General features: G+C 43.9%; 3 protein-coding genes across 4 annotated transcripts in view; 1 reads left to right on the forward strand and 2 right to left on the reverse strand.

The window, feature by feature from the left end:
* The first annotated feature begins 14819 nt into the window (after positions 1 to 14819).
* LOC143277486 (gamma-secretase subunit pen-2-like) lies at positions 14820 to 22795 on the forward strand. Its single transcript, XM_076582338.1, has 4 exons — positions 14820 to 14890; positions 17250 to 17334; positions 20658 to 20762; positions 22378 to 22795. The coding sequence occupies exons 2-4, from the start codon at positions 17274 to 17276 to the stop codon at positions 22515 to 22517; spliced, it is 306 nt and encodes a 101-aa protein (XP_076438453.1). The 5' UTR covers positions 14820 to 14890; positions 17250 to 17273; the 3' UTR covers positions 22518 to 22795.
* Positions 22796 to 30110: 7315 nt separating this feature from the next.
* LOC143277419 (splicing factor U2AF 26 kDa subunit-like) lies at positions 30111 to 54546 on the reverse strand. Of its 2 annotated transcripts, none has more exons than XM_076582222.1 (8): positions 54397 to 54546; positions 53496 to 53583; positions 52362 to 52428; positions 45628 to 45701; positions 39946 to 40017; positions 35823 to 35956; positions 33966 to 34067; positions 30111 to 30865 (listed from the first exon to the last, which is right to left on the reverse strand). In XM_076582222.1, exons 1-8 carry the CDS (start codon positions 54438 to 54440, stop codon positions 30739 to 30741), a joined length of 708 nt encoding a protein of 235 aa, XP_076438337.1. In that variant the 5' UTR covers positions 54441 to 54546; the 3' UTR covers positions 30111 to 30738. The 2 variants fall into 2 exon arrangements, with proteins under 2 accessions (XP_076438337.1, XP_076438336.1); XM_076582221.1 differs by lacking the exon at positions 45628 to 45701 and adding an exon at positions 48189 to 48265.
* Positions 54547 to 62961: 8415 nt separating this feature from the next.
* The window catches only part of LOC143277499 (persulfide dioxygenase ETHE1, mitochondrial-like), a 31848-nt gene continuing 22720 nt past the window's right edge, over positions 62962 to 72089 (reverse strand). The window contains exons 6-7 of the mRNA XM_076582350.1: positions 68039 to 68155; positions 62962 to 64063 (exon numbers count right to left, since the gene is read on the reverse strand). Of these exons, the coding sequence (XP_076438465.1) occupies positions 64005 to 64063; positions 68039 to 68155 (176 nt within the window). The 3' untranslated portion in view covers positions 62962 to 64004. The remainder of the gene's footprint in view (positions 64064 to 68038; positions 68156 to 72089) is intronic.

Below are 72089 nucleotides of genomic sequence, written 5' to 3' on the forward strand. Positions count from 1 at the left end.
AATAACACAATTAGTGAACAACCAGTCTGACAATAACACCATTAGTGAGCAACCAGTCTGACAATAACACCATTATTGAGCAACCAGGTTCACTGTGTTCCACTCTCCTACAGTCTGACAAACACACAGAATCAACTTCCGGATCCGGAAACGAGCTGTGGAGACTCTGTGCCAGTTCTGTTGTTCATGTCCTGTGACATTTTGTGTGACATGACAGACATCTGTGCCAATTCCGTGTGATGTAGCAGATACATGTACCATTTCCGTGTGTTATAGCATATATTTCTGTGCCATATCAGTGTGACATGGCAGATATATGTGACATTTCCGTGTGACATGACAGATATCTCTGTGCCAGTTCCATGTGACATGACAGATAAATCTGCCATTTCAACGTGACATAACATATATATCTGTGCCATATCCGTGTGACATTACAGATACACGTGCCATTTCAACGTGACATGACAAATGTATCTATGCCATTTCAATGTGACATGACAGACATGTCTGTGCCATTTCCGTGTGACACATAACGGGTATCTCTGTGCCATATCCGTGTGACATGGCAGATGTATGTGTGCCATTTCCTTGTGATAATTATGACATATATCTCCGTGCCATTTCAATATGACATGACCGATATCTATGTGCCATTTCAATGTGACCTGACAGATATATGTATCATTTCCGTGTGATATAACAAATATCTCTGTGCCATATCCGTGTGACATGGCAGATATATCTGTTTCATTTCCCTGTAACATGACAGTTGTCTGTGTGCCCTTGTCTGGTGGAATGACACACATCTCTGTCATTTCCGTGTGACATGATATTATATCTCTGTGTCATTTCCGTGTGACATGATATTATATCTCTGTGTCATTTCCGTGTGACATGATATTATATCTCTGTGTCATTTCCGTGTGACATGATATATATCTGTGTCATTTCCGTGTGACGTGATATATATATATCTGTGTCATTTCCGTGTGACATGATATATATCTCTGTGTCATTTCCGTGTGACATGATATTATATCTCTGTGTCATATCCGTGTGACATGATATATATCTGTGTCATTTCTGTGTGACGTAATATATATCTCCGTGTCATTTCTGTGTGACGTGATATATATCTCTATGTCATTTCTGTGTGACATGACATACATATCTGTGTCGTTTTCCTGTTACATGACAATTATCTCTGTGTCATTTCCCGGCGACATGACATATATCTCTTTGTCATTTCCGGTGACATAATATATCTGTTTGCCTGCGAATCTCTGCTGGAAAAAAAAATCATCCTTTCAATTCGTGATACTACTGTGTGTCTGTCGGTCTGTCTGTCTGTTTTTCGTCTGTCTGTCTGTATTTGCGTGTGTCTGTGTGCTTTTCTGTGTGGCTGTGTGTATGTCTCTCCCTCCCCCGCTCTCTCTCCCTGTCCTCCCTCTCTCCTATCTCTCTCTTACCTTCCTCCCCCTCTCTCTCCTTGTCTCTCTCACTCCATCTCTGCGTCTCTCTCTACCTCTCACCCCCTCTCTCTCTACCTCTACCCCCTCTCTCTCCCTGTCTCTCTATCCCTCCATCTCTACCTCTCTCCCTGTCTCCCTCCCTCTCTCACTCCCTACCTCTCCCCCCTCTCTCTCTACCTCTCCCCCCTCTCTCTCCCTCCATCTCTACCTCTCTCCCTGTCTCCCTCCCTCTCTCACTCCCTACCTCTCCCCCCTCTCTCTCTACCTCTCCCCCCTCTCTCTCCCTCCATCTCTACCTCTCTCCCTCCTTCTCTCACTCCCTCTGTCTACCTCTACCCCATCTCTCTCCCTGTCTCTCTCTCCCTCCATCTCTACCTCTCTCACTCCCTCTCTCTCTCTACCTCTCCCCCCTCTCTCTCTCTACCTCTACCCCCTCTCTCTCCCTGTCTCTCTCTCCCTCCATCTCTACCTCTCTCCCTGTCTCCCTCCCTCTCTCTCTACCTCTCCCCCCCTCTCTCTCTACCTCTCCCCCCCTCTCTCTCCCATCTCTCTCTTACCATCCCCCCTCTCTCCCTATCCCCCACTCTCTCTATCCCCTCTCTCCCCCCCCTCTCTCTCTCTCTGTCTCTCTCCCCTCTCTCCCCCCACCTCTCTCTCTCTCTCTCTCTCCCTGTGACCGTGGAGCCACACAGCACGGATACAGGCTGACCCCGCGTGCAGACAGCTGTGGTGCTGATCGATCATCGATTCCCCGCCCCCTCCACCTCCCTCCCCACCTGCTATTGACCACACACACACACACACACGCACACACACACACACACACACACACACACAACCAGTACCACCATTGTCACCACACTGGTCACCACCAAGAGCACTAACGATTATTCCCCTTTGCGGCACAACTCTCCAGTCAGTCCACACCTACTTCCTCTTGCGTCCCTAGCAACACCCCCTACCCACCGCCCCTCACCTGCAGCTGTTGTCACGTGACAGGAAACGATGTGGCGGCAGCTCTTTCTGCGCCTGCGCGGAATTTGATCCTTCTTCCGTTCACACTGTAAATGGCGTCCACTTTACCTTCACAGTGACGCCTGGTCCTCTGTCTTCACGGTGCCACCTTTACCTTCACAGTGACACCGGGCCCTTTACCTTCACAGTGACACCTGGCCCGCTACCTTCACAGTGACACCTTTACCTTCACAGTGACACCGGGCCCTTTACCTTCACAGTGACACCTTTACCTTCACAGTGACACCTGGCCCTCTACCTTCATGGTGACACCTTTACCTTCACAGTGACACCTGGCCCTCTGCCTTCACAGTGACACCTTTACCTTCACAGTGACACCTGGCCCTCTACCTTCATGGTGACACCTTTACCTTCACAGTGACACCGGGCCCTCTAACTTCACAGTGACACCTTTACCTTCACAGTGACACCTGGTCCTCTAACTTCACAGTGACACCTTTACCTTCACAGTGACACCTGGTCCTCTACCTTCACAGTGACACCTTTACCTTCAAAGTGACACCTGGCCCTCTACCTTCACAGTGACACCTTTACCTTCACAGTGACACCTGGTCCTCTACCTTCACAGTGACACCTTTACCTTCACAGTGACACCTGGTCCTCTACCTTCACAGTGACACCTTTACCTTCAAAGTGACACCTGGCCCTCTACCTTCACAGTGACACAATCAACAAGTTAACAGTTAAAAGGTAAATAAGGTAAATGTTCACAGAATCAATCACAACCAACACGTTAACAGTTAAAAGGTAAACAAGATAAATGTCCACAAAAGCAGTCCCAACCAACACGTTAACAGTTAACTCACTCAGTACGGCCAGTCCTCTCTTCTCCTCTACACAGACCCGTCGGATGTCCAGTGGGTGTCTGAATGACCCAACCTTTAGCTTCCGTCGTCAGAATTGTGGTATTCTTTGTCAACAATCACCTCTTCAGTATAAGAGCCTTCCGCTTGCAATGTTTTGATGATGGTAACTGGGGTGAAACGCTGTTAACGTCGTCTCTTTCGCCGTTCGTATGGAGAGAGTTAAATGGTAAATACATGATTGTGGGCAGAGTCAGTGCCAGCAAGCTCCATTGTGTGTCTGTGCAGCCTTCACACTGTCACGGCTGGGAAGACACATTGAAGACAAGTCAGCAGGAGCCGTGGTGGCGCGGTTAAACGGTAATTCTTCACACAGGGATTGAGAAGACTTGCCACGCTCAGACACAGGATTTAACGTTCTTTCACGCCTGTGGCTGGGGTATTACGAGTGTTTTGTGGCTGTGGTTTGGAGTATTTGTAGTGTTTTGTGGCTGTGACAGGGGTATTTGTAGTGTTTTGTGGCTGTGACTGGGGTATTTGTGGCTGTGACTGGGGTATTTGTGGCTATGACTGGGGTATTTGTTGCTGTGACTGGGGTATTTGTAGTGTTTTGTGGCTGTGGCTGGGGTATTTGTAGTCTTTTGTGGCTATGACTGGAGTATTTGTTGCTGTGACTGGGGTATTTGTGGCTGTGACTGGGGTATTTGTGGCTATGACTGGGGTATTTGTTGCTGTGACTGGGGTATTTGTAGTGTTTTGTGGCTGTGACTGGGGTATTTGTGGTGTTTTGTGGCTGTGACTGGGGTATTTGTAGTGTTTTGTGGCTGTGAATGGGGTATTTGTAGTGTTTTGTGGCTGTGACTGGGGTATTTGTAGTGTTTTGTGGCTGTGAATGGGGTATTTGTGGTGTTTTGTGGCTGTGACTGGGGTATTTGTGGTGTTTTGTGGCTGTGACTGGAGTATTTGTAGTGTTTTCTGGCTGTGAATGGGGTATTTGTAGTGTTTTGTGGCTGTGAATGGGGTATTTGTGGTGTTTTGTGGCTATGACTGGGGTATTTGTAGTGTTTTGTGACTGTGGCTGGGGTATTTGTAGTGTTTTGTGGCTATGACTGGGGTATTTGTAGTGTTTTGTGGCTATGACTGGGGTATTTGTAGTGTTTTGTGGCTATGACTGGGGTATTTGTAGTGTTTTGTGGCTATGACTGGGGTATTTGTGGCTATGACTGGGGTATTTGTAGTGTTTTGTGGCTGTGACTGGGGTATTTGTTGTTTTGTGGCTGTGACTGGGGTATTTGTTGTTTTGTGGCTGTGGCTGGGGTATTTGTAGTGTTTTGTGGCTGTGACTGGGGTATTTGTAGTGTTTTGTGGCTGTGACTGGGGTATTTGTAGTGTTTTGTGGCTGTGGCTGGGGTATTTGTAGTGTTTTGTGGCTGTGACTGGGGTATTTGTAGTGTTTTGTGGCTGTGACTGGGGTATTTGTAGTGTTTTGTGGCTATGACTGGGGTATTTGTAGTGTTTTGTGGCTATGACTGGGGTATTTGTGGCTATGACTGGGGTATTTGTAGTGTTTTGTGGCTGTGACTGGGGTATTTGTAGTGTTTTGTGGCTGTGACTGGGGTATTTGTTGTTTTGTGGCTGTGACTGGGGTATTTGTTGTTTTGTGGCTGTGACTGGGGTATTTGTTGTTTCGTGGCTGTGCCTGGGGTATTTGTAGTGTTTTGTGGCTGTGACTGGGGTATTTGTGGTGTTTTGTGGCTGTGGCATTTGTGGTGTTTTGTGGCTGGGGTATTTGTAGTGTCTTGTGGTATAAGCCGTGGAAACCTCGAGGAGGCAGTGCCTTGCCAATCTGTCCCACTCTGCTGACGTTTCAAAAGATAGATTAGCTGAAGTGGGGAAGGTGGTGCGCTGTGAGACCAGCATCCTGTCCTGTGCGGAGGGCTCTGCTTCCATGTAGGCAGGGTGGTCCTGTGTGTACAAGGACCACATCCCGCTTTTGGAGGAGCCTTTGAGGAACTTGCCCGGGGGGAAGGCGCCCGGGGCAGAGAGGGACTCCCTGCCTGGAGGAGGTATGGAAGCAGAACCCCTGACAGTGCGGACTGGCTTAATGAGCTATTCCTGCACCATTTCTGGCACTCTGAGTCGCCTGGTGGTTCAGGAGTTAGAGTCACATTGACTAAGGAGGGCCAAGGATGACAATGTAGCTTGAGGGACCGACTCAGTTACCTCCTTGAAGCTTGAAGAGGGCGATGAGTGTGTGGACCATAGGTCCAACCATGCTCGGGATGGAGGGTGCCGCACCTTCTGAGTGAGGGCATCCCTGGATTAAGGGGGGCCCATGAGTGCTGTGAGGGGACAAACACCCACTCATCTCCCTGTAGGACCGAGGGCTGGGGCGGGGAAAGCTGCAGGCTCCCCCGGGCTGAGCGGGACGACTCGGCAGCCGTCGGTCCTGACAAGGAGGCCGTTGTGACCGTGGAGGTCACCTGTGGGGTGACAGAGGACCGATTTGTGGACTGAGTGGCAGTATTGGCCGAGGAGCTCGACCTGACCGACAAGAAATCGATCCCACTAGTCGAGGCCGTGTGTGTCACCCTGTGAGATGCGCTGGGTGGGATCCTGGGGGTGGGAGGGGGGAGGACGAGGGGTTGGCCACTTGTCCTCCCGGCAACCCAGCGTGCACCATAGGTGCGCCCCAGTACGGGTAGAATGGGGGCAACCACCCGTGGGCGCCAGCCATCCTGTGACCCCAACCCCAAGGGTCACTGACACCTTGACCTCCATGAAGGGAAAAACCTGGTCAAGTTGGAGAGAGGTCAGGTCCGACCTGGGTGTCAGTCCCGCCAGAAGACGAGCGGGCTGACTGCCCAGAACCGCCTGACACGCGCGGGCCTCCCCCAGCAGGGGAGACTGGCCGGATAGCGGGAAGACCTGCAGAGCAGGTGGCCACGCGCCCCAAATCCCCTCCTGTGAGGAGACTGGGGTGGCTTGGCCCGGGGTGGGCAAAGTAGAGGTCCTCCCCCCCAAGCCCCCCGCCCTCCCCCCGAGCCAAAACTTTCTCCCCCACAGATGGAGGTGGGGGAGGGGGCTCGGCAGTGAAGGGGGGAGGGGAATGGAGCCCCTGAGGGCCGTCTCAGCGTGGGGACCAGGGTAACGGCCAGGCACGGCCTCCACTTCAGAGTTCGTGCCTTGCCCCGAGTCCCCACCGCCAGGAGAGGATTTGCCACTCCCCCTCTCCCTGCCTCGCGCTGGGACACCTCGGGAGGCGACGCTCGTACCCCTTTGCCCCCCGGTCCTCTTCATGACCGTTTTAATGGGACGAGAGTCGCCTTCGTGATCCGCGTCAAAAGACGCATCGGGAAAAACCATGAGCTCCGGGCCTGGGAGAGTCTCTTGCCGGGTCTCGACCCCAGCATCATGGTTTCTGCCGTCGTGGGATGACGTCGAAGGCCCGCCCGTCCGTCCCTGCGTCTCTGCCGTGGTTCTCATAGAATAGAACAGAACAGGATAGAATAGAATGTTTTTATTACCAAGTGTACCGGGGTCACAGGAATATTGGGGGGTGGGGGGGGATAGTACATAACAAGGTACGAACATAAATCGAAAATCATACACAAACACAGATACAGTAGAAATAAGATACATACATGTGCATATCAATATAAAAACTTGTGCATACTCACGCATGCACGCACTGTATACACACACACACACACACACACACACACACACACACACACAAACACACACACACGTTTGAACAGAAGCTGCATATAACATGTGGATGGGGCTGGTGACTAGATATTCAGGTAGATGGTTGTTGGTTGCACAATTCTATTTATCACACTGGATTTGTTCGAGAGACAGGGCATTGACTTCTTTGGGGAAAAAGCTATTGGCGAAGCGATTGGTTTTCGTCCTTAGTACTTCTGTACCGTCGACCAGAGGGGAGCATCTCAAAAATCCCAAAAGCTGGATGTGATTCGTCCTGGCTGATTGATTTTGCTTACCTGAGTAGCCGCTTATAATATATGTCTTCTAGAGAAGGTAGATCAGCCACGGTAATCTTGGTGGCAGTTTTTACGATTCTGTTAAGCCTTGGAAATGTTACCGTACCAAACAGTAATAGCAAACGTTAGCACACTTTCAATGACTGCTCGGTAGAAACCAACCATGATTTCTTTTTTAATTCCGAACTTTTTGAGGCGCCGAAGAAAGTACAGGCGCTGTTGTGCTTTCTTAACAATTTTTTCCGTATTTTTCTCCCATTTCAAATCGTTGGAAATGATCAGTCCGAGAAATTTAAAGTCGCTGATGATCTCTACTTGCTTGTCTTCAGTGACAAGTGGTAAGGGGTCAGATCTGGTCTTCCTGAAATCTAGAATTAATTATTTGGTTTTTGATACATTGAGTTCTAAGTTGTTTTGATCACACCAGCTGACAAGTTCATGTAATTCTTCCCTATGGGGCATTATTACCTCCATGGCCACGGAATGATTCAGCGCTTGTAGCTTTTAGAGGCGTTTGATTGGCGAAGAGCGAACCGGGCAAGACGGGGTGTCTTTTCACCGCAACACGTTACCTGTCTGTATTATACCTTTCTCCCAGTTCACTGTGTTGTGTGTGGGTGAGGTGAGGTGAGAGTGGTTGTTCCTGACACATTGCGCAGAACGACTGAAAGACAACGGAAAGGTGAGAAGAGAAAAACCCTACGATAACGAAGGAGCAGTACACAGCACGAAGCAATGAATAGATGAATAAAGAAACGTGTGAAATATATGAAAGGATAATGAATAAATACATAATAAATAAGTAAATAAATAAATAGTCATGACTGAATAGAAAGGGAGACAACCAACACACTACCCAGTCACTCTGCAGGGAGGAGAGAGGGGGAGGAGCTGAGGGGGCGGGGAGGGGGGGGGCGGTTCACCTTCTTCTTCTTCTTTCCGTTACACGACCGACATCGACTTGCCGATGACTCTGTCGTGGTTCATGCAATGCAGGGTGTCTCCATAACCCACCGAACACTGACATGGGTTACAAGATCTTTAACGTGCGTATTTGATCCTCTGCGTGCGTATACACACGAAGGGGGTTCAGGCACTAGCAGGTCTGCACATATGTTGACCTGGGAGATCGGAAAAATCTCCACCTTTTACTCACCAGGCGCTGTTACCGTGATTCGAACCCGGTACCCTCAGATTGAAAGTCCAACGCTTAAACTGACCACTCGGCTACTGCGCCCGTTGACACTGACTTCAGGAGTGCTGGTACCAAGACATTCAACATTCTTATTTTTTCTTCACAGAAAACTTGTACGTTTCTAACCCCCCCCCTCGCCTCCCTCTCCATCCCCGCACCCCCCCCCCCCCCTCCCCGCTCCCCATCCGCCCTCTCTCTCTCTGTGACGAGAGCAGCACACACACACACATACATTATATTAATGCGAGCATTAGTCATTAATCAAATCATGTTGTTTATTGCCCAGCCGACCACAAAGGCCATATCTGGGCTGGAATATTACTAAACTGAAGACGACTGTAAACAGCATTACTAAACTGAAGACGACTGTAAACAGCATTACTAAACTGAAGACGACTGTAAACAGCATTACTAAACTGAAGACGACTGTAAACAGCATTACTGAACTGAAGGCGACTGTAAATATAAACATCAAAACAAGATATAAATATAGTCATAAACAATCATCAAAACACAGACTCCTTCCTGCTCAACCGGAACAATCACACACACATGCACGCGCACACACACATATCCACACGTTTGTGTGCGTGCGAGCCGCGAACGCTCTGAGACTGACATGCACACACGTGCGCGCCCACACTTCAAAGTAGTTATACATTGTGATTATGTACAATTTAAGAAAAATGCATTAATACCTCACAAATACACAAGCTTCCCTTTCCCTTTCTCTGTCTCTCTCTCTCAATGGAATGAGAGACTGAACGGCCTGCAAAGTGTGTAAAGATAGTAGGAGGGGAGTGAACGCTGGAATCACCGTGTGTCCGTGTCAGTCAGCCTGCACGTGATTTTCGTGATGAAAGCGGTGTGTGAGAGGTTTGCTGGGGACAATATGTGTTGTGCTTCGTTTCCTGTTAATGTTTCCTGAAGCTGAGCATGTGCCTGACAGTGGGGAGAACGATGATTTACCGGATGACACAAAATGAACCAAAGAAACTCTCTTGTCTGCTCTGGAATGTAAACGGTCTTTTATCAAAATTACACGATAACGAGTTTGTTTCTTTTGTTTGTTCATCTGATTTTATTTGTTGAGTAGAAACGTTTCTTGATGATTTCACAACTTTTTTTTTTTTCATTTTTTTTTTTCAAAAGTTTCTATATACCGGCTGTGAAATTCACAACAAAATGGAGGCGATCTGGAGGAATGTTATGTCTTGTTCAAAATGTGTACTTGCCTTTTGTGAAACAGGTTTCTGTTTAATCCTATAATTTTTGTGCATTTATTATTGGTCGATTTCTGTTTGGTACCGCCTGTGATGTACTGCCTGTGATGTACTGTACTGGTACTGCCTGTGATGTATTGCCTGTGATGTACTGTACTGGTACTGCCTGTGATGTATTGCCTGTGATATACTGTACTGGTACTGCCTGTGATGTATTGCCTGTGATGTACTGTACTGGTACTGCCTGTGATGTATTGCCTGTGATATACTGTACTGGTACTGCCTGTGATGTATTGGCCTGTGATGTACTGTACTGGTACTGCCTGTGATGTATTGCCTGTGATGTACTGTATGTATGCTGCCACGTGCCTCCTGTGGGTTCACCTTATTCTTTTGACAGTGAAAACGGAATTGCCTTACTAGTACATTGTCTGGCTGTTAACTTGTGGCCAGGATGTACATAATGTGTGGTGATTTAAACAGTAGAGTGTCCAGTATTTCTCATCATTGTCACGACATTAGTATTGTGTGGTGATTTAAACAGTACATTGTCCAGTATTTCTCATCATTGTCACGACATTAGTATTGTGTGGTGATTTAAACAGTAGATTGTCCATTATTTCTCATCATTGTCACGACATTAGTATTGTGTGGTGATTTAAACAGTAGATTGTCCAGTATATCTCGTCATGTCACGACATTAGTATTGTGTGGTGATTTAAACAGTAGATTGTCCATTATTTCTCATCATTGTCACGACATTAGTATTGTGTGGTGATTTAAACAGAGTGTCCAGTATTTCTCATCATGTCACGACATTAGTATTGTGTGGTGATTTAAACAGAGTGTCCAGTATTTCTCATCATGTCACGACATTAGTATTGTGTGGTGATTTAAACAGAGTGTCCAGTATTTCTCATCATGTCACGACATTAGTATTGTGTGGTGATTTAAACAGAGTGTCCAGTATTTCTCATCATGTCACGACATTAGTATTGTGTGGTGATTTAAACAGTAGATTGTCCATTATTTCTCATCATGTCACGACATTAGTATTGTGTGGTGATTTAAACAGAGTGTCCAGTATTTCTCATCATGTCACGACATTAGTATTGTGTGGTAGTATATCTCATCATTGTCACGACATTAGCATTGTGTGGTGATTTAAAGAGAGTGTCCATTATTTCTCATCATTGTCACGACATCAGTATTGTGTGGTGATTTAAACAGTAGAGAGTCCAGTATTTCTCATCATGTCACGACATTAGTATTGTGTGGTGATTTAAACAGTAGATTGTCCATTATTTCTCATCATTGTCACGACATTAGTATTGTGTGGTGATTTAAACAGTAGAGAGTCCAGTATTTCTCATCATTGTCACGACATTAGATAATGGGATGAAAAACGGTTTTAACAATGTGGATTGTAATAACACTTGTTTAGATAATGATATATCTGACACAGAAGTTATAAAAGCGTGCCAAAAATTGAAGAACAACAAATCACCGGGCATAGACGGTATCAGAAATGAGATAATTAAAGCTGTTTTACCGGACTTACTTCCTACAATTAAAACAGTACTTAATTACATTCTAAAAACTGGATGTTATCCGGATTTGTGGAAAAATGGGATATCTATCCCAATTCATAAAGAGGGAGATAAATCAAACCCAAATAACTACAGAGGAATAACTATCAATTGTTCTTTAAGCAATCTACTTTGTCTAATCCTCAACAGCAGATTAAATGATTATTTAGAATCAAACAATTTACTTGCAAAAGAACAAGCTGGATTTAGAAAAGGTTTTAGAACTACAGACCATATTTTTGTTTTTAAAAAAATTGTTGATTACACCATGAAAAATAGAACGGACAGATTATACGCATGTTTCGTGGATTTCAAAAAAGCGTTTGATAGCATTTCACATGCAGGTATGTTCACAAAACTTTAAAAAAATCGGTATACGAGGTAGGTGCTTCAATTTAATAAAAAGTTTGTATACAGACACAAAAGTCTGCACCCGTAATGAAAATGGATTCTCCCCTTCAATCTATGTTCGAAGAGGAGTACTACAGGGAAATACACTGAGCCCCACGTTATTCAATATATTTATAAATGATATTGTTGACTGGCTCCCAGATACCGATTCGCCAACAGTTAGTCATTCTCAAAACAAAAGTATCTCTTGTCTTTTATATGCTGATGACTTAGTATTACTTTCAAAATCTAAACATGGCCTACAGCTGAAACTAAACCAGTTACATTTATATTGTAAACAATGGGGTATTGAAATCAATAGAGGCAAAACAAAAGTTGTCATATTTTCGAGATCAGAACCACGAGCTCGAATGTTTTTTAAATGTGGAACAGAAGTTATAGAAACAACTGAACAATATAAATACCTGGGAATAATATTCCATAAATCAGGCAGTTTTGAAAAGGCTATGGAACATCTGGCAAAACAAGGTAATAAAGCTTCTCATATTCTTAAAAGATCTTTCAAGAATGAAAACATAAGCATACATATAATATCAAAATTATTTGATAGTCTCGTTTCACCAATACTAACGTATGGAGCAGAAATATGGTTCCCCACTTGTGAAAAAGCAGATGCTACCTTTACCTTTGACAAACTATATAACCATTGTCTAATGAACAAATTTCCTCATGAGCATGTTCATCTAAACTTTTTAAAACAAATACTGGGTGTCCACAAAAAAAGCCACAAATTTAGCAATACTTGGTGAAATAGGTAAATACCCCTTAAGTTTAAAAGTGATTTGTCAGATAATAAAATTTTGGTTTCACATAACACAGGCACGAGAAAATTCGTATATCAAAATTGTGTATGATGATATGCTTACAGAGGAAACAAAACAGCGAACATGGATTAATTTCGTTGAAATTATATTACAGAATCTTGGTTTAGGACACGTTTGGAATAATCAGTCAACATTCAATATTCATAGACTTAGCCACGTTATAATGAATAAACTAGAATATGGATATGTTTTATTCTGGAAGAGAAACAAATCTGAAAATAAATCTAAACTACTATTCTATAATAAAGTTACTCGTGAATACTGAACCGAGCCTTATTTGCTTGAAGGATATCTTAATTATAATCAAAAACAATCATTGTGCAAATTAAGAATATCCTGTCATGATTTAGCAATAGAAAAAGGTCGATATTTCAACATTCCAAAAGAAAGGAGACTATGTTTACAATGTCAAACAATAGAGGATGAATTTCATTTCTTAGATGACTGCGAATTATACAAAGAAATTAGAATAGAATTCATACAAAAAATTCAAAATTACATTCCAAATATTATTAAACCCAGTCAGCTAATACTGGAAGACAAACTTGTGGGACTGTTTGGGAAATTTGTCAGTAACTGCTGTCAAAAACGCCATAGCGTGCAAGAGTGATTCAATGTCTTGTTCAGCATTTATCTTTTCTTTTTTTTCTTTTTCTTTTTTTTGTGCGTGGTTTCATGTAACTTTGCATGCGTGTCTTATAAACCTTGTTCAGGTTTCATTGACATTAAAATTGATTCTGATTCTGATTCTGATTCATAAGCGTCTCATTGCAAAGATGCAATCATATGGAATAACCGGAGGCGTATCAGCATGGGTGTCAAATTTCCTGAAAGCCAGAACCGAAAGGGTTAGAGTTGGGAATACTTATTCCTCAGAAACCAAAGTTTCAAGAAGTATTCTTGGCCCCATTCTATTTACAACATATATTAATGACCTACCAGACATGGTTATTAGCACATGCAAAATCTTTGCGGGTGATACTAAAATTTATAACCTGAGCAGCCATAAATATACATTACAGACAGATATAGATAAGCCAATAGACTGGACAAGCACATGGAACCTTTATTTGAATGCAGATAAATGTAAGTTAAGTATTACATGTTGGGAAGAACAACCCCCAGAGTGATTACGATATGAGACTCACAGATGGGCAGAAGAGTCTAAGAAAATGTTCAGAAGAAAAAGACTTGAGAGTTATCTTTGATCATGATTTAAGATTTGATAGATACATTCATTATATGTAATATTAATGGTAAACAGAGTATTCGGGATTATAAAAAGAACTTTCTCATATAATGGACAGTGACACTTTTGTTAGATTATTCAAGACGCTAGTAAGACCACACATCGAATATGGAAAGGTTACTTGGTGCCCGCTATACAAAAAGCAATCTGTTGCGGTTGAAAAAGTTCAAAGAAGGGCGACAAGGTTTGTTGGTGGATTGCAGAATAAAACATGTGAAGAAAGACTGAAATGACTTAATTTGCCATCTTTGAAATTTCGTAGGATTAGAGGAGATCTTATTCAAACACATAAAATACTGAATAATATTGATTAACTAGACAAAGATTTTTTTTTTTAACTTTCACGGACATTACAAGGAATACCACTGACAAACTATTAAGTATTCAAGAATTAACGTTCGAAAAAAAAAGTTTTAGTAACAGAATTGTACCATACTGGAATACATTACCTTTGGATGTTAAGATGGCTAACAAAGTTAACACTTTTTATAAAAAAAATAAAATAAAATAAATTCCTAGAACAGGTAAATAGTATCAGCAAATTGAAATTCATTTATGATGAATGATAAAAATATTTAAAAAAATAATGATAAAATAAAGAAAAAGAAAATTTTACTACTGTTACTCCTGAGCAAGTGTACTGGTAACTCAAAATAATATTTTTTGTTAGACTGGGACTAAAATTTTTTTTTAAAGCCGAAAGGCTTATAAACGTCCCAAAAACTGAACTGAACTGAACCACATAGTGTAACGTTGTGTACGAACTGACAAATGAACCAATATTCAGTAACAGTGGCGTTATGCGATGTTTTTATCCTCAACCACTTGCGCACACACACAAAAATGTCAGTGTTTCGCTTTTATTATACTAAAACGGTCAACTTGTAAATTAGAATTAAATAAGGCGAGCAGAAATGAGAGAGAAAATGAGAAGGAAAGTATGTATCTTCATTATAACCCCCCCAACACACACACACACCTTAATCAACATACTATAAAGGGAGAACACCCTAAGCTGACGTTGCGGAAAAACAGGAAGAGGATAAGCAAACCATCACAAGATATTGGTTATCGGACTGGTGAGTCAAGACCTTTTCTTTCTTCGTCAGCATCCATTTCTAAATGAATGAATTATAATGTTTGGAATCCACAGTATTCTCCTCAAGACGGAATGAATAGTGTTAACAAGGCGTGGACGTTCACTCCGCTAGTCACACTGAGGAGTGAAGGGGAATGATGTGTGCATGAATAGCTTATTTTACTGGTATCCTCAGTTCAGGGATCTGTTTCAGAGACAGTGTCCATGCACCGATGAAATATTACCAGTAGTAGTTGTAATCCATTTTCGGTGGTGTTCGATTCTATTCTGAGGGTTATGTAGCCTATCCAATATAACATCCAATAACTTGCGATATGTTAAAGTCTCACATTCCTGAACTGAAATCATCTTCAGTGTTGACGATCTTAAGCAGTCCATTGCTAATGTATGACTTTTTCAACTCATTGTTAAATAGTCCAATTGGTTCGCTGTTATAGTTAGTTTTTCATTAGAAATATGTTATATTGTTATGTTTTTGTTGTTGTTGTTGTTTTGTTTTTTGTTGTTTTTTTAAGTTTTGTTTTGTTGTTTTTGTTGGGTTTTTTTTAACAAAACTTAAATCAATCATTTTCTATATGTAACACACACACACACACACACACACACACTTTCACTTACTCCATGCCTACACAGTAATACCCCCACCCCCACCCCACCCCCACTTCCTCCACCAACTCAATTTTTTTCCTACACTCATCTAGATATCTAATATCAAAGTGAAAAGACGTTAAACTAAAGAACAAACGAACAAAGAATTTAAAATACGAGTCTGTGAGATAAGACAACACATTATTGGCCTAACCAAAACAATTCCAAAAAACTAAAGATACCTATTCAATCATCAATGTAAAAGAGCACAGCAGTATCCCAAATTACGATCTTTTCACAAATACAAATGAAAAGAGAGTTGAAGCCCTGTACTTACACAAATCACTTAAAGCCCAGGAATATGCTATTCTAACAAAGTCTGCTTTTGAAGAAAGCGTATGGTGTGAATTTAAAAGAGCAAATGATGATACAGTATTAATTGGGTGTGTTTATACAAAAGTCCAAATTCACCAGAACAGAATATTGAAGAGTTATTTGAACTGTTAAAATCTAAAGAATTGACAAATTTTGAAGTTAAAAAGCATTATATAATGTTATTATATAACAGCAATAGTATTTTACACCAAAATTAAACATAAACAATTAAAATAACATAACTATCAGAAACAGAATACAAACTGTATGAAACACAACATAAATGATTTAAAGACACTAATACTTAAATCTATGGATAAATTTATACTGAAAGTGCAGGTAGATAAGAAAAGAAATTAAGACCCTTAAGGATAAACGAAAAATAATGAGAAGCATCAAAAAGAAATATAAATTATATAAGCGTTTCTTAAGAACAAAAGCAGGTTACTCCTATTTATGTTATGTAACAGAAAGGAATAAATGCTGTAAATTATTATTTTTTTAAAGCTGAAGAAAAAAAAAAGCGTACGAAAGAAACATAGCAAAAAACTGTAAATATAGCCCAAGAATGTTTTGGAAGTATGTACAGGAAAAAACAAAACTAAGAACAGGAATAGGAGTACTGAAAAAAGAAGATGGTAGTTTAGCAGAAATAGACAGGGAAAAAGCAGAAATTTTAAATGAATTCTTTGCAAGTGTTTTTACAAAAAAGAGACTGTTAAAAATTTACCTAACCTTGGAGAAAGCTCCAGATCGAGAAATATTGATGTATGCGATCTAAGGGTCACCCCTATGGCAGTGGAAAATAAATTAAAGCTTTAGACCCATATGAAGCACAAGGACCAGACCAAATACTTTCAAGGCTCCTAAAACAATTGAGTAGAGTTGGCTATTCCACTGAGTATTATTTATAATAAGTCACTTGAAAGTGCTTCCATACCAAACGACTGGAAGATGGCTGAGATAACAGCTGTTTACAAGAAGGGGTCAAAACAAGACCCAGGCAATTATAGGCCTGTGAGCCTAACATGTATAGTGTGAAAAATTTTAGAATCTTTTATTACAGATGCAACGATTTCACATATGAAAGTAAATAACCTTCATGTAAAATGTCAGTATGGCTTTAGACAGAATAAATCATGTCAAACTCTACCACACTAGTGCGATCTCCATTTTTTTCTGCAAATGAGAACATAGATCATAGAAAAGTAGCTGCAGTTCTGTAAAGAACTATTGTAAAGCGCATAGAGCTTCAAGAATATGCGCCATAGCAAGATGTCTTAATAAAAAATAATTAATAAATAAACAGATTGATGATTGATATTAATACACAGTAGATCTTTTCAAACATTTGACTGATTTTGACTTTCACCTAGTTTCAGGTATCGATCCCAGGAAAAATGGATCTAAGACGAGTTAAAGATGAAGACAAATTGGAGCTGTGTCGGAAATACTGGATTGGTATGTGATATCTATGTATCTACCTATCTATATCTATCCATCTGTCTGTCTATTGCATTGTATTGCACTATGTGTTTTGTCACAACAGGTTCTCTCTCTAAAATCTGGGCAGCCTCCTCACAGCCTTTCATGTACTTTATGTCTGCAGTCAGTACAGTTTACCGTCAAAGTGCACTTTATGTCTGCAGTCAGTACAGTTTACCGTCAAAGTGCACTTTATGTCTGCAGTCAGTACAGTTTACCGTCAAAGTGCACTTTATGTCTGCAGTCAGTACAGTTTACCGTCAAAGTGCACTTTTCCACAGAATTTTGCCAGGGTCAGCCCTTTTGTTGCCGTGGATTGGTTTATTACATGTTTTCGTATGATGGCTTGCAGCATATGGAACCTCATTTTATCATTCTATCAGAATACATATATATGTATGTGTGTGTATGTATAGTATATATATATATTGATATTCGGCTTTCAATGAAGCACCCCCTAATGGCACCCAGCTATGGAGGAGAATGACCCATGTATAGGGTCACTAGTCAGTCACTGAAAGTTGAATATCCTCAAGGCCTGACTAAGCACGTTGGGTTACGCTGCTGGTCAGGCATCTGCTTGGCAGATGTGGTGTAGCGTATATGGATTTGTCCGAATGCAGTGACGCCTCCTTGAGCTAATGAAACTGAAACTGAATATCAAGAAATGATGGAATATTAGGACACACACCGACAGATAAGCCTGCCTGCCTACTCGTCCGTTGGTCCGACGGGAGATTCCATCATTTCTTGATGTTCAACTTTCAATGAGGCACCCCCTAATGGCACCCAGCTATGGAGAATGACCCATATATATGTATATATATATATATATATATATATATATATATATATATAGTGAGAGAGGAGAGCGAGAGAGAGAAATGCATCGGTAAACACAGTTGAAAATTGAAGAAAAAAAAGATCATCATTATTTGATTGCAGAAGTTTGAATTAATCAGCTGTAGTTCTTGATGGGAGCACACCCTGTAGCAGTACGTTAATTTTTTAAGCATTGAAAATAATGAAATGGGAGATGAGGGGTGCTATAGCCGAGTGGTTAACTCACTCGGGACGACAAGTTTTCTCCCTTGCTTTTCCCCACAGACGGCCCATTTGTAAGGGTTAGGAAAAAAATTACAAAAAATACAAAATACTGTGTAAGAAAATGAAATGTTCAGAACTGGTTTATTACGTGTTGAGCTATTACATGTAAAAAAATCAAATATCACATCTTATTTTTACAGTTTTGCCATATGTAGAAAATACTGTCAATTTTTCACCCCGAATCACTATACCCATGCTCGCTTTCTGCATTAAATTCGCTTTCTTCTTCATCATCATCCACCTCTTCAATGTCCAACCCTTCAGTTTGTAGCATTTCAAGTACTTCGGCAACCCTAAAACATTGCCGTCACTGCCTTGTTCGCTTCACAACATTCTGAGAAGAGGCCGCTTTGCTAACAGGCTGGCACGCGAGCAGATGACCGGTCAGTGACTTTGTCAGCGTGTGTGCGAGACAGGCCACACATCCCATATTAACCAATCATACTGTTCGATTGTGGAGTGACCCAGAATAGCGCACTCTGCTTGGCTGATCACAAAATCACGTGTACAGCGCATGATGGAATTTTACTTTCGGAGAATGCTATTCCATTCCTTCGTCCGAAACCGAATATGTTTTGTGTAGGAATGCGTGAGCATTCCTTCGTCCGGAAAGAGTTAAAGCGTTGGACTTTCAGTCTGATAGTCCTGGGTTCGAATCTCGGAAACGGCGCCTGGCAGGTAAAGGGTGGAGATTTTTCCAATCTCCCAGGTCAACATTATGTGCAGACCTGCTTGTGCCTGAACCCCCTTCATGTGTATACACATGCAGAAGATCAAATATGCACATTAAAGATCCTTGTAATCCATGTCAGCGTTTGGTAAGTTAGGGAAAACAAGAGCATACCCAGCATGCACACCCACGAAAGCAGAGTATGGCTGCCTTCATGGCGGGGTTAAAATGGTCATACACGTAAAAGCCCACTCATGTTTAGATATATACGAGTGAATGTGGGAGTTGTAGCCCTTGTGTGTGTGTCACCAGTCAGAATTGTGCTGCATGCTCTGAAACTCTGTGTGTGTGTGTGTGGCTTTGAATTGTGTCACCAGTCAGTCATTGTGTAGCATGCTGTAATACTGTGTTGTGTGTGTGTAGGTGGCTTTGAATTGTGTCACCAGTCATTGTGTAGCATGCTGTAATACTGTGTTGTGTGTGTAGGTGGCTTAGAATTGTGTCACCAGTCATTGTGTAGCATGCTGTAATACTGTGTTGTGTGTGTGTAGGTGGCTTAGAATTGTGTCACCAGTCATTGTGTAGCATGCTGTAATACTGTGTTGTGTGTGTGTAGGTGGCTTAGAATTGTGTCACCAGTCATTGTGTAGCATGCTGTAATACTGTGTTGTGTGTGTGCAGGTGGCTTTGAATTGTGTCACCAGTCATTGTGTAGCATGCTGTAATACTGTGTTGTGTGTGTGTAGGTGGCTTTGAATTGTGTCACCTGTCAGTCATTGTGTAGCATGCTGTAATACTGTGTTGTGTGTGTGTAGGTGGCTTAGAATTGTGTCACCAGTCATTGTGTAGCATGCTGTAATACTGTGTTGTGTGTGTGTAGGTGGCTTTGAAATGTGTCACCAGTCATTGTGTAGCATGCTGTAATACTGTGTTGTGTGTGTGCAGGTGGCTTTGAAATGTGTCACCAGTCATTGTGTAGCATGCTGTAATACTGTGTTGTGTGTGTGCAGGTGGCTTAGAATTGTGTCACCAGTCATTGTGTAGCATGCTGTAATACTGTGTTGTGTGTGTGCAGGTGGCTTTGAATTGTGTCACCAGTCATTGTGTAGCATGCTGTAATACTGTGTTGTGTGTGTGTAGGTGGCTTAGAATTGTGTCACCAGTCATTGTGTAGCATGCTGTAATACTGTGTTGTGTGTGTGTAGGTGGCTTAGAATTGTGTCACCAGTCATTGTGTAGCATGCTGTAATACTGTGTTGTGTGTGTGTAGGTGGCTTAGAATTGTGTCACCAGTCATTGTGTAGCATGCTGTAATACTGTGTTGTGTGTGTGCAGGTGGCTTTGAATTGTGTCACCAGTCATTGTGTAGCATGCTGTAATACTGTGTTGTGTGTGTGCAGGTGGCTTTGAATTGTGTCACCATTGTGTAGCATGCTGTAATACTGTGTTGTGTGTGTGCAGGTGGCTTTGAATTGTGTCACCATTGTGTAGCATGCTGTAATACTGTGTTGTGTGTGTGCAGGTGGCTTTGCCTTGCTTCCCTTTCTGTGGTTTGTCAACTCAGTGTGGTTTTTCAACGAGGCCTTCCGCAAACCTCCCTACGACCAGCAGAAAATGATCCGCACATGTGAGTTGTTTTTGTGTTTTGTTTTTGTTTGTTTCTGTGGGGTTTTTTTTTTTTTTTTTTGATTGGTGAAGAAAAGGTTGGACATGGTGGTTTGTGGATGATGTGGTGATGTTTGGTAATGCATGGTGTGTGTGGATGATGTGGTGATGCGTGGTGTGTGGGTGATGTGGTGATGCATGGTGTGTGGATGATGTGTGATGTGGTAAGATGTGGTGATGCATGGTGTGTGGATGATGTGGTGATGCATGGTGTGTGGATGTGATGCATGGTGTGTGTGGATGATGTAGTGGTGTGTGTGTGTGTGTGTGGATGATGTGGTGTGTGTGTGTGTGTGGATGATGTGTGACAAACGTGCAATGGTCCATCGGCCGGGTGGTGGCCTGGGTCACTGTCTTCACTGTGTGTTGATGTTGATGTGACAGACGTGATACGGTCCATGCTGGGCAGTGGTGTGGATGGGACTGGTGGTGGCCTGGGTCACTGTCTTCACTGTGTGTTGATGTTGATGTTGATGTGACAGACGTGATACGGTCCATGCTGGGCACAGTGGTGTGGATGGGACTGGTGGTGGCCTAGGTCACTGTCTTCACTGTGTGTTGATGTTGATGTTGATGTGACAGACGTGATACGGTCCATGCTGGGCACAGTGGTGTGGATGGGACTGGTGGTGGCCTGGGTCACTGTCTTCACTGTGTGTTGATGTTGATGTTGATGTGACAGACGTGATACGGTCCATGCTGGGCACAGTGGTGTGGATGGGACTGGTGGTGGCCTGGGTCACTGTCTTCACTGTGTGTTGATGTTGATGTTGATGTGACAGACGTGATACGGTCCATGCTGGGCACAGTGGTGTGGATGGGACTGGTGGTGGCCTAGGTCACTGTCTTCACTGTGTGATGTTGATGTTGATGTGACAGACGTGATACGGTCCATGCTGGGCAGTGGTGTGGATGGGACTGGTGGTGACCTGGGTCATTGTCTTCACTGTGTGTTGATGTTGATGTTGATGTTGATGTGACAGACGTGATACGGTCCATGCTGGGCACAGTGGTGTGGATGGGACTGGTGGTGGCCTGGGTCACTGTCTTCACTGTGTGTTGATGTTGATGTTGATGTGACAGACGTGATACGGTCCATGCTGGGCACAGTGGTGTGGATGGGACTGGTGGTGGCCTGGGTCACTGTCTTCACTGTGTGTTGATGTTGATGTTGATGTGACAGACGTGATACGGTCCATGCTGGGCAGTGGTGTGGATGGGACTGGTGGTGGCCTGGGTCATTGTCTTCACTGTGTGTTGATGTTGATGTTGATGTTGATGTGACAGACGTGATACGGTCCATGCTGGGCACAGTGGTGTGGATGGGACTGGTGGTGGCCTGGGTCACTGTCTTCACTGTGTGTTGATGTTGATGTGACAGACGTGATACGGTCCATGCTGGGCAGTGGTGTGGATGGGACTGGTGGTGGCCTGGGTCACTGTCTTCACTGTGTGTTGATGTTGATGTTGATGTTGATGTGACAGACGTGATACGGTCCATGCTGGGCAGTGGTGTGGATGGGACTGGTGGTGGCCTGGGTCACTGTCTTCACTGTGTGTTGATGTTGATGTGACAGACGTGATACGGTCCATGCTGGGCACAGTGGTGTGGATGGGACTGGTGGTGACCTGGGTCACTGTCTTCCAGCTGAACCGTAGTTCCTGGGGCGCCACCGCCGACTACATGTCCTTCATCATCCCCAAGGGATACGCCTGACCCCTGACCCCACTGCCCTTGACCTCACTTCATGATGCTATTCTGTGTGTGTGTGTGTTGAGTATGTGTTTAAGGTTAGGGTGTACTGTTGATTTGAGAGACAGGTCTTTCCCCGCTGTACGTAGACCTGTGTGAGTGTGATATGACGCTGTGTGCAGAACAACTGTTCTTCAAAGGACCAAGATTACAAAGAGTGAATGCAGTGTAGAGTGTGTGTCTGTGCCAGTGTTTTACGCCTGTTTTGATTTCATTGGAATAAAAATGTATTTATTTTGAAATCAACTCTGTTTTTGTTTGTGTCGATATGCAAGACCAGCTCAGCAGATCTGAAACTGTGAAGATTGTAGTGAAACATCAGACAGAAACATTGAAGAGAAAGTGATCACTGTCTTTGAAGCAACAGGGTGCACCATCAGACCTGAGGACATTGAGGCTGTGTACAGAGTGGGACCCGAAAACAAAAATCAGAGAACCGGCAACACCAGTGACAGAAGCTTCTCTTCAAGTCGTCCGGTTATTGTGAAACTCAAGTCGAGAAAAACGAAAGCACTCATTCTGTCAAAGCGAAAACTTAAGACGATGTCAAACTGCATGACCATGTATGTGAACGTTGATGTTACTAAGTGGGGTGAGAAGAGAGACAAGATAAGGGAAGAAATATTTAACGAGTTCGCTTAAGTCTTCAGTCTCTCTCTCTCTTAGTAAACAGAAAACAGACACAAGGAATTTTCCCCCGAGCCAGTTATTAAAACAAAATGAAAAATGTTTTTTTTTTCATTCACTCACTCTCTTCACCTTGAAAGGAATTATTTCAAATTATGTTTCAAAAAAAAAAGAGGAACAAATGTCTTGACTGCCAGAAGTCATAATTCTCTCTGTGCACACTTGCTTGATCCAATCCCAGGATCGAACTCAGTCCTAGGCTGGCCAGTTTTGTCTACTCACAGTAAACATGTGTCAATGTCCACCCCACTCAACTCGTGGGACACTCGGGCACCACCTCCTCCGTTGAACACCAGTTCCACAAGAGGTCCCTCCACTCCATGGCCGATCAACATGGAGCCCTGATAACACTTTTTCCATGTTTTTAGCTCTTGGCACACTCCATTTAAATTCTTTCTTCACACTGAACGAGCATCCAGCTAATCCTCTTTAATGTTCCCCCTTTCATTTAACTGTCCCCTTATGTTATTTTCTTATATTTACTGTCCATTCACACCACTCATGCATTCATACCATTTTCCAATTAACAATACAATATTCATTTAAGAGTCACTACGTCTTATAAATTACATAAAAAGTATTAATTTATCAAAAGGCAAACATTTCAAAACCAACAGCAAAAACTACTAACTTCTCAAACTATTCAGTCATAAGTTGAATTTCGAATAAAATCATCCAGCATCTAACCATTGAATAAACAATGAAATAAAAACAGTGACTGGATTTGACTCAAAACCTGCTCACACTGTGAAGTCCAAATGAATTGTTTTCCACGTTTCCTTTTAAGCAGATTTGAAATGGGCACAGTCAACTCGGCGAAGTTGGGAACATATCTTCGATGATATCCCAGTAAACCAAGCAACGATCGAACCTGTTTGTTTGTAGTTGGTGTAGAAACCTGCAAAATCTTCACTTTCCCCTGCTCTGGCCTCAAGCAACCCTTTCTGACAGTGTGACCCAAGAACTCTAGTTCTTGAAATCCGGCACATACCTTTGAAGGTTGGACGGTGAGACCAAACCTCTCCAGAGTCTGTAAAACACCGCTGACATGATCAAGGTGACTGGACCAGTTGACGCTATCCACCAGGACATCATCAAAGAAATTCATGGCACTGAATCTTCCCAAGTTCAACATTCGCATCATTCTGGCAAATGTCGCTGGGGCTGAAACCAAACCAAACGGCATCCTGGTCCACTGGAATAGCCCCAAAGGAGTCTGAAATGCTGTCTTGGGCTTATCCTCGGTCTTCACCCTGATTTGCCAATAACCTTTGGCTAAGTCTATCTTTGTGAAGTATACTGCTGAAGCCAGGCGAACGAACAATTCGTCAATGTCAGAAATGGGCTCTGCATCGAAGATTGTTACCGTGCTAAGAGCGCGAAAATCACTGCCAACCCGTGTAGACCCATCCTTTTTCTTCACCTAAACCACAGGAGCACAGTCTGGAGATGAAGAAGGTTCGATGACACCCATCTCTAACATTGACCTAACTTCCTTCTCCAGAATCTCTTTGGAAGCAAAGGGAAGTGGATACTGCTTCCTGAAAACAGGTTCAAGTCTGTCGGAGTCTAATTTCATGTTCTAAGTCTCCAGTAAAAGAACCAGGATCAGTCGTCAGAATGGACGAACATGACAAAAAGACACTCTTCAATTGATCAAAGCCTTCCTGAAGTCCATATGTACAACAAATGTTTCAACACTTTCGAACTTTTCCAGTGTAAAATCATTCATCACCTCTAATAACTGTGTAACACAAGAACGTCCTGGTCTAAAACCATGTTGGCATTTAGAAAATAAGTCGTTGGTCATATGGTCTACAATGGTATCTCTAATAAATGACTCTAAAACTTTGCATAGAACACATGTAATGCTAACTGGTCTGTAATTTCCTGCTGAAGATTTATTTCCTTTTTTATATATGGCGGTTACATTTGCTTTTTTCCAATCTTGGGTGTTATTTCCTTTTTTATATATGGCGGTTACATTTGCTTTTTTCTAATCTTGGGGTAACCACCCTTTCTCTAATGATTTATTAAATAAAACAGATAATGGAACTGATAATTCTTTTGAGCTCCTTTCAAGACTCTTGGTGAAATAACGTCAGGTTCACCTGCTTATTAGGGTTGAGATTATTAAGCTTATTTTCAACTGCTTTTGGAGTTATCATATTTAATGTATATAATATAATCATTTAATGTAATACCATCTGATCTTGAGGCAGATTTTAAATGGGGAACATTATCTGTGTCTTCCCTTTTGAAAAAACACTAGAAAAAAAAATGTTAATGTTAAAAGACTTAATGATGTAACGTTGCAGGTAAAGGACTTTACGGAAAATGTTGTGTCCCACAGGGACTCGATAGTGGAAAGTTTCAGGTAAAAGACCTAACGGAAAACATGGTGTCCTGCGTGGACTGAACTAACATTAAGTTGCAGGTAAAACTTTGAGTGCTGGGGCCCGGCCAGTCTGGAGGAGTGGGGGGGGGGGGGGGGAGAATTTGAGAAACACCTTACAGTATTACAGCATGCTACACAATGACTGGGGACACAATTCTAAGCCACCTACACACACAACACAGTATTACAGCATGCTACACAATGACTGGGGACACAATTCTAAGCCACCTACACACACAACACAGTATTACAGCATGCTACACAATGACTGACAGGTGACACAATTCTAAGCCACCTGCACACACACAACACAGTATTACAGCATGCTACACAATGACTGGTGACACAATTCTAAGCCACCTACACACACACAACACAGTATTACAGCATGCTACACAATGACTGGTGACATAATTCTAAGCCACCTACACACACACAACACAGTATTACAGCATGCTACACAATGACTGGTGACACAATTCTAAGCCACCTACACACACACAACACAGTATTACAGCATGCTACACAATGACTGGTGACACAATTCTAAGCCACCTACACACACACAACACAGTATTACAGCATGCTACACAATGACTGGTGACACAATTCTAAGCCACCTACACACACACAACACACTATTACAGCATGCTACACAATGACTGGTGACACAATTCTAAGCCACCTACACACACACAACACAGTATTACAGCATGCTACCCAATGACTGGTGACACAATTCTAAGCCACCTACACACACACAACACAGTATTACAGCATGCTACACAATGACTGGTGACACAATTCTAAGCCACCTACACACACACAACACAGTATTACAGCATGCTACACAATGACTGGTGACACAATTCTAAGCCACCTACACACACACAACACAGTATTACAGCATGCTACACAATGACTGGTGACACAATTCTAAGCCACCTACACACACAACACAGTATTACAGCATGCTGGTGGTGGTGTGTCCATCGAGATCGATGATGACCATCGTTGTCATCCAGATGGGGGATGGGGGGAGGGCAGTGGTGGGGTGGGGGGAAGGATGCTCATGAATCTATCTGTGAGTGCGCAGATGGCTGAATAGTCCAATCTGCGCACGAAATGTTCGCTGACAGTTGGGGCAGACAAAGACAGGCATAGGATTGTCAGGGAGCTTGTTTGCCTGTGACTTTCTGGCCTGCCTCTTCTCAACAGCTGCAGCAGTCCTGTTGGCCTCGCCCAACTTGGCGCCTTTGTGCACAGCAGCGCGCCATCTGCCACGGTCCACTGCAGATTCCTCCCAGGAGTCAGGGTTGATATCAAACGCTTTCAGAGAGACTTTCAGTGTATCTCTGAAGCGCTTCTTCTGACCTCCGTGTGATCTCTTCCCTTGTTGCAGCTCGCCATAGAAGAGCCTTTTGGGCAGCCGATGGTCTGGCATGCGCGCCAGTGTCCAGCCCAGCGAAGCTGGGACTGCATCAGGATGGTGAAGATGCTGGGAAGGGGCTTTGCGAGCACCTCTGTGTCTGGGGTCCTGTCTTGCCACTTGATGTTCAGTAGCTTCCTGAGGCATGTTGTGTGGAAGTGGTTCAGCTTCTTGGCATGTCGTTGGTACACTGTCCAAGTTTCGCAGCCGTACAGTAGTGTGGGGAGAACTACTGCTCTGTAGACCTTTAGCTTGGTCTCAAGACTAATGCCTCTTCTGTTCCAGACATTTGCATTCAGTCTACCAAAAGTTGCGCTTGCTCTTGCAATCCTGACGTTCACTTCATCATCGATGGTCGCATTTCGTGACAGTGTGCTGCCAAGGTATGTGAACCGCTCCACCGCACTGAGTCTCTGACCGTTGACTGTGATGTTGGGCTCAATGTAGGGTTTCCCTGGGGCTGGCTGATGGAGAACTTCAGTTTTCCTCGTGCTGATGGTAAGGCCGAAGTTCCTGCTGGCAGTGGCAGACTTGTCGACGCTGAGTTGCATGTCAGCTTCAGATCCAGCGTTGAGGGCACAATCATCAGCAAACAAAAAGTCTCTGATGATGTCTGTCATGACCTTCGTTTTTGCTTGAAGCCTTCTGAGGTTAAACAGCTTGCCATCTGTTCGGTACTTTAGGCCGATTCCAACATCGCCATCTCTGAAGGCATCAGTAAGCATTGCAGAGAACATGAGGCTGAACAGCGTTGGAGCCAGGACGCAGCCTTGCTTGACACCATTTGTGACAGCAAAAGGAGCAGATGTTTCGCCATTGTCCTGGACTCGAGCCTGCATGCCTTCATGGAATTGGCTGACCAAGGAAATAAATTTCTGAGGGCATCCGTACTTGGCCATGATCTTCCACAGTCCCTCTCTACTCACGGTGTCGAAGGCCTTAGTGAGGTCGACATAGGTGGAGAACAGATCAGCATTTTGCTCCTGACATTTCTCTTGCAGCTGCCTTGCAGCAAACACCATGTCGGTGGTTCCGCGCTCTTTCCGGAATCCACATTGGCTCTCAGGCAGATGACCTTGGTCAAGGTGTGCTGTGAGGCGGTTTAGTAGGATCCTGGCAAGTATCTTGCCTGCGATGGAGAGCAAGGAAACGCCCTGATGGTTATCACAGGCTTGCCGGTTCCCCTTTCGCTTGTACAAGTGAATGATAGATGCATCTTTGAAATCCTGGGGGATCGTCTCTTCTTTCCACATGAGTGAGTACAGCTGATGAAGCTTCTCAGTCAGCACAGTGCCTCCATCCTTGTAGACCTCTGCTGGTATGGAGTCTGAGCCAGGTGCTTTGCCACTGGATAGCAGATGGATTGCTTTCTGGGTCTCAAGAAGTGTTGGCGGAGCGTCCAGTGCTTCGTTGGTGGGGACTTGTGGGAGACGGTCTATGGCTTCATCATTTATGGAGGAAGGGCGATTTAAGACACTGTTGAAGTGCTCAGCCCATCGTTCGAGAATGTTCTCCTTCTCGGTGATCAAGGTATTCCCATCTGCACTGAGGAGGGGGGATGATCCTGAGGATGTGGGGCCGTAGACTTCTTTTAAGGCATCACAGAACCTCTTCATATCGTGCATGTCAGCATATCCCTGGATCTCATCAGCTTTGTCACTCAGCCACTTATCCTGCATCTGGCTTAACTTTTGCTTAACAGTCCTGCGGATGGCATTGTACGCATCCTTTTTTGATGTGGACTTTGGGTTGCTCAGGTGGGCTTGATGCAGACGGCGTTTCTCATCCAGAAGCTGCTTGATTTCATCACAGTTTTCATCAAACCAGTCTTTGTGCTTTCTGGTCATGGGTCCCAGGGTCTCTGAAGCTGTACTATAGATCAGCTCACGCAGGGTCCTCCAGTCAGACTCCACATTCTGGTTGTCCAGAGAGGCGGATTCCAGACGATCTTCCAGCAGCTCCACAAAGGACTGTTTGATGGTGATGCTTTTCAGCTTAGCGATGTTGAGCCGTTTTGGAGCCTTCTGGCCTTGGGGGCGTCTCTTGGGCTGGATTCGAATATTCAGCTTCGAGGCTACAAGGCGATGGTCTGTCCAACACTCGGCGCCGCACATAGTCTTTGTTACACGTACATCTTGCCTATCCCTTTTCCTGACGATGACATAATCGATGAGATGCCAATGCTTTGAGCGAGGGTGCATCCATGACGTCCTGTTACGGGTAGGGAGGCAGAAAACTGTGTTGGTTACACACACAACACAGTATTACAGCATGCTACACAATGACTGGTGACACAATTCTAAGCCACCTACACACACAACACAGTATTACAGCATGCTACACAATGACTGACAGGTGACACAATTCAAAGCCACCTACACACACACAACACAGTATTACAGCATGCTACACAATGACTGGTGACACAATTCAAAGCCACCTACACACACACAACACAGTATTACAGCATGCTACACAATGACTGGTGACACAATTCTAAGCCACCTACACACACACAACACAGTATTACAGCATGCTACACAATGACTGGTGATCTGATGATTGTGGTAAACAGGTCTGTGATCTGATGATTGTGGTAAACAGGTCTGTGATCTGATGATTGTGGTAAACAGGTCTGTGATCCGATGATTGTGGTAAACAGGTCTGTGATCTGATGATTGTGATAAACAGGTCTGTGATCTGATGATTGTGGTAAACTGGTCTGTGATCTGATGATTGTGGTAAACAGGTTGATCTGAGTATTGTGGTAAACAGGTCTGTGATCCGATGATTGTTGATTGTGGTAAACAGGTCTGTGATCCGATGATTGTGGTAAACAGGTCTGTGATCCGATGATTGTGGTAAACAGGTCTGTGATCCGATGACTGCTTTATGACAGATCTTATTGTGCACAACTGTGAACTTGTAGGTGAAAGGTGTGTTTGTATGTGTGTGTGGTTGGAGGGGGGAGTAGCGTGGTCTAGTGAAAAGTGAAAGGTGAGGAAATTAAAGGAAGATTTACACAAAAAAGCAAGGCACGCCCTTTCATCAAGCAACTTGTTTTATTTACCATCATCTTTTCCTTAAATCCATAAAACTCAGCAAACTAAAATGAATGCAGAACTCAATCCTGATCGCTCAATCAATACAGCTCTACAGTAATATAAGATTCAGAACAATGAAGAACAGAGTCATCTCCCAAACCGCTTCATTACATTCATACTAGATTGAAGATATTGACCTGGAGGATGTGTCAAATCACTGACTTACACTGACGTTGGACTGAACATCTTTCATGTGAGGGGAGGAGGACTGCCCAGAGACAGAACATCTCCGAGCAGACAACACAGGAAGAGAATCTGACACCAGAGAGAAAACTCCCCAGACCTACATATAAAATAACTTTGAAATGAACAACCAGTGGAAAAAAAAAAAAAAAAAAAAAAAAAAAAAATCCACTTACACATGAAACAACTTTTTGAAGTGAACAATGAGAACAGACTAAACAGTGTAGAAACAGACCCAGAACACAATGTCCACAGTCACAGAGACGTCGTGATGCCAGGTGCCGGTTCCCCTCTCACACAGGACACACATCAAGTGGCCTGCAAGTCCCACACCTCCCCCACCCCAAAAACACATGCAGGCTGTCACTATGGTAACCTGGGCTCTCAGTAGCGGCCATGCCTGTCACGGGATCGGGATCGGCGCCTCTCCCGGCTGCGAGAGCGAGAACGGTGTCTGTCGCGGCGCTCACGGCTCCGGCTGCGACTCCTGCGTGGTGACCTTGACCTTGACCTGCCACAGTCAGAACTGATGCTGATAATAACAGTGAACATTTATTCACTTTCACAATCTGACTGTCATGATCTATAACACTGATGAATAGCCACAGTCAGGACTGATGTTGATAATGACAGTGAACATTTATTCACTTTCACAATCTGGCTGTCATGATCTATAACACTGATGAACAGTTGTTCAGAGTCAGAACGTGATTGTCTTCATAACTCCGTTTCAGAACTTGATGTACTGTCAACAGACAGGTCTTCACAGAACTTGATGTACTGTCAACAGACAGGTCTCACAGAACATAGAACGTGATGTACTGTCAACAGACAGGTCTTCACAGAACACAGAACTTGATGTACTGTCAACAGACAGGTCTTCACAGAACATAGAACTTGATGTACTGTCAACAGACAGGTCTTCACAGAACATAGAACTTGATGTACTGTCAACAGACAGGTCTTCACAGAACTTGATGCACTGTCAACAGACAGGTCTTCACAGAACACAGAACTTGATGTACTGTCAACAGACAGGTCTTCACAGAACTTGATGTACTGTCAACAGACAGGTCTTCACAGAACATAGAACTTGATGTACTGTCAACAGACAGGTCTTCACAGAACACAGAACTTGATGTACTGTCAACAGACAGGTCTTCACAGAACTTGATGTACTGTCAACAGACAGGTCTTCACAGAACATAGAACTTGATGTACTGTCAACAGACAGGTCTTCACAGAACATAGAACTTGATGTACCGTCAACAGACAGGTCTTCACAGAACATAGAACTTGATGTACTGTCAACAGACAGGTCTTCACAGAACATAGAACGGGACAAAGATACCAGTTCAGTGCCAGAGAATTTGTAAGAAAAACAAAGTGGTCTCCCTTTGCCCGAGAATTTAGAGGAATCAGGGTTAAACAGCAACAAACAAACAAAACAAACTTGCACAAATACTAAGGAGATAATGAAAGAAAGTGAATGTTTTTTGTGAAGGAAAATGAATGAACATTCTGAATCTGAGCCGTTTTATTTCTCCCCAAATTACTCTGCAGGTAACTGCTCTGGCATTTCAGAGAGAATGATTTTTGTGCAACAAAAAAGTATATTTCCACAGCTATAAAATAACATCCAAAATGAAAACAAAGACAACACAGCTTGGAATAGCATGGTTGTGATCAGTTTGTATCTTCAGATGAAAATAGATGTCATTGTCACCAGCTCAAAACTGGTGACTGCTATGACAGATGAAACTGACCAAACTTTGAATGCTGATGTCAGTTTTGCCACTGTCGTTGTCATAGTCTTTGTGTTCAAACGACGCATCAGACAACAGAGATCTATCTCTTATCATTGTACCAGTCCATATTCATTTGCACAGCCTGCAAAGTTACGTACATCCACTGATTCACCAATACATTACCAACACAGGTTAAAGAAAATGCAAATTCACCTATACATAATAACAACATAGATAAAGAGAATGCAAATTCACAAATATGCATCAACATAAAGAGAACGCTAATTCACCAATACATACCAACACATATAAACAGACTGCTAATTCGCCAATATACCCCACAATATTTCCCATCTTGAAGCTTCTTTCTCATGGCTTGGTTTGTTTTCAGGTCATCAATAGTGTCAACACTTCACATCAATAGTGTAAACACTTCACATCATCAATAGTTCAACACTTCTTTCTCATGGCTTGTTATCAGGTCATGACAGTGTCAACACTTCTTTCTCATGGCTTGTTATCAGGTCATGACAGTGTCAACACTTCCTTATCATGGTTTGTAATCAGGTCATCAACAGTGTCAACACTTCACATCAATAGTGTAAACACTTCACATCATCAATAGTTCAACACTTCTTTCTCATGGCTTGTTATCAGGTCATCAACAGTGTCAACACTTCTTTCTCATGGCTTGTTATCAGGTCATCAAGGGTGTCAACACTTCCTTTTTCATGGCTTGTTATAAGGTCATCAAGGGTGTCAACACTTCTTTCTCATGGCTTGTTATAAGGTCATCAGGGGTGTCAACACTTCTTTCTCATGGCTTGTTATAAGGTCAACAGGGTGTCAACACTTCTTTCTCATGGCTTGTTATCAGGTTATCAAGGGTGTCAACACTTCTTTCTCATGGCTTGTTATCAGGTCATCAACAGTGTCAACACTTCCTTTTTCATGGCTTGTTATCAGGTCATCAAGGGTGTCAACACTTTCTCATGGCTTGTTATCAGGTCATCAAGGGTGTCAACACTTCTTTCTCATGGCTTGTTATCAGGTCATCAAGGGTGTCAACACTCCTTTCTCATGGCTTGTTATCAGGTCATTAACAGTGTCAACACTTCCTTGTCATGGCTTGTTATCAGGTCATCACAGTGTCAACACTTCCTTCTCATGGCTTGTTATCAGGTCATCAGTGTCAACACCTTTCTCATGGCTTGTTATCAGGTCATCAACAGTGTCAACACTTCTTTCTCATGGCTTGTTATCAGGTCATCAAGGGTGTCAACACTTCTTTCTCATGGCTCGTTATCAGGTCATCAAGGGTGTCAACACTTCACATCATCAACAGTGTCAACACTTCCTTCTCATGGCTTGTTATCAGGTCATCAACAGTGTCAATACTTCACATCATCAATAGTGTCAACACTTCACATCATCAATAATGTCAACACTTCTTTCTCATGGCTTGTTATCAGGTTATCAACAGTGTCAACACTTCACATCATCAATAGTGTCAACACTTCTTTCTCATGGCTTATTATCAGGTCATCAACACTTCACATCATCAATAATGTCAACACTTCTTTCTTATGGCTTGTTATCAGGTTATCAACAGTGTCAACACTTCACATCATCAATAGTGTCAACACTTCCTTCTCATGGCTTGTTATCAGGTCATCAACAGTGTCAACAGTTCTTTCTCATGGTTTCTTTATCAGATAACAGTGTCAACAGTTCTTTCCCATGGCTTATCAGGTCATCAACAGTGTCAACACTTCACGTCATCAACAGTGTCAACATAACCACTTCAGTGCGACAAACGCCAGAAATGACCCAAACAACTGCAGACAAGAGGAAAACACTGACCTGCGTGAGGACTTTTTACGGCGGCCATACAACTCACGACGCAGCTCGCGAGAGATGGGCTTCAGGTGCATGAAGTTGCAGAAACCTCCCCGCGTGCACTCCCTGCAACACACACAGCTGGCTTTGGTAACACACAACACATTGCCTGCAACACAACACAGCTGGCTTTGGGAACACACAGCACACTGCCTGCAACACAACACAGCTGGCTTTGGTAACACACAACACACTGCCTGCAACACAACACAGCTGGCTTTGGTAAGACACAACACATTGCCTGCAACACAACACAGCTGGCTTTGGTAACACACAACACATTGCCTGCAACACAACACAGCTGGCTTTGGTAACACACAACACACTGCCTGCAACACAACACAGCTGGCTTTGGTAAGACACAACACATTGCCTGCAACACAACACAGCTGGCTTTGGTAACACACAACACACTGCCTGCAACACAACACAGCTGGCTTTGGTAACACACAACACACTGCCTGCAACACAACACAGCTGGCTTTGGTAAGACACAACACATTGCCTGCAACACAACACAGCTGGCTTTGGTAACACACAACACATTGCCTGCAACACAACACAGCTGGCTTTGGTAACACACAACACACTGCCTGCAACACAACACAGCTGGCTTTGGTAAGACACAACACATTGCCTGCAACACAACACAGCTGGCTTTGGTAACACACAACACACTGCCTGCAACACAACACAGCTGGCTTTGGGAACACACAACACACTGCCTGCAACACAACACAGCTGGCTTTGGTAACACACAACACACTGCCTGCAACACAACACAGCTGGCTTTGGTAACACACAACACACTGCCTGCAACACAACACAGCTGGCTTTGGTAAGACACAACACATTGCCTGCAACACAACACAGCTGGCTTTGGTAACACACAACACACTGCCTGCAACACAACACAGCTGGCTTTGGTAACACACAACACACTGCCTGCAACACAACACAGCTGGCTTTGGTAACACACAACACACTGCCTGCAACACAACACAGCTGGCTTTGGTAACACACAACACACTGCCTGCAACACAACACAGCTGGCTTTGGGAACACACAAAACACTGCCTGCAACACAACACAGCTGGCTTTGGGAACACAGCTGGCTTTGGGAACACACAACACACTGCCTGCAACACAACACAGCTGGCTTTGGGAACACACAACACACTGCCTGCAACACAACACAGCTGGCTTTGGGAACACACAAAACACTGCCTGCAACACAACACAGCCGGCTTTGGTAACACACAACACATTGCCTGCAACACAACACAGCCGGCTTTGGGAACACACAAAACACTGCCTGCAACACAACCCAGCCGGCTTTGGTTATATCAGGGGAGGTAATGCACTCACCCACTGACCCCAAACTGATCCTACTGACGTCTTAACACCCCTCACGGTTATATCAGGGGAGGTAATGCACTCACCCACTGACCCCAAACTGACCCTACTGACGTCTTAACACCCCTCACGGTTATATCGGGGGAGGTAATGCACTCACCCACTGACCCCAAACTGATCCTACTGACGTCTTAACACCCCTCACAGTTATATCAGGGGAGGTAATGCACTCACCCACCGACCCCGAACTGACCCTACTGACATCTTAACACCCCTCACGGTTATATCAGGGGAGGTAATGCACTCACCCACTGACCCCAAACTGACCCTACTGACGTCTTAACACCCCTCACGGTTATATCAGGGGAGGTAATGCACTCACCCACTGACCCCAAACTGACCCTACTGACGTCTTAACACCCCTCACTCCCTGAGCAATCACATCAGGGGAGGTAATGCACTCACCCCATCTCATACTGCCGACAGCAGGCTTCACGGAAGTCCGTGACAGGGGTCAGCTCAGCGTTGATGGGGCGGCCGTTGAACCAGCGGTTGTTGAGGTCACTCACCGCTTTGTCTGCGTCCTCCTCTCGGCGGAACTGCACACACCAGGGTCAGGGGTCACACCTCAAACACTTCACCACTGACTGCATGTCAACACAACCACAACAGAAAAGAGATAACAAAACATAAAAACACACATAGCACTCTACTACATCCCACAGCACTCTACCATATCCTACACCACACCACACTACCATAGCCCATAGCACACTACCACATGCAACACCACTCTACATCTTACACCACACCACTACCACACATAGCACTTTACTACATGCCACACCACTCTATTATATCCCTTACCACACCACTCTACCACATCTTACACCACACCACTACCACATCCCATAGCACTTTACTACATGCCACACTACTCTATTATATCCCTTACCACACCACTCTACTACGACATCCCACACCACTCTACTACGACATCCTACACCACACACAACATCCCACATCAATGCCACATCCCAAACCGCACCATTCTACCACATCCTACACCACACCATTCTACCACATCCTACACCACACTGTTCCTACACCAGGCAGGTACAGTGACACACACACACACTGCAGACAGGTACAGTGACACACACACAACACTGCAGGCAGGTACAGTGACACACACACACACTGCAGGCAGGTACAGTGACACACACACACACACTGCAGACAGGTACAGTGACACACACACAACACTGCAGACAGGTACAGTGACACACACAAACACTGCAGACAGGTACAGTGACACACACACAACACTGCAGACAGGTACAGTGACACACACACACACTGCAGGCAGGTACAGTGACACACACACACACTGCAGGCAGGTACAGTGACACACACACACAAACACTGCAGGCAGGTACAGTGACACACACACAACACTGCAGACAGGTACAGTGACACACACACACACACTGCAGACAGGTACAGTGACACACACACACACACTGCAGGCAGGTACAGTGACACACACACTGCAGACAGGTACAGTGACACACACACACAACACTGCAGACAGGTACAGTGACACACACACACAACACTGCAGACAGGTACAGTGACACACACACACAACACTGCAGACAGGTACAGTGACACACACACACACTGCAGACAGGTACAGTGACACACACAACACTGCAGGCAGGTACAATGACACACACACAAACACTGCAGGCAGGTACAGTGACACACACAAACACTGCAGGCAGGTACAGTGACACACACACAAACACTGCAGGCAGGTACAGTGACACACACACAAACACTGCAGACAGGTACAGTGACACACACACAAACACTGCAGGCAGGTACAGTGACACACACACACAAACACTGCAGGCAGGTACAATGACACACACACAAACACTGCAGGCAGGTACAGTGACACACACACAACACTGCAGACAGGTACAGTGACACACACACACACACTGCAGACAGGTACAGTGACACACACACAAACACTGCAGGCAGGTACAGTGACACACACACAAACACTGCAGGCAGGTACAGTGACACACACACACAAACACTGCAGGCAGGTACAGTGACACACACACAAACACTGCAGACAGGTACAGTGACACACACACAACACTGCAGACAGTTACAGTGACACACACACACACACTGCAGACAGGTACAGTGACACACACACAAACACTGCAGGCAGGTACAGTGACACACACACACACACTGCAGACAGGTACAGTGACACACACACAAACACTGCAGGCAGGTACAGTGACACACACACACACACTGCAGGCAGGTACAGTGACACACACACACACACACTGCAGACAGGTACAGTGACACACACACACACACTGCAGGCAGGTACAGTGACACACACACACACACACTGCAGACAGGTACAGTGACACACACACACTGCAGACAGGTACAGTGACACACACACACACTGCAGGCAGGTACAGTGACACACACAACACTGCAGACAGGTACAGTGACACACACACAAACACTGCAGGCAGGTACAATGACACACACACAAACACTGCAGGCAGGTACAATGACACACACACAAACACTGCAGACGGGTACAGTGACACACACACACAACACTGCAGACAGGTACAGTGACACACACACAACACTGCAGGCAGGTACAATGACACACACACAAACACTGCAGGCAGGTACAATGACACACACACAAACACTGCAGGCAGGTACAGTGACACACACACAAACACTGCAGACGGGTTCAGTGACACACACACACAACACTGCAGACAGGTACAGTGACACACACACAACACTGCAGGCAGGTACAGTGACACACACACAAACACTGCAGGCAGGTTCAGTGACACACACAACACTGCAGGCAGGTACAGTGACACACACACACACACACAACACTGCAGACGGGTACAGTGACACACACACAACACTGCAGGCAGGTACAGTGACACACACACAAACACTGCAGGCAGGTACAGTGACACACACACACACAACATTGCAGACGGGTACAGTGACACACACACAACACTGCAGACGGGTAGTGACACACACACAAACACTGCAGGCAGGTACAGTGACACACACAATACCGCAGGTAGGTATAGTGACACACACACAGAACACTTCTGGTAGGTATAATGACACACACAACACTGTAGGAAGGTATAGTGACACACACAACACTGTAGGAAGGTATAGTGAAGGTATAGTGACACACACAACACTGTAGGTAGGTACAGTGACACACACAACACTGTAGGTAGGTATAATGACACACACAACACTGAAGGTAGGGTACAGTGACACACACAACACTGTAGGTAGGTATAGTGACACACACACAACACTGCAGGTAGACACAGAACACTTCTGGAAACGCACAACACTGCAGGTAGGTATAGTGACACACACAACACTGCACCGCAGTCAGGTATACTGACCAGCACACACACACGCACAAAAACACACTACAGGCAGTTATTCTGACACACACAAAAACAATACATTGCAGGCAGGTATTCTGACACACTCACACACACAAACAACACACTGCAAGCAGGTATTCTGACACACTCACACACACACAACACACTGCAAGCAGGTATTCTGACACACTCACACACAAAAACAACACACTGCAAGCAGGTATTCTGACACACTCACACACACAAACAACACACTGCAAGCAGGTATTCTGACACACTCACACACAAAAACAACACACTGCAAGCAGGTATTCTGACACACTCACACACACACACAACACACTGCAAGCAGGTATTCTGACACACTCACACACACACAAACAACACACTGCAAGCAGGTATTCTGACACACACTCACACACACAAAAACAACACACTGCAAGCAGGTATTCTGACACACACTCACACACACAAACAACACACTGCAAGCAGGTATTCTGACACACACTCACACACACAAAACAACACACTGCAAGCAGGTATTCTGACACACTCACACAAACAACACACTGCAAGCAGGTATTCTGACACACACTCACACACAAAAACAACACACTGCAAGCAGGTATTCTGACACACTCACACACACACACAACACACTGCAAGCAGGTATTCTGACACACTCACACACACACACAACACACTGCAAGCAGGTATTCTGACACACACTCACACACAAAAACAACACACTGCAAGCAGGTATTCTGACACACACACACACAAACAACACACTGCAAGCAGGTATTCTGACACACACTCACACACACAAACAACACACTGCAAGCAGGTATTCTGACACACACTCACACACACAAACAACACACTGCAAGCAGGTATTCTGACACACACTCACACACAAAAACAACACACTGCAAGCAGGTATTCTGACACACTCACACACACACAAACACCACCACACAGCAGGCAGGTATTCACACACACACACACAAACAACAAAAAACTGCAGGCAGGTATTCTGACACACACACACACACACACACAAACACCAGACACTGACTGCAGGTCCTCACCTTGACATAGACATTGCCCACCAGATGGTCGCCCAGATTGTCACAGATGTTCATCTCTTCAATTTCCCCGTACTGAAAACCACAACAAGTTCATCAATCCCCCCCTTTCCAGTCATGCCACAGACACAAACAATGACACAGTCTGTTCTTCCACAGTCACACTTGAAACACAGTGACACAGTATGTTCTTCCACAGTCACACTAGAAACACAGTGACACAGTATGTTCTTCCACAGTCACACTAGAATCACAGTGACACAGTCTGTTCTTCCACAGTCACACTAGAAACACAGTATGTTCTTCCACAGTCACACTAGAAACAGTGACACAGTCTGTTCTTCCACAGTCACACTAGAAACACAGTGACACAGTCTGTTCTTCCACAGTCACACTTGAAACACAGTGACACAGTATGTTCTTCCACAGTCACACTAGAAACACAGTCTGTTCTTCCACAGTCACACTAGAAACACAGTCTGTTCTTCCACAGTCACACTAGAAACACAGTGACACAGTCTGTTCTTCCACAGTCACACTAGAAACACAGTCTGTTCTTTCACAGTCACACTTGAAACACAGTGACACAGTCTGTTCTTCCACAGTCACACTTGAAACACAGTGACACAGTCTGTTCTTTCACAGTCACACTAGAAACACAGTGACACAGTCTGTTCTTCCACAGTCACACTAGAAACACAGTGACACAGTCTGTTCTTCCACAGTCACACTAGAAACACAGTGACACAGTCTGTTCTTCCACAGTCACACTAGAAACACAGTCTGTTCTTTCACAGTCACACTTGAAACACAGTGACAAAGTCTGTTCTTTCACAGTCACACTTGAAACACAGTGACAAAGTATGTTCTTTCACAGTTACACTGGAAACGCAGTGACACAATATGTTCTTTCACAGTCATGCCAAAGACACAAACAGTGACACAGTATGTTCTTTCATAGTCATGCCATAGACACAAACAGTGACACAGTATGTTCTTTCACAGTCATGCCATAGACACAGTGACACAGTATGTTCTTTCACAGTCAAGCCATAGACACAAACAGTGACACAGTATGTTCTTTCACAGTCATGCCATAGACACAAACAGTGACACAGTATGTTCTTTCACAGTCATGCCATAGACACAAACAGTGACACAATATGTTCTTTCACAGTCAAGCCACAGACACAAACAGTGACACAGTATGTTCTTTCACAGTCATGCCATAGACACAAACAGTGACACAGTATGTTCTTTGACTTTCCGTGTCACACTAGAAACACCACGACACAGTACGTTCTTTCACAGTCACACTAGAAACACAGTGATACAGTATGTTCTTCCACAGTCACACTAGAAACACCGCGACACAGTATGTTCTTTCACAGTCACACTAGAAACACAGTATGTTCTTTCAGTCACACTAGGAACACAGTGAAACAGCATGTTCATTCAGTCATGCCACAGACACAAACAGTGACACAGTATGTTCTTTCATAGTCAAGCCACACACAACAGTGAAACAGTATGTTCATTCAGTCATGCCATAGACACAAACACTGAAACAGTGACACAGTATGTTTTTTCACAGTCAAGCCACAGACACAAATGGTGACACAGCATGTTCTTTCACAGTCAGGCCACAGACATAAACAGTGACACAGCATGTTCTGTCACTGTCAATCCACAAACAGTGACACAGCATGTTCTGTCACAGTCAGGCCACAGACATAAACAGTGACACTGCATGTTCTGTCACAGTCAAGACACAGACACAAACAGTGACACAGCATGTTCTGTCACAGTCATGCCACAGACACAAACAGTGACACAGCATGTTCTGTCACAGCCAAGCCACAGACATAAACAGTGTCACAGCATGTTCTGTCAGTCATGCCACAGACATTAACAGTGACACAGCATGTTCTGTCACAGTCAAGACACAGACACAAACAGTGACACAGCATGTTCTGTCACAGTCAAGCCACAGACATAAACAGTGTCACAGCATGTTCTGTCAGTCATGCCACAGACATTAACAGTGACACAGCATGTTCTGTCAGTCAAGACACAAACAGTGACACAGCATGTTCTGTCACAGTCATGCCACAGACACAGTGTCACAGCATGTTCTGTCAGTCATGCCACAGACATAAACAGTGACACAGCATGTTTTTTCAGTCATGCCACAGATATAAACAGTGACACAGCATGTTTTTTCAGTCATGCCACAGACATTAACTGTGACACAACATGTTCTTTCAGTCATGCCACAGACATAAACAGTGACACAGCATGTTTTTTCAGTCATGCCACAGGCATAAACAGTGACACAGCATGTTCTGTCACAGTCATGCCACAGACATAAACAGTGACACTGCATGTTGTCACAGTCATGCCACAGACATAAACAATGACACAGCATGTTGTTTCACAGTCATGCCACAGACATAAATAATGACACAGCATGTTGTTTCACAGTCATGCCACAGACATAAATAATGACACAGCATGTTGTTTCACAGTCATGACACAGACATAAATAATGACACAGCATGTTCTGTCACAGTCATGCCACAGACATAAACAATGACACAGCATGTTGTTTCACAGTCATGCCACAGACATAAATAATGACACAGCATGTTCTGTCACAGTCATGCCACAGACATAAACAATGACACAGCATGTTGTTTCAGTCATGCCACAGACATAAATAATGACACAGCATGTTGTTTCACAGTCATGACACAGACATAAATAATGACACAGCATGTTCTGTCACAGTCATGCCACAGACATAAATAATGACACAGCATGTTGTTTCACAGTCATGCCACAGACATAAATAAAGACACAGCATGTTCTGTCACAGTCATGCCACAGTGACACAGCATGTTCTTTCAGTCATGCCACAGACATAAATAAAGACACAGCACATTCTTTCAGTCAGGCCACAGACATTAACAGTGACACAGCATGTTATGTAACAGTCATGCCACAGATATAAACAGTGACACAATATGTTCTGTCACAGTCAAGCAACAGACATAGTGAAACAGTATGTTCTTTCACAGTCAAGCCACAGACACAAACAGTGACACAGCATGTTCTGTCACAGACATAAAGTCATACAGTATGTTCTGTCACAGTCATGTCACAGACAAAGTCATACAGTATGTTCTGTCACAGTCACGTCACAGACAAAGTCATACAGTATGTTCTGTCACAGTCAAGCAACAGACATAGTGAAACAGTATGTTCTTTCACGGTCATGCCATGGACACAGACAAAAACTATGTTCTTTCAGTCAAGTTTCACAGTTTCCGCAGTCAAGCTAGAAAAACAGTGACACAGTATGTTCTTTCACAGTCATGTCACAGACAAACATTGAAACATGTTCTTTCACAGTCATCTGAAGTTAGAGACACAGTGAAACAGTATGTTCTTTCACAGTCGACTATCTAAAGTTAAAGACACAGTGAAAGAGAAAGTCCTTTCACAGTCATCTAAAGTTAGAGACAGTCCAGCAGTATGTTCATTCACAGTCATCTAAAGTTAGAGACATGGTGAAACAGTATGTTCATTCAGTCATCTGAAGTTAGAGACACAGTGCAACAGTATGTTCATTCACAGTCATCTGAAGTTAGAGACACAGTGCAACAGTATGTTCATTCACAGTCATCTAAAGTTAGAGACACAGTCCAGCAGTATGTTCTTTCAGTCATCTAAAGTTAGAGACACAGTGCAATAGTATGTTCATTCAGTCATCTAAAGTTAGAGACACAGTGCAATAGTATGTTCATTCACAGTCATCTGAAGTTAGAGACACAGTGCAACAGTATGTTCATTCACAGTCATCTGAAGTTAGAGACACAGTGCAATAGTATGTTCATTCACAGTCATCTAAAGCTAGAGACACAGTGCAACAGTATGTTCATTCACAGTCATCTAAAGTTACAGACACAGTACAGCAGTATGTTCTTTCAGTCATCTAAAGTTAGAGACACAGTGCAATAGTATGTTCATTCACAGTCATCTGAAGTTAGAGACACAGTGCAATAGTATGTTCATTCACAGTCATCTGAAGTTAGAGACACAGTGCAATAGTATGTTCATTCACAGTCATCTGAAGTTAGAGACACAGTGCAACAGTATGTTCATTCACAGTCATCTAAAGTTAGAGACACAGTGCAATAGTATGTTCATTCACAGTCATCTGAAGTTAGAGACACAGTGCAACAGTATGTTCATTCACAGTCATCTAAAGTTAGAGACACAGTGCAACAGTATGTTCATTCAGTCATCTAAAGTTAGAGACACAGTGCAACAGTATGTTCATTCACAGTCATCTAAAGTTAGAGACATGGTGAAACAGTATGTTCATTCAGTCATCTAAAGTTAGAGACACAGTGCAACAGTATGTTCATTCACAGTCATCTAAAGTTTGAGACATGGTGAAACAGTATGTTCTTTCACAGTCGACTATCAAAGACCCGGTGAAACAGAAAGTTCTTTCAGTCATCTAAAGTTAGAGACACGGTGTAACAGAAAGTTCTTTTACAGTCATCTGAAATTAGAGACACAGTGAAACAGTATGTTCTCTCACAGTCAATCCACAAACAGAACCTGATCAGATGGAACACATTGCACCAATGTCTGTGGTGGTCATTCATACCACACAGTGACACAGGGACATGCACAAGGACAGACATAGACAACCAAATCAGACTGATAACAGACTCACAACCAAAACAGATTGATAACATAGACTCACAACCCAAACAGACTGATTACAGACTCACTCTGTTTATGCATGAGAGCCAAAAATCAATAACTATATAGAAGTGCCTGCCATAGCTTTCTGTTCTGTTTAAATTTCACTAAAAATCAAACACTACATTTTGTATTATCACTATAACCTGGAGACGAATTAACATTATGTTCGTCACATGATTTCACGTACCCAAAGAAAAGACATGATGCTAAAGCAGTTAACATTTTCATGAACTACTAGTACTAGAAGTGATACTGTGATGTGTGATCTAAAAGCAGTGACCTTGTTCATGAACCAGGCACTACAAGTGACTTAACAGCAGACAGCTTCACCAGCCGTGCCAAACAAGACACACCACACACACTGCACACACAACACAACACCCTGCCTTACTCCTGCCAGCAGCAATGGAACTCAAGCTACACAGCTGCCACAGTATTGGCACCATGCTTCACTTGTGAATATAGCAATTCAAATCATCAACTATATGTACAGCTCTCATTCTGTCAAAGGTTCTCCATCCGTGTGTGAATGAATGTGTGTGCTGGGTATTGTGTGGAACTGATCTGGTACGTTGTGGTGTGGAGTGTGTGAATGTGCTCACATATGCATGTGCGTGTGCAAACGAGTGCACTTGTATTCATGTATCACAGTATGTGTGTCTTCTTGGGTATGTGTGTGTGTATGCATACATGTGTGTGGACAAGGTAATAGAGGAACATCCGTGCACTCTCTATGCTGACAAAAATATCATTTTTCTATTTTGATTTTCTTGTAAAAATGTTCATGGCTCAAAGAATCTGACAGTGACACAGTCAAAATTAGTGTATTTACAATTACATGTATGCAAACTGAAGGACTATAGAAATGAACATACTGCATTCAATGACAGCAATTTGTATTACCTTCTCCATCTCAACATAGACTTCTTCGAAGAAATCATCATAATGTTGTTGGATTTGAAATTCGTCCAACTGAACTATAACAAACAGAGAAGACAAATCACAACTTGGCAACAAGTCAAAGACACCATTTCCATTACATACAGACGCACGACACACATGACACTACTTGGCCCTGATCTGTTTCTGAAATGGAATGTCTCAGAAGACAGATTGTGAGAGGGAAAAATACATGTACGTCCAAAGTCCAGCTCCAAGTCTTTTATCTGTGCCAAAATGCAGATTAATCACCACATACATTCAAAATTTCCACGACTGAGAGATAAAAACAAAACAGAAAGAAAAAAAATGAAATAAAACCCCAAAACCCAAACACAGCTGTAAGCCTAGTGGAAAACAGAAGTCAGGTGAGGGGAGGAGAGGGGAGGGGAGGGGAGGAGAGGGGAGGGGAGGGGAGGAGAGGGGAGGGGAGGGGAGGGAAGGGGAGGGGCAGTCAACAGCAGTATTTCCATCACAAAAATCTACTACAAAAATCAACTGACCAAAAGAACCTGGTGTTTCCATCTAAAAAAAGAAAAAAAATCAACTGACCAAAAGAACCTGGCTTTTCCATTAAAAATTTGACTGACCAAAAGAACCTGGTATTTCCATTAAAAAATCAACTGACCAAAAGAACCTGTGTTTCCATTACAAAAGTCAACTAAGAGACAGCTCTGGAAAATCAGACACCCTTCACATTGTGAAACAACAGAACTAGACTTCTCACATCAGATGACTTTAAACAGAGGCTACAGATATATGACAAACTTACAACATAGCTCTCCATTAATTAAAAAAATAAATTAATTGTATAAAAAAATAATAATGAAAAAAAAGGGAAAAAAGGAAGAAGTGTAATCCTGCTGACCAAAAGGAAGCAAAACCTGTGCTGTACCACTGACAGCAAACACCTGTACACCTGACCTTGAACCACCAACCTTGAAAGCTTACCAAGTCATGCATGACCTGACACTGAACCATCATTTCTCATGCCATGCATGACCCGACCTTGGACCCCCACCATGTCATGCATGATCCAACCTTCAACCCTCATAGCATTCATGACCCTACCTTGAACCCCCACAAGGTCATGACTGAGCTGACCTTGAACCCCCATTTCTCATGTCACACATGACTTGACCTTGAATACTCACTTCTTATGTCATACATGAATCAACCTTGAACACTCGCTTTCCATGCTATAATCGACCTGAACTTGAACTCTCACTTCTCATGTCCTGCATGGCTCGACCTTGAACCTACACTTGCCATGCACGGAATTACCCTGACTCCTCACTTCCCTAGACTGCTTTCTCCCAGTAACTCATGACCCCCAGTTATCTCATCTCTCAGGATATTATTCTAACAGTTCATTCTAACCCCCACCTCTCCACCTAAAAATGGTGGTGTTTTTGTTTTCAGAAAAGAGAGATAAACTTGAGTGTGCACAGATGAGCATGTGCAACAAGAGAGAGAGTTTACAGGGGGAGTGAACCAGGTCAAGACTGCCTTTCATAGGGAATGGAAAAGTATGCACATTAAAAAAATATAATAATAAAGTAAAAAGGAATGCACAAGGAACAAGAAAGAAAACACCAAAAAGAAAAACAACAACAACAAAACAGCAAAAACAAATCCAAAAGTAAAAATGAGCAGGCAGTTGCATGTGTGTATGTATGTTCTACGTAGAAAGGGTCTGCAGGCAGGCCAAGTAGTGTCACAGAACTCAGCTGGTGAAGGTCCCTGCTTGTCTCTACAATGGGGGAAAAAAACAACAACAACAAACCAAAACAAAACCAGAACTCATCAGAACACAGCCTCTTCACTTGCCATGACAATCACTTCCTGTGCCCTGGCACTTTGCTTCACCTTTTACTTCTCCTCACAGCACGTCATCACCCCCCCTTCTTTGGGCTACAATCACCCACACGCAATGTATCTCATTCCCCCCTTTTTTTTTTCTTTCGGTTTTTACATTTTTTTGCAGTCAGTTAATTTCACCTGAAGCATCCATCACAAATGATATTGAAATACTGTACGCTAAATGGCTCTCAAAATCTTACAAGAGAAGAGAGAGACAGATTAAAAAATAATAATAATAAAGTCAGTTGCTTTCTATTTCTTCCAAATGTCAAATTTGCATTAAAAAGGGGAAGAAAAAAAAGTATCAGCAAGCTTTCTCAACCAAGTGATTTTCATGCGAGTTTCGAGGTATGTCAAATGTAGGAATGAGAAACTAGAGCAAACACAGTCAGTGTTTCAAAAATCCTTTCTTTTGTTTGATTGGGGAAAAAAACAAGATCCAACATTATGCTGGTAAACAAAACATCAGAACGTTTCACTGCTGTTGGCATTAGTGACGGTGCAGTGTTGGCCTGACAGCCAGGCCTAGTTTCTCACCCCTACATACACAACCCTCTGTCCCCCCCTCCAAAGCCTAACTGCTAGGGAAGGGGGGAGACAGTGGAGGGGGGGTGGGGATGGTCTGGTCTCCCGGCCAACAGCTGTGTGAACAACACACGTACCTTGTCCTCCAGCTCTGTAAAAACCTCCTCGAAAAAATCATCAAATTCCTGTTGAGCCTCCACATCATTCGCCACGACTGAAAAAGGCAACCACAGTAAGGTCAGTAGTGGGCACTCACATTGCTTCACACACACCCTGCTGGGTCAGTAGTGGGCACTCACATCGCTTCACACACACCCTGCTGGGTCAGTAGTGGGCACTCACATCGCTTCACACACACCCTGCTGGGTCAGTAGTGGGCACTCACATTGCTTCACACACACCCTGCTGGGTCAGTAGTGGGCACTCACATCGCTTCACACACACCCTGCTGGGTCAGTAGTGGGCACTCACATCGCTTCACACACACCCTGCCGGGTCAGTAGTGGGCACTCACATCGCTTCACACACACCCTGCTGGGTCAGTAGTGGGCACTCACATCGCTTCACACACACCCTGCTGGGTCAGTAGTGGGCACTCACATTGCTTCATACACTCAGCTGGGTCAGTTTTGGGCACTCACACTGCTTGTTCACACATACATTGTTGGGTCAGTAATGGGCACTCACATTACTTCACACACACCCAACAGGGTCAGTAGTGGGCACTCACATTCCTTATTCACACACACACAGGAAGGTAAGTAGTGAGCACTCACATTGCTTGATCAGTCACACAGACACATGGTAGTATCAGTAATGGGCACTCGCATTGTTCAGTCACACAGACACATGGTAGAGTCAGTAATGGGCACTAACATTCCTTATTCACACTCACACAGGAAGGGAAGTAGTGAGCACTCACATTGCTTCATCAGTCACACAGACACATGGTAGTATCAGTAATGGGCACTCGCATTGTTCAGTCACACAGACACATGGTAGAGTCAGTAATGGGCACTCACATCGTTCAGTCACACAGACACATGGTAGAGTCAGTAATGGGCACTAACATTCCTTATTCACACTCACACAGGAAGGGAAGTAGTGAGCACTCACACTGTTCAGTTACACAGACACACACATGGTAGGGTCAGTAATGGGCGCTAACAATTAACATTCCTTATTCACACTCACAAAGGAAGGTAAGTAGTGAGCACTCACATTGTTCAGTTACACACACACACATGGTAGGGTCAGTAATGGGCGCTCACATTCTTTATTTACACACTCGAACATACACACAGCAGGGTCAGTAGTACACACACACACACACACACACACACACACAGTTGGGACTGTTGTGGGTCCTTATAGTGCTTTTCCACACCCACACCACTCGCACACAGTAGGGTCAGTAGTGGGTATTTATATTGCTCATTCACTCACACCCATCCACCCAAGGAGGAAAAGTGCCAGAATAAACAAAACAGCAACTCTTGTTTCCAGTTCATAAATCAGTTCATTACTAAAATGTTCAAAAGACTGACATCACAAATCACTGCGATTTAGGAACACTTTGAGCATTTCTGACTTACATTATCAACATTCCCAACTATCATTAGTAACCAGCCAAACAGAACACAACCATAAACATTATGACTCGATCATTATCAACCAACCAAACAAAACACAACCATCAAAATAATAAACATTCTCACCCTATCATTATCAACCAGCCAATCAGAACACAACAAAAATGAAATATTCTGACGTTATCATTATCAACCAGCCAAACAGAACAAAAAGTATTCTGACATTATCATTCTCATCCAGCCAACCAGAACACAACAGCAAATATTATGACGTTATCATTATCAACCAGCCAACCAGAACAAGTATTCTGACATCATTATTCTCAACCAGCCAAACAGACACAACAAATATTCTGACTCTATCACCAACCAAACACAATACAACTCTATCATCATAAACGCGCCAGTCAGAACACTGCCAATCTTCAGCCATTCTTAATACATTCCTGACTCGTCATTTATCAACTGGAACAAACAATACATTCCTGGCTCTATCATTACCTACTAACCAAACAGAACACATGCCTGACTCATTTTCTGAATCAGGTGCAGGACTCCAGACCCAGTGTTCAAAAGTGGTCAGGGTTCAAGGCCCTGTTTGGGCAAGTGCCAGGGATCAGGTTCGACATCGGTCATCGGTCACTGACGCATTTAATTTTGAAATGATCTATTGTTTTTCAAGTTGCCAGGTCACATGACTTATTGTTTTTATGAACAGTCGGTCAACCAAAGTAACCATCTCTCTCTCTCTCTCTTTAACGATCGCGATCGCTTTGTCGTCTGCTCCTACAGGAAATGACTATAAACTGGTTTATTAAAATACGGATCCATGACGAAACGAAATCCGAAACGAATCTTTATCGCTGCCTTTCGCGAGCTTCGGCGAGAAGAATTGGCGTTCCCACTTTTGCATTAACCATTAGCCCGGGACGGGTGATATTTGACCTATTGATTTTCAAAATGACCTATTGATTTTATGTTCTTCCGGTCATATGACCTATTGTCTATTGAACCCAACCTGATCTCTGAAGTGCTGTGTCCTTAGGAAAGGCACTTTACTCAATTTCTTCACTCCATCTAGGTGTGAATGTGTTACGTCCTTAGGAAAGGCACTTTACTCATTTTCTTCACTCCATCTAGGTGTGAATGTGTTATGTCCTTAGGAAAGGCACTTTACTCATTTTCTTCACTCCATCCAGGTGTGAATGTGTTATGTCCTTAGGAAAGGCACTTTACTCATTTTCTTCACTCCATCTAGGTGTGAATGTGTTATGTCCTTAGGAAAGGCACTTTACTCATTTTCTTCACTCCATCCAGGTGTGAATGTGTTATGTCCTTAGGAAAGGCACTTTACTCATTTTCTTCACTCCATCCAGGTGTGAATGTGTTATGTCCTTAGGAAAGGCACTTTACTCATTTTCTTCACTCCATCCAGGTGTGAATGTGTTATGTCCTTAGGAAAGGCACTTTACTCATTTTCTTCACTCCATCTAGGTGTGAATGTGTTATGTCCTTAGGAAAGGCACTTTACTCATTTTCTTCACTCCATCTAGGTGTGAATGTGTTATGTCCTTAGGAAAGGCACTCTACTCATTTTCTTCACTCCATCTAGGTGTGAATGTGTTATGTCCTTAGGAAAGGCACTCTACTCATTTTCTTCACTCCATCTAGGTGTGAATGTGTTGTGTCCTCATTTTCTTCACTCCATCTAGGTGTGAATGTGTTATGTCCTTAGGAAAGGCACTTTACTCATTTTCTTCACTCCATCGAGGTGTGAATGTGTTATGTCCTTAGGAAAGGCACTTTACTCATTTTCTTCACTCCATCCAGGTGTGAATGTGTCCCCGACTTCACTGGAAAAGTTAAAGTGACAGAAGGAGATGGGGCCCTACCTTCCCACACCAAGCCCTAGACATAGTGGATATGGATTCCCTGCCCAGATAGGCGTAACAGACTACGGGACCTTAAACCTAGTTATCTGCACCGTTTCAGTGGCATAACTCAGTGGAGTGCTCATGAACTCAGAGGCATGCTCATTCTAGGCCCCCCATACACAGCCACACTAAGTTCCTCCTGCAGTCTCACAACCAGCAGTCCACAAGGAACTATCCCTGTTATGTCACCTAATATTACATTTCACTTTTCTTCCCAACCAACCAGTGTCCTTTTCTATTTCACTGTTACTTTCACTCATTTGAACTGGCTGACAGGACTGAGAGGGCCGGGCCACAAACGACAGGGTTTATATCTAATTCGGTCCTCTGTCAATCTACAACCACTTCTGTATCCAGTCAATTTACATCTTATTCTGTATCCTATCAATCCATATCCTTTTCTGTACCCAGAAAATTTATGTCCAATTCGGTATCCAGTTATGTTTCCAGTCAACAACAGCATCTTCCCCCCCACTCCCACATAATACCCCCAAAATTAATTGTATCCCATATATATATCCAAACATGTAGCTTATCAATGCCTCAAGTGATGATGTAGATACACACACACACACACATATATACATATATATATATATGTGTGTGTGTGTGTGTGTGTGTGTGTGTGTGTGTGTGTGTGTGTGTGAGTCCAAATCAGTGTCCAACTATTACCTCCTAACTGAACAAGATCTATTCTATGCATCCAAGTCTGTGTAACACATCACATACACATTATAACATTTCCTGGCATCACACACACATGACGACAGAGCACAGCACTTACTGTGAGAGCCATCGGCCGTCAGTGCTGCGTTCTGTGGGTTCAGGTACAGGTTCTGCATCAGTATTGTCTGCAAACCCAACACTCACAGTCACATACGACATTTCTGTCTATCCCATATCTATCAGTACAGACAACAGTCATATGTATGCCGACATGTCTACCCAATATCCATCAGTACAGTCACATGTACGCTGACATGTCTACCCAGTAAGCATCAGTACAGTCACATGTACGCCGACATGTCTAACCAATATCTATCAGTTCAATCACATGTATGCCAACATGTCTATCCCATATCTATCAGTTTAGTCACATGTACGCTGACATGTCTACCCAATATCTATCAGTTCAGTCACATGTATGCCGACATGTCTATCCCATATCTATCAGTTCAGTCACATGTATGCCGACATGTCTATCCCATATCTATCAGTTCAGTCACATGTACGCCGACATGTCTATCCCATATCTATCAGTACAGTTACTTAAAACGTACAGGTGTTTATCAACGTTTTGGTCAGAAAAAAAAATACATTTCTCTCTCCACATTTGCTTTTCCTCCTCTTTGTCACGTCATTATCTTTGTGTTTCTTGGGCTGAATCTGTCCAAACTGTAATTGCCTAAACATACAATTGTTGTGATAAACTTGCCCTCTGAATTTTCTAAACAATTCCCAGGTTTCTGAACAGAAGGTAATAATGACGTTTTAGACCTAGGGGAAAGTGCACTGTGTGCCTCAATGTGTTCATTTTGATCTAATATAAATAATTAGTAACAAAACAACTAGACTGTGTGTGTGTGTGTGTGTGCATCTGACGTGCATGCATATGCATCTTTGTCTAGTGCATGGCAGCTTTTGGAATCCAGCACGTTGAAAACTCATGCAGGCAAGTGAAATTTCCACTGAACTGCCAAACTGGGGGAGTTTAAAAAAAAAAAAAAAATGAAAATAAGCCCATGCTGAGCCCTGAGAATTGTGAGCAACCCCTTAAGATTATGATATGCTACAGAACAGCACAAGTCTAAAGGAAAGTGGTGTGTCAACTGTGTATTTTATAACATACAGATCTACAGGTCTGGCTTAAAGAGGGTTTTGCTGAAAGTGACAAAGTTAGGTGTCTGTTTTGCTATACCTGACTGAAGGTGGGTTTGTTGTGAAGTCGAGAGCATCTCTCTCCATGACGACAAGCTCCAATCTTGAAGTAGAAGGAGCAGTTAACTCTGCAATCACACAGAACAAAACCTCCTAAAATCACATTCACAGTCACAGCATGCAAAAATACTTGACTGTTGACAACTGAGACAGTTCAATATTTTCTTTGCTACAGAGAAGCTTGCCAGTAGCAGCTTCCTGAACTGCAGTTGGGTCATACCATTATGCACAGGGAAAAAAAGGTTGCCAAGGGATAATATGTTGGTGAATATATATTACTTACTATTCAATAATTTATTTTGGAAGGCAAAACAGTTCAGAACAGTTCAGTCTACTGGTGCTGGCCCCGAAGTTTCATGACACGGCCAGCATTATTTGTGGATTATTTTGACAAACCAATGTCAACGGCCTCGGTCACTGGGGCTAAGATCACAAAAAGTGAACACATGGCATCATTTGAAACACTGACTACTTTAAAAAAAAAAAAAAAAAAAAAATGCAGCACAGCGTGGTTAACCTCACGCACTGATCCCAGTACTGGCAGTAGTGAGCCTTAAAAACAAGACAAAATCCCTAACATTAGTTATCACTTTTCTAATTCGCAGAGTAATTTCCTTGCCTCTTTTCTTCACTTATATCTTAAAATGTGTATGTAATATAAAAAAAAAATAAATACAAAGCTTTGTTTTGATTGGGAGGTGGAGCTAAATCAAGATTCCACCGCCATTGTGTTTTGACGCTTCAACCACGCGGGTGAAAGCAGACACGCAGTTAACTAAGCGCTTAAACTGACAAAACCTTATGTTAACAAAAAATCCCGACAGAGTTCTAATGTTATGAAAGCACTATACATAAAATAAACAGAAGAAAAAAAAGCATACTTGTCCTTTTCTGTGCCAAAAATCGACGCAAGGTATTCCGCCATCTTCTCTCCTCAACGAGTTTGTTCCCTACTTCCGTTCCTTGTGGACGCCACCTATGACATTTCCGGTGAAAACGACCGGAAAAAGAAAGAGGGATCTGGATCTGGATCTGGACGTCGCCGAACAATATTTTGGTTATGCTGCGACGGGAAAATAGGGAGAGCGAAAAAACAAAAAAAAACAAACCAAAACAACTTTTAAGGACTAGCTAGGTGTGGAGCTGCCGGATCGTTACTGCTTTTCGCTTTGCACATACAGGCAAGCCTGTACATTACCGGCCCTGACCCTACAGAAGGTAGTGCCAAGCCCACAAAATCAAATAACAAAAAAACAAAAGGTCCCCACCCCCATTCTTTCCCCACCTACGTGGGGGTGGGGGGGGACTTGACTTGAAACACACACTATGTTACTATGGATCCCTATCACGTACAAATAACATGATATGATGCGCTTTCCGTTTTCATCATTAATAGCTTATAATGCATGCTGTTTACCAAGCATTGGATGTTGTCCCTGTAATGATATCATTTAATGCATGCTGTTTACCAAGCATTGGATGTTGTCCCTGTAATGATATCATTTAATGCATGCTGTTTACCAAGCATTGTTGGATGTTGTCCCTTTAATGATATCATTTAATGCATGCTGTTTACCAAACATTGTTGGATGTTGTCCCTTTAATATCATTTAATGCATGCTGTTTACCAAGCATTGGATGTTGTCCCTTTAATGATATCATTTAATGCATGCTGTTTACCAAGCATTTTTGGATGTTGTCCCTGTAATGATATCATTTAATGCATGCTGTTTACCAAGCATTGGATGTTGTCCCTGTAATGATATCATTTAATGCATGCTGTTTACCAAGCATTGGATGTTGTCCCTGTAATGATATCATTTAACGCATGCTTTCACGCAGGATCCGATTATACTGTCTTGTTTGAAATACTTGTACCCAGACCACCACTTTGGTCCTTGTCGAGAACATTGGAGATCCAGGCGAGGCTGGAAGCTGAGAAGTGCCGTCTGCTTGGCGGACCTGTGTGTATAGGGCACCACCTGCACAGGACTATCAACCTGTGGAGTCAGTCAGTGAAGACGTCTTGGGGAGAGCAACAGTCAGATCAGAAACAGTTTCCGTCGTCGTCGTCGTCTTATAATTACGGCAGTTGCTTCACATGCGAAGATCAAGAGGAAGATGTCTGTCCATGGTGGCATGGTTTGTGATGTGTGATGACCATGTGTGATGTGTGATGACCATGATGTGTGATGACCATGTGTGATGTGTGATGACCATGTGTGATGACCATGTGTGATGTGTGATGACCATGATGTGTGATGACCATGATGTGTGATGTCCATGTGTGATGTGTGATGACCATGTGTGATGTGTGATGTCCATGATGTGTGATGACCATGATGTGTGATGTCCATGTGTGATGTGTGATGACCATGATGTGTGATGACCATGTGTGATGTGTGATGTCCATGTGTGATGTGATGACCATGATGTGTGATGACCATGTGTGATGACCATGTGTGATGTGTGATGACCATGTGTGATGTGTGATGACCGTGTTGTATGATGTGTGATGACCATGTGTGATGACCATGTGTGATGTGTGATGACCATGTGTGATGACCATGATGTGTGATGACCATGTGTGATGTGTGATGTCCATGTGTGATGTGTGATGACCATGATGTGTGATGTGTGATGACCATGTGTGATGTGTGATGACCATGATGTGTGATGTGTGATGACCATGTGTGATGACCATGTGTGATGTGTGATGACCATGTGTGATGTGTGATGACCATGATGTGTGATGACCATGATGTGTGATGACCGTGATGTGTGATGTGTGATGACCATGTGTGATGACCATGATGTGTGATGACCATGATGTGTGATGTGTGATGACCGTGATGTGTGATGTGTGATGACCATGTGTGATGACCATGATGTGTGATGACCATGTATGATGTGTGACGACCATGTGTGATGACCATGTGTGATGTGTGATGACCATGATGTGTGATGACCATGATGTGTGATGTGTGATGACCATGTGTGATGACCATGATGTGTGATGACCATGATGTGTGACGACCATGACGTGCGATGACCAGTCCATGATGTGCGGGCTGTGCAGTAGGAAAGACAGGTGTGGACTTCAAACCTTTCTCCTGCAACACCGGCTCTGTGAAGTGCCGTGCTGTGTGGCGATGTCTGGCACAAGGGGGTGCTGTGTCCTTAGACTGCAACATGAAGTGTGTGCAAGTGGTTCATTGTGTTCTGGGTCCTTGGGGAAGACTGGCTGTCAGGATGTCACCACACCTCTTCCACACACACACACACTCCGCTGTTGATCTGTTCCGTGAAGTGTGATGCTCTGTTATGAACTGTGATGCTCTGTGTCGTGAACTGTGATGCTCTGTTATGAACTGTGATGCTCTGTGTCGTGAACTGTGATGCGCTGTTATGAACTGTGATGCTCTGTGTCGTGAACTGTGATGCTCTGTTATGAACTGTGATGGTCTGTTATGAACTGTGATGGTCTGTTATGAACTGTGATGCTGTGTGTTATGAACTGTGATGCTCTGTCATGAACTGTAGTGCTCTGTGTTGTGAACTGTGATGCTCTGTGTCGTGAACTGTGATGCTCTGTGTCGTGAACTAATGCTCTGTGTTGTGAACTGTGATGCTCTATGTTATGAACTGCGATGCTCTGTGTTGTGAACTGTAATGCTCTGTTATGAACTGTGATGCTCTGTGTTGTGAACTGTGATGCTCTGTGTCATGAACTGTGATGCTCTGTGTCGTGAACTGTGATGCTCGGTTATGAACTGTGATGCTGTGTGTTATGAACTGTGATGCTCTGTGTCGTGAACTGTGATGCTCTGTTATGAACTGTGATGCTCTGTGTTGTGAACTGTGATGCTCTGTCGTGAACTGTGATGCTGTGTGTCATGAATTGTGATGCTCTGTGTCGTGAACTGTGATGCTGTGTGTTATGAACTGTGATGCTCTGTGTTGTGAACTGTGATGCTCTGTTATGAACTGTGATGCTCTGTGTCGTGAACTGTGATGCTCTGTGTTGTGAACTGTGATGCTGTGTGTCGTGAACTGTGATGCTCGGTTATGAACTGTGATGCTGTGTGTTATGAACTGTGATGCTCTGTGTCGTGAACTGTGATGCTCTGTTATGAACTGTGATGCTCTGTCGTGAACTGTGATGCTGTGTGTCATGAATTGTGATGCTCTGTGTCGTGAACTGTGATGCTGTGTGTTATGAACTGTGATGCTGTGTTGTGAACTGTGATGCTCTGTGTCGTGAACTGTGATGCTCTGTGTCATGAACTGTGATGCTCTGTGTTATAAACTGTGAAGCTCTGTGTTGTGAACTGTGATGCTCTGTGTCATGAACTGTGATGCTCAGTGTCGTGAACTGTGATGCTCTGTGTCATGAACTGTGATTCTCTGTTATGAACTGTGATGCTCTGTTATGAACTGTGATGCTATGTTATGAACTGTGATGCGCTGTCATGAACTGTGATGCTCTGTGTTGTGAACTGACACTGCTCTAAACAGACAGGACACTAACCCCCAGTTGACCTGTGCAATGTGGGCAACGTCAGTGAACAGTTGCGGACTTCAGTCAGTCAGTTGTCCTGACAGTGCCCACAGCATTTGAAGAAGAAATACATTTTAGTGGGGATAGCTGCTTTCATGTGTTTTTTTTTTTGGTTAACAGTCCTGACAGTGTCTTACATTTGACAATGCCCACCAAATCTTTATTTAGGGTCTGAATTGATGATGGATGGAAAAGTATTGATGTGACTGGTCGAGAAAATGTGGGGGCCTGGTTTTGCTTTATTTCTATTGTTATGTACAGTGTATGTTATTTCAGTGGATCAGTTGTCTCAACAAATAGAGTTCTGTAGGGGTGGGGGGAGTTGTACAGGTTTGTGTGGCTAGAATTCTGTTTGACAATGTCCTCCCCCAGCTTTTACGCAGGGAAATATGTGGGTTTGTAATTTTTTGCCAAATAGATAACTGGGTTTATAATTGTCCCCTAAAGCATGGCCTTTGATGCCATGCTGTCATGGTGAACGTTTCCAGGTCCTCTCCCCCATCCATCTCCCCCTCCCCCAATCCATTACCCCCCTCCATCTCCCCCCATTCATCTCCCCCCCCTCCATCACCCCCCTCCTCCATCCATCAGACGGTAGGGTTTCAAACTGACTCTAACTAGCGGGAGGAACGACCCATTCACAAATTACTTCCGATATATTTGTGACATTCCTCCCACCTTTTATATTAAAAAAAAAAAAAAATGTTATGTTTGCAAGCTTGAAATGTTTTCGTCATTCTTTAATGAATGAATGAAGAGCAGAACATGGCTAGCCATTGTGTTATTTATTTCAAAATCCCCAAAAAAATTAAAAAATGGGGGAGGAATTGCCATAAACATATATTAAGTCGAAAATTTCTGATTCGGCTGTTCCTCCCCCAAGAAATGTTTTTCTTCTCTGAATTTACAGTGAACACAACACATTCATGAAACAGGTCTCTTTTGTACCCCACTGTCCCTCCAGAGGAAGAAGCAATGGGGTTCCACGTCTCACATGATTCAAATGACAAGAGTGCAGTTTGGATGAAAACATCACCATGGCTGACAGGACCTGACAAAAGCTCACCGACAATGTGCAAGTGATGGAAATACTTCCAAAACTACTGAAATGGCATTAACTCACTCAGTACGGCCAGTCCTCTCTTCTCCTCTACATAGACCCCTCGGATGTCCAGTGGGTGTCTCAATGACCCAGCCTTTAGCTTCCCTCGTCAGAATTGTGGTATTCTTTGTCAACATTCACCTCTTCAGTATGAGAGCCTTCCACTTGCAATATTTTGATGGTGGTAATTGGGGTGAAACGCTGTTAACGTCTTCTCTTTCGCCGTTCGTATGGAGTGAGTTAAAAAAAACAAAAAAAAACAAAAAAAAAACAGAAGAAAAAAGGTCATGTTACAAACAAGTGAATTTAGCATTAATATATTTTGTTGTTTTTAAAAAGTCCTCATGAAAGCACTACTCTACTAAACATTGTCGGTGAGCTTTTGCCCCATAGAAATGTGCCATCATCCACAATCCAACAGGTCAAGGGAAACAACTGGTGCGAGACCCTGATCTGAGGTCCACTTTGTGAAGACTGACTTCTGTTCATCGGGTGTAAAGCAAAACATCTGGACTTTGGAAAGTCAAGACTTGCTGCATCAGTCAGTTCACTGGTCAGGCAGAAAGTCTGATAAACACTGACTGGACTCAACAACACTTCACTGGTATTTAACCCTTTCACTGCCAGCCAATTTGGAGTTCAAAATTCCCTTGTGCTATAAACACAGAAAATATGGTGTCTAAGAATGGCTGGGGATCCCCCCCACCCCCCCCTGTGATGTGTAGAAAATATGGCCTGTCCTACCATCGAACACAAAGAGCAGTAGGTTCATGGATAACAGACCCATGATCTGGTCACCCTTCAGTGACATGGGTCCTCTCCACCTAGCTGCTGCATAATGCGAGCTTGGCAGTGGAAGGGTTAAGAAAGAGCTTCCCTGTGCAATACAAACATTTGTCAGCTGATGAACTGAGTGAAATTTGCGCCTGGTTTGTGTGGGCTGACGCTGTGTTGGCATGAAGATCCACTGGTTTAGTCGTGTCTACAAGGCAACACCAACACAGTCGCCGCACAAACTCAGCTTCAATTCTACCTAAATCTGTCAAATCTAGAATTGCCTGTTAAGTGTAACATTTTTTTTTTCCAGAAGTTGATCATCATTATACCCGAATGGGTACGTTCTGTCATGAAATATTCTTTTGTGTCAATTTCAGTTCTGAATAAAAAAACAAACGCACCATTTTTCTTTCACAAAGTGCGTCAAATGAAGGGCAAGCCAGCAAACTCAAGTAATGAACTGCAGCTCTTAGCGTGTACACTTAGGACTTGTCGCCCACCATCAATTCCAACTTCCAGTGGTTATCTCTGACGTGTTGTTTAGTTCAGGCCGATGAACTGGACCCCAGAACCCCATTGGTCCACTTTAGAATGCATGAGCCCATCACGAAGACACTGCACACAGCGTGGTCATTTTACAAAGCTACAGCATGCGGTGGTGGTGTGTCCATCAAGATCGATGATAACCATCGTTGTCATCCAGCTGGGGGATGGGGGGAGGGTGGTGGTGGGGTGGGGGGAAGGATGCTCATGAATCTATCTGTGAGTGCGCAGATGGCTGAATAGTCCAATCTGCGCACGAAATGTTCGCTGACAGTTGGGGCAGACAAAGACAGGCATATCATTGTCAGGGAGCTTGTTTGCCCGTGACTTTCTGGCCTGCCTCTTCTCAACAGCTGCAGCAGTCCTGTTGGCCTTGCACAACTTGGCGCCTTTGTGCACAGCAGCGCGCCATTTGTCACGGTCCACTGCAGATTCCTCCCAGCATGTACTTCAGTGCCAACCACATCATCCATTTTCAAAGGATTCATTTCTTTATTTTTAAAACCCCTCCACCACACCATTTCATTTACTGCAAGAGGGAATCAAGACAGTGTAAGAATTGTATGTACAATCTTCTGAAATCACAAACATAGATGGCACTTTTGATGCGAGGCAACAGAAAGATAGTTCACTGGCTAGCAGACGGCGGTCAAATGGCGAGATGTCGTGTCACTGAGTTGCTGCGATGAATTTTGGCTGAGAGAGCAAACAGACAGGCCTGGTTTGCATCAGTTTGACATGGTCAGTCTATTTAACCAAACTTGGAGTATAATACCAACTCCCCATTTTGGTAATATTTCAGTGCCTGGATTATTTTCAAATGAGATCAAAATCTAGATCCAAAACTGGACAAAAATCTGTTTCTTGGTTTTCATATCACGCACAAAGTGGACCAAAGGTCTGGACATCAACATGGGGGAATACAAACCTAGTCACAGCATGAAAACTAGTTAACTAGACACTGAGGACTACAGGCCTAGTCACAGCATGAAAACTAGTTAACTAGACACTGACAGGGAATACAGGCCTAGTCACAGCATGAAAACTAGTTAACTAGACACTGAGGACTACAGGCCTAGTCACAGCATGAAAACTAGTTAACTAGACACTGACAGGGAATACAGGCCTAGTCACAGCATGAAAACTAGTTAACTAGACACTGAGGACTACAGGCCTAGTCACAGCATGAAAACTAGTTAACTAGACACCGAGGGCTACAGGCCTAGTCACAGCATGAAAACCCTGCTAACCAGCAAGTGCAGTCCTGCAGCAGCAAACCACAATGTTCCCCCCTCGCTAACAAAGATGATCAAGTGTGTACACACGCCTAGGGGCGTGGGGGGCGGGGGGGGGGGGTGGGCAAGTCCCCGAATCACAGGCAAATACTACTCTCCTCCCAAGAAAATACGACCACGACCCCACATGACCTTGTCCCCTGACGCTACAAAACATTCGGACAATCGGCACTGAAAACTTGACAATCCTGCCAAAATGTATCCCACTGTTCCTCCCCCCCCCCTCCCCCAGCCAAATGTATCCCCCCCCACCCACCCCGGCCAAATGTACCTCCCCCCCCACCCTGCCTAAATGTACCCCCCCCCTGCCCCACCCTGGCTCAGCCACAAAAATTCTAAATGCTAGGCAAATGTTGAAAATTTTTAAATGCGAAGCAAACGTTGAAAACTTTTACGCTAAGCACCCTATGAACATTCTTAACGCCAAGCAAATGTAGAAAAATTCTTAATGCTAAGCAATTTCTAGATTAAAAAAAAATTAAGCAATCTTTTAAAAATTCTTAACTCCAAGCAATATTAAAAAAAAAAATCTTTACAATGCTTAACACTGAGCAATCTTTAAAAAAAAGATTTAACAGTAAGCAATCTTTAAGAAATTTTAACACGAAGCAATCTCAAAAAATTTTTTTAACACAATGAACAACAACAACAAAATTTGAAGGATCACTCTTGCTGCACAGCCCAGAGCAAGAGGGGTGGGTCTTCACAGACAGCAACGTACACCACAATATGCCCCACACAGTGACGGCAACACCCCCCCACACCCCCACCCTCACAAAGTGACGCAACCACCCACCCCCACACCCCCCTACAAAGTGACGGCAACACCCCCCCACCCTCATAAAGTGATGCAAACCCCCCACCCCCCCTACAAAGTGACGGCAACACACCCCCACCCTCACAAAGTGATGCAAACCCCCCACGCCCACCCCACAAAGTGATGGCAACACCCCCCCGCCCCCCCCCCCCCCACACACACACACAAAGTGACGGCAACACCCCCCCCCACACACACACACAAAGTGACGGCAACACCCCCACACACACACACACAAAGTGACGGCAACACCCCCACACACACACAAAGTGACGGCAACACACACACACAAAGTGACGGCAACACCCTCCACACCCCCACAAAGTGACGCAACCCTCCCCCTCCCCCCTCACAAAGTAACGGCAACACGCCCCAACAAAAATGAAGGCAACACACCCCAACAAAAATGATGGCAACATGCCCCAACAAAGTGAAGACAAGACGCCCAAACAAAAATGATGGCAACATGTCCCAACAAAGTGAAGACAAGACGCCCAAACAAAAATGATGGCAACATGCCCCAACAAAGTGAAGACAAGACGCCCAAACAAAAATGATGGCAACATGCCCCAACAAAGTGAAGACAAGACGCCCAAACAAAAATGATGGCAACATGTCCCAACAAAATGAAAGCAAATCAACAAAGTGATGGCGACGTGGCAAATGGAACAAAGTGGCGGCAGCATGGCAAAACAGTGGCGGCAAATCAACAAACTGTCTGCAAAACTGAGCTGACAAGCAGCTAGTAAAGGCACAACAACACATCTGGTCAGAGACCCCTCCACAAAGCTGACTGGACACCGACCCATGACATAGCCATGTCCTCTGTTTACACAACTTTCCTCTGCTTAGATAACACGCCAGAATCAAGGCTCATCCATTACACAACTCAATAAGGAACATGCCACTGCTATTTTCATTTTGTAAGTATCTGCAGCATTCACAGAATATTCACTGTTGTGCATTTCATTTGGAATAATACAAATTCCTGTAGTCTCAGAATTTCCAAAGTTAGAACAGTTATAAAAGAAAGGAAAAAAAAGTGGAAAGCAATAAGATATCGCTCTGTCCTGGATGCACAGCCCATCTGTGGGACACAGATCAGGTTGTGAAAGTCAGATCACTTCAGATACAACGGGAGGGAGTTAGCAATCCATGCCATTGAAGATCCAATGGAAGGGAGATAATTCAAGTGAATGAGGATCAATATACCAAAATACAGGACCCCCCAACACCCACTTCCACACTCACACCACCTGTCACCAAATCAGTTCATTAAACAGCAGCGCAGAGTGTAGGTAGGTGGTCACTGTCCACATCATAGCATCAGTCAGCAGGACTGTATCACACAGCTGGGAGCCAAAAAACGTATAGACGTCGCAGTCGCAACATGTTTAAGTTGATGGCTCCACGTCGAACACGCCACACACCATGTTGGCTGGTAAGGCTCTGTCTGCACACCACACATCTCACTGTTAACTCGCATCACATCACATCACACAACACACCTCACTGTTAACTCACATCACATCACACAACACACTTCACTGTTAACTCACATCACATCACACAACACACCTCACTGTTAACTCACATTACATCACACAACACACTTCACTGTTAAATCACATCACATCACACCACACACCTCACTGTTAACTCACATCACATCACATCACACAACACACCTCACTGTTAACTCGCATCACATCACACAACACACCTCACTGTTAACTCACATCACATCACACAACACACCTCACTGTTAACTCACATCACATCACACAACACACCTCACTGTTAACTCACATCACATCACACAACACACCTCACTGTTAACTCACATCACATCACATCACACCTCACTGTTAACTCACATCACATCACATCACACAACACACCTCACTGTTAACTCACATCACATCACACACCTCACTGTTAACTCACATCACATCACACAACACACCTCACTGTTAACTCACATCGCATCACACAACACACCTCACTGTTAACTCACATCGCATCACACAACACACCTCACTGTTAACTCACATCGCATCACACAACACACCTCACTGTTAAAACACATCACATCACACACCTCACTGTTAACTGGCATCGCACAACACACCTCACTGTTACCTCACATCACATCACACACCTCACTGTTAACTCACATCGCACAACACACCTCACTGTTAACTCACATCGCACAACACACCTCACTGTTAACTCACATCACATCACAACACACCTCACTGTTAACTCACATCACATCACAACACACCTCACTGTTAACTCACATCACATCACAACACACCTCACTGTTAACTCACATCAATGTCTGCACACAAGACACCTGACTGTAAACCCATGACACTGTTCATTTGCACCACACCACATCATTTCTCCACACCACTGATCATCCATATACCACACCACTGTTCATCCATACACCACACCACACCACTGTTCATCCGTACACCACACCATACCACTGTTCATCCGTACACCACACCATACCACTGATCATCCATATACCACACCACTGTTCATCCATACACCACACCACACCACTGTTCATCCATACACCACACCATACCACTGTTCATCCGTACACCACACCACTGTTCATCCGTACACCACACCATACCACTGTTCATCCATACACCACACCACACCACTGTTCATCCATACACCACACCACTGTTCATCCATACACCACACCACACCACTGATCATCCATACACCACACCACTGTTCATCCATACACCACACCACACCACTGTTCATCCGTACACCACACCACACCACTGTTCATCCGTACACCACACCACACCACTGTTCATCCATACACCACACCACACCACTGTTCATCCGTACACCACACCATACCACTGTTCATCCATACACCACACCATACCACTGTTCATCCGTACACCACACCACTGTTCATCCGTACACCACACCATACCACTGTTCATCCATACACCACACCACAGTTCATCCATACACCACACACCACACCACTGTTCATCCGTACACCATACCACTGTTCATCCGTACACCACACCATACCACTGTTCATCCGTACACCACACCATACCACTGTTCATCCATACACCACACCACACCACTGTTCATCCATACACCACACCATACCACTGTTCATCCGTACACCACACCATACCACTGTTCATCCATACACCACACCACACCACTGTTCATCCATACACCACACCACTGTTCATCCATACACCACACCACACCACTGATCATCCATACACCACACCACTGTTCATCCATACACCACACCACACCACTGTTCATCCGTACACCACACCACACCACTGTTCATCCGTACACCACACCACACCACTGTTCATCCATACACCACACCACACCACTGTTCATCCGTACACCACACCATACCACTGTTCATCCATACACCACACCATACCACTGTTCATCCGTACACCACACCACTGTTCATCCGTACACCACACCATACCACTGTTCATCCATACACCACACCACACCACTGTTCATCCATACACCACACACCACACCACTGTTCATCCGTACACCATACCACTGTTCATCCGTACACCACACCATACCACTGTTCATCCGTACACCACACCATACCACTGTTCATCCATACACCACACCACACCACTGTTCATCCATACACCACACCATACCACTGTTCATCCGTACACCACACCACTGTTCATCCGTACACCACACCATACCACTGTTCATCCATACACCACACCACACCACTGTTCATCCATACACCACACCATACCACTGTTCATCCGTACACCACCCCACTGTTCATCCATACACCACACCACACCACTGTTCATCCATATACCACACCACTGTTCATCCATACACCACACCATACCACTGTTCATCCTTACACCACACCACTGTTCATCCATACACCACACCATACCACTGTTCATCCGTACACCACACCATACCACTGTTCATCCGTACACCACACCACTGTTCATCCATACACCACACCACACCACTGTTCATCCATACACCACACACCACACCACTGATCATCCATATACCACACCACTGTTCATCCGTACACCACACACCATACCACTGTTCATCCGTACACCACACACCATACCACTGTTCATCCGTACACCACACAACACCACTGTTCATCCATACACCACATCCACACCACTGTTCATCCATACACCACACCACTGTTCATCCATACACCACACAACTGTTCATCCATAGACCACACACCACACCACTGTTCATCCATACACCACACCACTGTTCACCCTTTCACCTGTGTCATGTCAAATCAGAGATGAACTGTAACCCTTTCACCTGTGTCATGTCAAATCAGAGAACAACTGTAACCCTTTCACCTGTGTCATGTCAAATAAGAGATCCAACTGTAACCCTTTTACCTGTGTCATGTTAACCATAGATCAACTGTAACCCTTTTACCTGTGTCATGTTAATCATAGATTAACTGTAACCCTTTTACCTGTGTCATGTCAAATCATAGAACAACTGTAACCCTTTTACCTGTGTCATGTCAAAGCACAGATCAACTGTAACCCTTTTACCTGTGTCATGTTAAATCAGAGATGAAATGTAACCCTTTTACCTGTGTCATGTCAAATCAGAGATGAACTGCAACCCTTTCACCTGTGTCATGTCAAATCAGAGATGAACTAACCCTTTCACCAGTGTCATGTCAAATCAGAGATGAACTGACCCTTTCACCTGTGTCATGTCAAATCAGAGATCAACTGTAACCCTTTTACCTGTGTCATGTTAACCATAGATCAACTGTAACCCTTTTACCTGTGTCATGTTAATCATAGATTAACTGTAACCCTTTTACCTGTGTCATGTCAAATCATAGAACAACTGTAACCCTTTTACCTGTGTCATGTCAAAGCACAGATCAACTGTAACCCTTTTACCTGTGTCATGTTAAATCAGAGATGAACTGTAACCCTTTTACCTGTGTCATGTCAAATCAGAGATCAACTGTAACCCTTTTACCTGTGTCATGTCAAATCATAGCTCAGCTGTAACCCTTTTACCTGTGTCAGGTCAAATCAGAGATGAACTGTAACCCTTTTACCTGTGTCATGTCAAATCGGAGATCAACTGTTACCATTTTACCTGTGTCATGTCAAATCATAGCTCAGTTGTAACCCTTTTACCTGTGTCATGTCAAATCAGAGATCAACTGTAACCCTTTTACCTGTGTCACGTCAAATCAGAGATCAACTGTAACCCTTTTATTTACCTGTGTTATGTCAGAGATCAACTGTAACCCTTTTACCTGTGTCATGTCAAATCAGAGATGAACTGTAACCCTTTTACCTGTGTCATGTCAATCATAAATCAACTGTAATCTCCTTACCTATCTGCTTAGGATAGGGCAAGTTGAGCTGTTTCATGATCTCAATGAACTCCTCACGCGTGCGAGTCAGTCGTCGATTGAACTTGAGTTCTTCGTCCACCGTGCTGCTCATCTGACCTGTACATGACAGAGAGAAAACCCTTACTGTGTCATCTGACCTGTACATGACAGAGAGAAAACCCTTACTGCGTCATCTGACCTGTACATGACAGAGAGAAAACCCTTACTGTGTCATCTGACCTGTACATGACAGAGAGAAAACCCTTACTGCGTCATCTGACCTGTACAACATGACAAAAGAGAAAATCCTTATTGTGACATCTGACCTGTACATGACAAAGAGAACATCCTTACTGCGTCATCTGACCTGTACATGACAGAGAACATCCTTACTGCGTCATCTGACCTGTACAACATGACAGAGAGAACATCCTTACTGCGTCATCTGACCTGTACAGCATGACAGAGAGAACATCCTTACTGTGTCATCTGACCTGTACATGACAGAGAACATCCTTACTGTGTCATCTGACCTGTACATGACAGAGAGAACATCCTTACTGCGTCATCTGACCTGTACATGACAAACAGAACATCCTTACTGCGTCATCTGACCTGTACATGACAAACAGAACATCCTTACTGCGTCATCTGACCTGTACATGACAGAGAACATCCTTACTGTGTCATCTGACCTGTACATGACAGAGAGAACATCCTTACTGTGTCATCTGACCTGTACATGACAGAGAACATCCTTACTGCGTCATCTGACCTGTACAGCATGACAGAGAACATCCTTACTGCGTCATCTGACCTGTACATGACAAAGAGAACATCCTTACTGCGTCATCTGACCTGTACAGCATGACAGAGAACATCCTTACTGTGACATCTGACCTGTACATGACAGAGAGAACATCCTTACTGTGTCATCTGACCTGTACATGACAGAGAGAAAATCCTCTGACTAACCTGTGTGTCGTCATGACAGACAGAATGGTGAAGTGTATTACAGTGTGACTGACCTGTGTCGTCATGACAGACAGGATGGTGAAGTGTATTACAGTGTGACTGACCTGTGTCATCATGACAGAGAGGATGGTGAAGTGTATTACAGTGTGACTGACCTGTGTCATCATGACAGACAGGATGGTGAAGTGTATTACAGTGTGACTGACCTGTGTCATCATGACAGAGAGGATGGTGAAGTGTATTACAGTGTGACTGACCTGTGTCGTCATGACAGACAGGATGGTGAAGTGTATTACAGTGTGACTGACCTGTGTAGTCATGACAGACAGGATGGTGAAGTGTATTACAGTGTGACTGACCTGTGGCGTCATGACAGACAGGATGGTGAAGTGTATTACAGTGTGACTGACCTGTGTCGTCATGACAGACAGGATGGTGAAGTGTATTACAGTGTGACTGACCTGTGTCGTCATGACAGACAGGATGGTGAAGTGTATTACAGTGTGACTGACCTGTGTCGTCATGACAGACAGGATGGTGAAGTGTATTACAGTGTGACTGACCTGTGTAGTCATGACAGACAGGATGGTGAAGTGTATTACAGTGTGACTGACCTGTGTCGTCATGACAGACAGGATGGTGAAGTGTATTACAGTGTGACTGACCTGTGTCGTCATGACAGACAGGATGGTGAAGTGTATTACAGTGTGACTGACCTGTGTGTAGTCATGACAGACAGGATGGTGAAGTGTATTAAAGTGTGACTGACCTGTGTCGTCATGACAGACAGGATGGTGAAGTGTATTACAGTGTGATTGACCTGTGTCGTCATGACAGACAGGATGGTGAAGTGTATTACAGTGTGACTGACCTGTGTAGTCATGACAGGATGGTGAAGTGTATTACAGTGTGACTGACCTGTGTCGTCATGACAGACAGGATGGTGAAGTGTATTAAAGTGTGACTGACCTGTGTGTAGTCATGACAGACAGGATGGTGAAGTGTATTACAGTGTGACTGACCTGTGTCGTCACGACAGACAGGATGGTGAAGTGTATTACAGTGTGACTGACCTGTGTCGTCATGACAGACAGGATGGTGAAGTGTATTACAGTGTGACTGACCTGTGTCGTCATGACAGACAGGATGGTGAAGTGTATTACAGTGTGACTGACCTGTGTCGTCATGACAGGATGGTGAAGTGTATTACAGTGTGACTGACCTGTGTAGTCATGACAGGATGGTGAAGTGTATTACAGTGTGACTGACCTGTGTCGTCATGACAGACAGAATGGTGAAGTGTATTACAGTGTGACTGACCTGTGTAGTCATGACAGGATGGTGAAGTGTATTACAGTGTGACTGACCTGTGTCGTCATGACAGACAGAATGGTGAAGTGTATTACAGTGTGACTGACCTGTGTCGTCATGACAGACAGGATGGTGAAGTGTATTACAGTGTGACTGACCTGTGTGTAGTCATGACAGACAGGATGGTGAAGTGTATTACAGTGTGACTGACCTGTGTCGTCATGACAGACAGGATGGTGAAGTGTATTACAGTGTGACTGACCTGTGGCGTCATGACAGACAGGATGGTGAAGTGTATTACAGTGTGACTGACCTGTGTCGTCATGACAGACAGGATGGTGAAGTGTATTACAGTGTGACTGACCTGTGTCGTCATGACAGACAGGATGGTGAAGTGTATTACAGTGTGACTGACCTGTGTCGTCATGACAGACAGGATGGTGAAGTGTATTACAGTGTGACTGACCTGTGTCGTCATGACAGACAGGATGGTGAAGTGTATTACAGTGTGACTGACCTGTGTCGTCATGACAGACAGGATGGTGAAGTGTATTACAGTGTGACTGACCTGTGTCGTCATGACAGACAGGATGGTGAAGTGTATTACAGTGTGACTGACCTGTGTCGTCATGACAGACAGGATGGTGAAGTGTATTACAGTGTGACTGACCTGTGTCGTCATGACAGACAGGATGGTGAAGTGTATTACAGTGTGACTGACCTGTGTCGTCATGACAGACAGGATGGTGAAGTGTATTACAGTGTGACTGACCTGTGTAGTCATGACAGACAGGATGGTGAAGTGTATTACAGTGTGACTGACCTGTGTGTAGTCATGACAGACAGGATGGTGAAGTGTATTACAGTGTGACTGACCTGTGTGTAGTCATGACAGACAGGATGGTGAAGTGTATTACAGTGTGACTGACCTGTGTGTAGTCATGACAGACAGGATGGTGAAGTGTATTACAGTGTGACTGACCTGTGTGTAGTCATGACAGACAGGATGGTGAAGTGTATTACAGTGTGACTGACCTGTGTCGTCATGACAGACAGGATGGTGACGTGTATTACAGTGTGACTGACCTGTGTCGTCATGACAGACAGAATGATGAAGTGTATTACAGTGTGACTGACCTGTGTGTAGTCATGACAGACAGGATGGTGAAGTGTATTACAGTGTGACTGACCTGTGTCGTCATGACAGACAGAATGGTGAAGTGTATTACAGTGTGACTGACCTGTGTGTAGTCATGACAGACAGAATGGTGACGTATATTACAGTGTGACTGACCTGTGTCGTCATGACAGACAGGATGGTGAAGTGTATTACAGTGTGACTGACCTGTGTGTAGTCATGACAGACAGGATGGTGAAGTGTATTACAGTGTGACTGACCTGTGTCGTCATGACAGACAGGATGGTGAAGTGTATTACAGTGTGACTGACCTGTGTCGTCATGACAGACAGGATGGTGAAGTGTATTACAGTGTGACTGACCTGTGTAGTCATGACAGACAGAATGGTGAAGTGTATTACAGTGTGACTGACCTGTGTGTAGTCATGACAGACAGAATGGTGAAGTGTATTACAGTGTGACTGACCTGTGTGTCGTCATGACAGACAGGATGGTGAAGTGTATTACAGTGTGACTGACCTGTGTAGTCATGACAGACAGGATGGTGAAGTGTATTACAGTGTGACTGACCTGTGTCGTCATGACAGACAGGATGGTGACGTGTATTACAGTGTGACTGACCTGTGT

The sequence above is a fragment of the Babylonia areolata genome, chromosome 34 (assembly GCF_041734735.1).
Source record: "Babylonia areolata isolate BAREFJ2019XMU chromosome 34, ASM4173473v1, whole genome shotgun sequence".
NCBI classification, from domain to species: domain Eukaryota; kingdom Metazoa; phylum Mollusca; class Gastropoda; order Neogastropoda; family Buccinidae; genus Babylonia; species Babylonia areolata.

Bases quoted from the DNA above. Each gene is read 5' to 3' on its own strand.
- LOC143277486 (XM_076582338.1), top strand. From the start codon at position 17,274: ATGGATCTAAGACGAGTTAAAGATGAAGACAAATTGGAGCTGTGTCGG. The intron at 17,335-20,657 runs GTATGTGATATC...GTGTGTGTGCAG, and splicing joins GTGTCGGAAATACTGGATTG to GTGGCTTTGCCTTGCTTCCC. The intron at 20,763-22,377 runs GTGAGTTGTTTT...TTGATGTGACAG, and splicing joins GCAGAAAATGATCCGCACAT to ACGTGATACGGTCCATGCTG.
- LOC143277419 (XM_076582221.1), bottom strand. From the start codon at position 54,440: ATGGCGGAATACCTTGCGTCGATTTTTGGCACAGAAAAGGACAA. The intron at 35,957-39,945 runs GTGAGGACCTGC...TGGTGTGTGCAG, and splicing joins TGGGCAATGTCTATGTCAAG to TTCCGCCGAGAGGAGGACGC. The intron at 30,866-33,965 runs GTCAGTGTTTTC...TGACTGTGGCAG, and splicing joins CGTAAAAAGTCCTCACGCAG to GTCAAGGTCAAGGTCACCAC.